The sequence below is a fragment of the Nuphar pumila genome, chromosome 10 (assembly GCF_984573655.1).
Source record: "Nuphar pumila chromosome 10, dmNupPumi1.hap1.1, whole genome shotgun sequence".
Taxonomy (NCBI): Eukaryota; Viridiplantae; Streptophyta; class Magnoliopsida; order Nymphaeales; family Nymphaeaceae; genus Nuphar; species Nuphar pumila.
Genome location: NC_143258.1, coordinates 57,605,449 through 57,677,537, shown reverse-complemented (window position 1 = coordinate 57,677,537; position 72,089 = coordinate 57,605,449).

The window sequence follows — 72,089 nt, the reverse complement described above, 5'->3', positions numbered from 1 at the left end:
TGAACATTGTTTCGTCTTCAAGAACATCGCTCAAGACTATATCGATAAGAACTTCTTCGTTGAGGATGAGAAAGAATGCCAACCAGCTGTCTCGGCCAAGTCTCAGCAGAACTCAAGCGCTCGACAAAAGGTACAACATGACAATCGAAACCAGGACCGCAAGATGGCCCCATTGGATCAAATGCTTGAGAGTTTCTTGGAATACATGCTCACAAAAGATATGGTCAGACCTCCAAAGGCATGCTTCACTCTTTCTGCCAACAATAACAAGGATAACCAGAAAAATCATGATGACCATTCAGAAGGATCTGAGGATCAAAAAGAAAAGATCTCCAACAGTGATAAGCCTCTTCAATCTAGTCCTCAGTATTAAGAGAAAGATCAGGAAAAACCAAAACATAAAGACTGGAGCACTAATCGAAAGTTCACCCCTCTGGATCAGAAGCTCGAGACTGTTTTAGAAAATTTGCTCGCAAAAAGGCATGGTTTATTTACCAAAAGTCGTCGATCCTCCAACAATCATGAGCAGATTCAAAGAACAATTTTGCAAGTTTCACCGTGCAATAGGACACGATACAGAAAATTGTTTTGTCCTCAAGAATATCGTTCAAGATCATGTTGATAAGAATATTCTGGGGGAAAGCAAAATGGCGGATCAGCCGACCGTCCTAGCCGAACCCCTTCAATCCCGCTCCCAGCAGAAAGCAAGCAGTCAAAAGAAGCCAAAACATGAAGGTTGGAGATGTGATCGCCAATTCACCCCAATTGATCAGACACTCGAGAGCATGCTCGAGTATATGTTAGCCAAAAATATGGTCAGACTTCCAAAGGCTGCCGATCTTGCTGTCGCTTTGGGGAAATGGAAGAATAAATTCTGCAAATATCATCGAGCATTGGGGCATGACATAGAACATTTCTTTGACTTCAAGAACATCGTGCAAGATTGCATCGACAAAGGATTGCTTGTAAGGGCTGAGTCAAAAGATCAATCAACTATCTTACCTGAACATAAAAAAGAATGATGATACTAATGCTCTCATTCTTTCCATCTTACTCGTCATTTTGAAAAGAAGATGTAGCCCCAATTCTTCTATAAACTTTTTTTTTCCAGTACATCAATAAAACATCAATTTGACTTATTTCTCTTGCAAGATATCTCTCACAAGAAATGACCTCTTCAAAGTCCCTCCAGAATCAATCAAAAGTCAGAAAGCATTCTTCAAATATCAATTACTTATCCTTTCATCCAACTTCTCACTCCCCAGTTATACTAGAGCATTATTTAGAAAATTGTCTTCAAAACATTCTGTATGCAGGCAGGATCAAATAAATCTCTCATTTTGCATGCATGTGCATCCATTTACATCATTTTGCATTCATTTGCATTTGCATGCATCGAATTCACTTCCCCTTCAGGTTAAGGGATAAACCTGAACTACCCATTCAGGGTAAGGGATAAATCCTAAGACCCCGACAGTTGTCTAAGTCATCGTGAGGATAAAGACTGAAAATCTCTCATCAGAATCAGTTGGGGAAAATTTTCTAAATCCAGTGTTCGTGCTGGTGAATTTTCAAAGAAATCCAGTGTTCGTGCTGGTAAAATTTTCTAAATCCAATGTTTATGCTGGTAAATTTTCAAAATTCTGTGCTCGTGCTGGTAATTCTTCCAAAAACAATATTCGTACTGATCCATTTTCAAAATCCAGTACTTATACTGGTTTATTTCCAAAATCTGGTATTCACACTGATACATCTTTCAAAATCCAATTGTTATTGGTCGGACTTTCAAAATCCAATTTTTATTGGTCAAACTTTCTAAATCCGGTTTTACTGGTTAATGTTTTCAAACCTAATCCATGATAGTCTAGTCTTCTTGCGGGATTCGAGTTCTGACTCGATATTTCTTTCCTCCGGGATTTGAGTTTCAACTCGAATTTCTTTCCCTTCTGAATTGGTCTAGAAGATTAGAGTTCTGACTCGAATTTTCTTCCAAATCCAATTCAAATGTCCTAGAATTGGTCTAGAAAATTAGAGTTTTGACTCAAATTTTCTTCCAAATCCAATTCAAATGCCTGGAATCAGTCTAGAAAATTAGAGTTCTGACTCGAATTTTCTTCCAAATCCAATTCGCTTGGCTTTTCTTTAAAGATTTGAACTCCTATTTAAACTTTTCTACAATTTAGTAATTGGTCTAGAAGATCCAAGTTTTGACTTGAATTTTCTTTCAAAACCCAATTCATTTAGTTTTTCCTTAAAGATTTGAATTCCGATTTGAATTTCCCTCAAAACCCAGTTTAGCATATGGTCCATTGAAAGCTCACAAGTTGAATCCTTCTTTCTTAAACTATGGTCCTTAGGTTAAATCCCTATGGAATTGATAGTTCGTAGGTTGAACCCATGCTGAACCGATGTGATCCCTAGGTTAAATTCCTATGGAATTGATAGTTCTTAGGCTGAATCCCTATTGAACCCACGTTCCTAGTGAACCAATGTCGTTCTCAATAGAACCAATGTCATTCTTAGGCTGAATTCCTATTGAACCCATATTGTTCCCAGTAAACCAATTCTCAATTTCGACTTCCAGGTCATCCAATTTCCAATTTTTCAATTTCCAATCCCAATTTTGACCTTTGGGTCAATCAAATTCCAATTTCGGCCCTCGGGCCATCCAATTACTAGTTTCGGCCCTCAAGCCATCCAATCACCAATGTCGGCTCTCAAGCCATCCAATTACCAATTTGGCCCTTGGGCCACCCAATTTCCAATTTCGACCTTCGGGTCAATCAATTTCCAAATTCCCAATTTCGACCTTCGGGTCAAGCAATTTCCAAAATTTTCAATTTCGACTTTCGGGTCAATCAATTTTCAAATATCAATTTCCAAATTCCAAATTTCCAATTTCAAATATCAAATTTCAAATTTTAAAATTTCAAAATTTCAAATTCCAATTTTGAGCCTTTTGGTCACCCAATACCAATTTCAATCATTTCCTCTTGCGAGAGACCCTTTTTACAGGAAGAGTTCAAGGGAGCTCGTTCTTTTCGCATGCTATCCTTTGTTCACCTAGCCCCTTTTCAGGGAGAGTTTGAAGGGACTCATGTCTATGTGAACCGTTTGCAAAACAATTTTCTATCTTCATACAAGGAACCCTTAGTTCAGGGAGAGCTTCGACGGAAGTTCACTTTCCTTGTGACCATAATTTCATACTAGGCCATTTTATCGTGAAGGACCCTCTTTTCAAGGAGAGTGTGATGGACTCGTTCCTTCATGACCAATTCACCGACCTCACCATTACCGGCCCCCTTTTCATAAAAGAAGCCTAATGTTAGGAAGTTTTGACGAAAGTTTAATTTCTCTTCGAAAGTTCGTTTTGCAAACACCTCCTCTTCAGGGAAGAGAGGAGTAATTCCTATTTTCAATTTCTGAATGTTCTCCTTTGGGGAAAGGAGAAGAAAATTTTTGTCATGGATGCATTGTGTTATGCTTCAGATGATCGCTCTCACCAAGGATTTCAAGAAAATTTTGCCAATTTGTCATTAAATATTTGTTGATTTCAAAAATCTTTATTGCACAAAAACATTACCTCAGAATACCTTCAGTATTACTTCCGAAAGGACAAAGCTTTCGCGAAAAAGGATTCAAAATTCAAAATCTTTCTATTGGCCAACCAAAAGGATGAAGAATAAATCCTGGATATCGCCAGCAAAAAAAATTCAATGTTGTTGCAAAACCATAAGTGATTGGTATTGATCGCAGTTAATGGCTCATTTTTAAAGATCATTGTTGGAAAATAAAGCAATCGAAATATCCTGAATGATACAGAAAAATCCATTCAATCTCCATATCTCCTCAATTACCTAAGCTACAATTAAATATCTACAAAAGGGATCTCTCAATTGTCGTCAAGATGAAGACAAATTATGTGAGTTGACCCCCGGGGCCAAAGAAAATTTGGATCATCTCCGAGATAAAGGAGTTTGTGACGGATCCTTCCTGGGAAAGTTCAAAGCACTGTCAAGATGAAGGCGACTGCGATGAGCCTCCCGACAAACCCTAAAGAATATTTAATTTCTGCTATCATCAAGAGATTTTCAGCCAAAGAGCCAATAACCATTAATATAATCCCTGAGAGAAAAGAAGGATCGGAGCATCTCTGAGATGAAGGAGTTTGTGACGTACCCTTCCAAAAAAAAAAAAGAAGAGAGAAAAGTCAGGACATCTCCAAAATGAAGGATGATGTAATAAATTTCCCAAAAACCCAAGAAAGCTCTAATTCTGCCAATAAAAAAAAAGTGGGCAGAAAGATCATCATGAGAAAAGAATCCCAGGATATCAGACTGCCGAATCTACCAAGAATCCTCTTTAAATTTTGTGAAATTCTATTATCAATATTCTTTCACCAATTGCTTTCACAATATCAAGAATACTTTATTTTCTGCTCATATCAAGGAAATTGATAGCTTCCTTGAAAGAAAGTCAATCGCAAGCAATCTGAATTCGAATCTTGATTCTACGGAGTTAAGCCCAGTCGGAGGTAATACTTCAGGTAGAAAAGATGGAATATTTTCAAAACAATGTGCATCACTTTCAATTATTTTGAATCAACAATAATTTTCAACATTTTGACAATATTTTCTAGCCATCCTGACGTGAAGCGCGAGCTTGAGGTTCATCTTTGGCGCATCCTGACATCAGTTGTTATCCCTTTTAAGGACTTCATAACGGGAGTTTTCAAGATTCCTTCCCTTCTGTTGGTATAATCTGAGCGCCTGGGCTCTTAGATTCGCACACTTTCCTGTGTCCTCACTGTCCCACCATAGACAGTCCAATTTCGGCTTGAGGTTAAGCCACAAATCATTTTCTCGCAAAAGGTCATCAATTTCTAAAGTTATTTAGTCTCAGCAATGAGGCGCACAAAATCAAACCCCTTTTCAAGCTTTAGGGACCCCAATTTCATCCTTTTGCAAAACCCCTATCAGATTCATTGTGCGGAGATCCGAAGGTTCCATCATGGTTTCTTCCTTCGAGGATTCCATTCATTTTTCGCCCAATCAGGATAAGGGTACAAAGCTGAGCCTCCTTTGATGAGGTATTTCATTTTCTGCCCAATCAGGATAATGGTACAAACCTGAGCCTCCTTTGATGAGGTATTTCATTTTCTGCCCAATCAGGATAAGGGTACAAACCTGAGCCTCCTTTGATGAGGTATTTCATTTTCCGCCCAATCAGGATAAGGGTACAAACTTGAGCCTCCTTTGATGAGGTATTTCGTTTTCTACCCAATCAGGATAAGGGTACAAACCTGAGCCTCCTTTGATGAGGCATTTAATTTTCCGCCCAATCAGGATAAGGGTACAATCCTGAGCCTCCTTTGATGAGGTATTTCATTTTCCGCCCAATCTAGATAAGGGTACAAACCTGAGCCTCCTTTGATGAGGTATTTCATTTTTCCGCCCAATCAGGTTAAGGGTTAAACCTGAGTCTCATTTTGATGAGGTATTTCATTTCCCGATCAGGTTAAGGGTTAAACCTAAGCCTCTTTTTGATGAGGTATTTCATTTCCCGGTCAGGTTAAGGGGCAAACCTGAGCTTCGTTTCTACACGAGGTATTTCCTGTCTCATCCAAGTTAAGGGCAAAAACCTGAATCTCACTTCTTTTTGAAGTAAAATTTTCTTCATTCTCCATTCCATATCTACCATTTTCATCAAGGCTAATTTCTTCATATCCAGTCAGATCCTTCTAACTGGGGCATTTTTATAGCCCAAATTTGGTGTGTTTTTTTTTGCCACTAAGCTCGTCTTCAAGCCAACTTAGTAGCAAAGAGGGGCATCTGTAAACACCCCAAATTTTCCTCATCCATTCTCAAACAACCCTTCTCATGTATTGCCAACTATGTTAGGTCAGTGTAGGAGTCAAACCCTAAGTCAGTTTCAAAAAATCACCATTTTACCAACTTTTATTAGGAAAATTACCATTTTGCCCCTAAGTCGTCCCGGACCCCAGTCAGTCGGAGTCAACCAAGCTCGTTGGTCAATTCAGAACAGTAAGAATATCAGTCATTTCAAGCTCATTTGAGCTCACAGTGAGAAGGCCATTTTAATTTCTCACCATTCCTGCCAAAATGGGATCATTTCTTCAGAAATGAGCTCATTTCTCACTCAAATCCAAGCCAATTGTCTTCGAGTCAGTCATTCATAGTCAGTCATATTTCTCAGAGTCTAACTTGAGCTCACCAGGAGTTCGAGTGCTCCAGTTTCAGTTCAAAACCATTTCCAAGTGTCTAGGAGCCCATTTTAGTCCATTTCAGCTCTTTCAACTGAAATTGAGATGAGTTTAGTTAATTGAGCTAGTGTTTGAGCTTCAATTTTAGTTCATGTCAGTATTACTGACCTTTGTTCTAGCTCAAACAGAGCTCAAATTCGTAATTCACTTCACTCTATTGACCATTCTGTACCATTTCTCTAAAAATAGCAGCTTTTCTTGAAAATTCAGTCTGAAGGGTCAGTTGAGTCAGTGTCTGGTCAGTTCATTTGAGTTCTGAAACTCTAAAACCCATCTCAATCCATCTCATTTCAGTTCAATTCAGCTCAAACCCTGATATCCAGTTTCACGCTAGCTCGGTAGGGCCTGAAAACCATTTCTTCAACCATTTTGCAAATTTTATCAATTTTAATGCTTTTTAAACTGATACAGCTGCCAATCGGGGTCTAACATCCAAAATTCTTCATTCAGGGTTAGCATTTTGCATAGCATTTCATGTCATTTCTCATCATTTCTCAGCATTTTATAACATTTCATCACATTTCATTTCATTTCATTTTCGAAGTCCAGAACTCCAGTTTTATAAATTTCAATCTAGATCAAGTTTCAAAAGCTTGATCTGGATTGAAATTGACCTGTCGGTACGAGGTTCGACCGTTCCTGCCGCCTTTAACAGAGGTAATCGAACCAAGGACCAAAATTGTGCTTGACTTAGTGAAATTATCGAAATTGTGTTCTATCCTAAATGCACAGAGAATTCAGGCATGTGCTATGAGATTTTGTAAAATGCTAGTTGGAAAAAAGATGATGTATGCTTAGAAAACCTTGGGAGTTGAAAAGCATTTCTCAAGAAAAAGGTGGAAATCAATCCCTCAAGAAACTCAAATGAAAAGATTTGAAATCTCAAGAAAATTTATGAAGATTTGGGGAAATCATGAATGGTTGAAAATCCTGGAAAAATAGAAGTGATTCTTGAGAAAAAGGTGAACACTGGAAGAGAAAATGCTGATCAGGAGAATTCTAGCTTTGAAAAGTTTCTCAGAAAAATGAGCAAAATTCATTGGAAAACTCTTTAGAGAAGGAGAATTGAAACTCGGAAAATGGAAACCCTGGGAATCTTAACCTTGAAACACTTGAAAATCGATTTTGATTTTTGAAAAAGATGAGAAATTCCCTTTGATAAGAATCTTAAAAAAATTACATTTTCCAGGGAAAATAACGAGAAAACTTGACTTGGAAAATCTGACTTTGAAGATTTTTAGAAGTTTCTTGAGAAATTGATTTCCATGGAATAAAATTTTCTTGAGAAAATCACGAGAAGAGCAGATGATATTATGATGCAAATGATTTGAATGAATGAATGCACTTTGAGAAGATTTTCTGAGAGATTTTGTTGGAAAAATGTATATTAAGCCAAAGTAAATCCTTCACATATTCTAGTTGTGGCCATGAATATGTTCAGAGTTTATTTGAGTTAATTCACAATATTTTGAAAAATTGGAAATATGATGTGCATTTTAAGATAACCTAAGAGTGTAGGCTCAATGTGACTGGTAGAGAGATGATGGATCTGGGTCTCGTCCATATTCCGACTAGGGCCGTAAATATGGACTCCACCGAGTTCATCAACTCTCTAAGAGTTGGTGCACGTGTCATTCGTGTATATTCATGGTGATTTTTGAAATAAAATGCATGATTCATAAGATCAGGATATTATAAAATCAAACTACATGATATGCATCCTAACCTAAGCAGTAAAAGTAAATATTATTCCAAGTTTGATGATTACATCTCTGACATAAAATAAATAAATAAATAAATAAATAAATAAAACAAAGTACATAAGTGTAAAAGAATCAGTATCCTCCCGATTTTTCTGCAAATGAGACTTAGCACCAGGAATATAGTATACATGGAAGGGACGGTCTCACATTGATGGTCTTGTGTCAGTGATTATACTTGAGTTGTGGTGGAAACATAGGAATTAATAAAAGGGTAATGTCTAGAATATGAACAGAATGCTTATGAGAATATCTGAATGCCGTGCTTAAGTGAAATGAGGAATATATACATATATGCCTAAATGATTGAAGTGGCAATGAATGGAGTATACATATGAAAGTATGTCTATTTGAGTGTATAATAATGTATCTACCTAAATGAAAGAAAAAAAATACATGTATATATATATATATATATGTATATATATATACATATATATATATATATATATATATATATATATATATATATATATTTAAATGTTTATATAGAACACCATACAGGAAAATACATATCTAAATGTAACCGATGGTGATGGACATATGGCAATGAAATGTATGCACAGTAGAAACAAATTTATTGGACCTACCGTGAGTGTGGAGGTTGACAAATGATATATAATATGACACAAATGTAAAAGAGGTGACGACCCTAGAGGATGAAGGCATGTAGTAGTGTTATTTGCCATACATGTATTTTGGTGTCCATGACACACCAAGGGTGAGGCACCTGAGTATGATAGGCTACAGCCGTGTAGCACACAGGAAGAGCTGTTAACTTATTAACACTAATACAAGCTAAAAGAAAAAAAAAATTGTGCCGGAAAGGAACGGGTGGCTATAAGTAAAATGTACAGGGAATGGCTATTGTGACTGAGGGTTAACACAAGACCACACATCCTTATTTGCAGAATCAGTCATAGTACTAATGGGGATATATAGAATATTACACATGTAACTATGGTTATTTAACATCAAAATTGAATCTAACGGCTTGGTGTCATTATGTATAGTAAGAACAGGTAAGAGGGTAACTCATTTACAGCCACCTAATTGATGAATTGTATGCAAAACAGCTTACAAACTACCTTACTGATAACAGACAAAGAAATGAGATGGAGTTGGACCATTAAATGCAGAGGATCTAACAAAGAAGTGTACTTCCCTCAATACCGAAGCCATGCTAAAACAGATGGTAGACAAATGATGAAATGTGTGACTGCAGTAGAACACCTAGGTGACAAAAAAAAATTCACTCCAAGGGGCCATCGACAACAGATCATTTCCTGCAAACTAAGCTTTATACATCTTTCTCTGATAAAAAAAAAACATACAGGCAATGTGGCAGCCATTATTGAGTCTAACCAAAGTATAACTTGAGTATCATCAAGTTCCTTTATCACCCCTGAGATCTCAAAAAAAAAAAAACTTATCCTTTGGATGAAGCAAATTAGATAGCAATAAAACCAGACCCATCTGATGGGTTCGTTATCAACATAGAAAAAAACAACTTCAGTGACAAGAAAAACGCAGATGCAAGTAAGCAAAAGAAGTTGAATGATACAAAATAAAAAAAACGAATGGTCAATTGAATGGTTTGCTGCAGGAATGATTTAAAGATCTCCAAGATGAGCAGTAGAGTGCAAACTGTAACATACAGATCACAAAAATAAATATGCAGAAAATGTGGGAATGGCACAGGTTACAGGACATAAAAAAAAAATTTGTAGTAAAATACACAAAGTGATAATCGTAGGTCCACAATCTTCGAATTAGAAAGGCACTAAAACAAAACTTGATGCAGGAAACTAACTACAAGTGAAATGAACTTAACTAACCATAACAACACACATGATTAGCAAGACAAATCAGAGGTAATAAAAAAAAAACAAGATAAATAAGAAATGTGCAGAAATCAGAGGCATATGGTAAGTTACATGAAACAAGACATGGTTTCTTGAAACCAGAGAAATCTGGAAAGTCATAGAGTATCACAGCATACAAATGATAATAGTAACTACATCAATGAATAATGAAATATTATGACGAATTAAGATCAACATTTATGTCAAATTCAGATGTTGCACTCAGGTCAAGAGTGCCATTTTCTGTATGATAAATCCATAAGGATATCGCTTGGGGCCATGAGATGCTGATGCTTCCTTTTCAAAACTGTATGGGTAAAAAAAAAGGAAAAGTGATAGGGTTGTAAAACGACTAGAGTGAATGTGAGATCGTTCAGGATCCCATCCACTGGGTTTTGCATAGGCTGAAATAATAATAACTGTATATCCCTGTAAATTGACCCTAAATGGTATGGATGAAATTAATGATACGTATAGACCCTTGTCAGATGCGTATGTGCTTATGGAGGTCCATAATCTGCAGAAAAAGTGGACTTAGTATCATGCAAAAATTGATGGGTTGTCGTCAATGACACAGAAAATTCTGTTCACTGCGTTTTGCAGAAAGTGGGAACAACCTCAATGACGCAAAAATGCCCACCGTGAAATAACCTGAACATGAAACTGAAAACTATGAAGCCTTACTTCTCAATGTCATGATGCCAAAACAGAGCTTATGAAATCTTTAGGGGAAGCAGCAATTGGGTTAGAAATCTGGTTACCCACATGAATCGACCACACCATTGCGAGGTGTAGCCAATTCTTAACATGCGAAAATGAACCCAGACGCAGCCCACATCATTACATGTGATGGACCTGCGATGCACCTGGTGTGAACATGATACGTGTTTTATCTACAGGTGAAAGGGAAGGTCTTTACCTCAATTTGGCAGAGGCTGAAGAAGCTGGCTGCTGGTGGGCTGAAGGAAAGGCAATCGGCTGGGTTGAAGAAGATGGTGGAGGGAGTAAGAGAGCTGGAATCTGCAGATGGCATCGACCTCCTGCTAGCCGAGAGGGAAAGTGATGAAAAAGGGGAGTCAAGAGATCTGGAATCGCCTATCGCCCTCCCTCAGATGCTCCAAATCGTCCCCTTTTAAAGATCATCAGCAGGTTTTCCAAAAAAATCGGTCCTTTTTGAAATCTTCTAAACTGGATTTTGAAAACATTTGAAATCTTCCAACAGATTTTTGAAAGGTCGTCAATCTTTGAAGGAAAAGGGGGCGGCTGGCTCATTTTGAAGAAAAAATCTGAGTTCACTTTACCTAAAACTTAGGTAAAGTGAAAAACTCGGGTAGGGTTTCACGATGGCTGCTTTTTTTTTTTGGGCTAAAAAGTAAAAAAAAAAAAATAATAAGAAAATGATAAAAACGATTTTTTTTTTTAAGGTGGTGCCACCTCACTGGATTTAAAAACTTTTTGGAGTATATAAAAGAGTTTGCTTTTCTTGGCAAGGAGTCTTAGTGGGGCGCCACCTACGTGGGCCCACTAATTATTTCATTAAAATTGAGTTAAGTAAATTAAAAAAAATTATAAATCGGTGCCACTCCAGAATGGGCACTGTTTTGAAAATAAGAGAAATTTTTGAGAATTTGAGTGTGACACCACCTCGAGGCGGGTCCCACGTCACTTATTTGAAATAAAAGTCAGATGAGATATTTTGGAATTTTCACAATAGTAGGCTAGTTTAGAAAACACAAAGTGAATTTTGGTTTGATTTCAAAACTTGGAAGAAAATGTTTCTTCAAGGCAAAATTTAGAAAGATGCGGAGAAATTCGAAGCCCTTTTTGTAAAAGTTTGAAATAATGTCTTATGAATTTGAAATTGTGTCCCCCTCTTTTCAACTGACGAAATCTTGAAAATCAATGTCCAAAACTATCCAGATCATTTTCTTAAGAAAACTTTTGTAATTCGGAGCCTTGGGGGTAAAATGGGAAGAATTTGGCAATTTTAAAAACCCAGGAGTTTGAAATCAATTTTAAAATATTTAAAACTCGAATCTGGATTGATACTTTTGAAAATCAAGAGTTCTGGATCTCAAAATGACATGCTATGCATTGAAATGATATGAAATGCTCATGCGATGATATGCAAAGACATGTTTCCTGAAATGCCCCCTCTGAGCCAGGACTTGGAAATTCTAGCTTTTTGTCTTGAATAGGATTTTGAAAATTTGCATTTTGAAGATGTTTCTGAGTCTAAATAGAGAAGTTTTGAGACTCGAGAATGGAATTTAGGACTTTCTACCAGGTTCAATCTCAAAAAATGACCATTTTTCCCTTCATTGATTTCGGAGAACCAGAATGTAATGATTGATGGAGATGTCAAGAAGGTGAGTGAAAACTTGTGGTGTTTACAGATGCCCCTCTTTGCTACTAAGATGGCTCGTGGCCGAGCTTAGTGGCAAAGAAAAATACTCCAAATTTGGGCTATATAAAAAAAATGCCCCAGTTAGAAGGATCTGACTGGGTATGAGGAAATTAGCCCGGTGAAGATGATAAATATGAAATGGAGAGTGAAGAGAAATAGATTTGCTCTGTGAGAGTGAGGTTCAGGTTTTCGCCCTTAACCTGAATGGGACAGAAAACACATCGTATGGAACGAGGCTCAGGTTTGACCCTTAACCTGATTGGGGAATGAAATATCTCATTGAAATGAGATTCAGGTTTGTACCCTTAACCTGATTGGGGAATGAAATATCTCATTGAAATGAGATTCAGGTTTGTACCCTTAACCTGATTGGGCGAATGAAATATCTCATTGAAATGAGATTCAGGTTTGTACCGTTAACCTGATTGGGCGAAAAATGGGAATACCTCTTTGAATGAGGCTCAGGTTTGTACCCTTATCCTGATTGGGCGAAAACTGAAATACCTCATCAAGGAGGCTCAAGTTTGTACCCTTATCCTGATCGGGTAGAAAATGGAATGGTATGATGGAACCTTCAAATTTTGCACAATAAATCCGACAGGGGTTTTGCAAAAGGAAGAAAAATGGGGTCCCTAAAGCTTGAAAAAGGGGTTGATCTTGGGCATCTCATTGTTGAGACTAAATAGCTTTTGAAATTGCCTTTTGCGAGAAAATGATTGGTGGTTTGACCTCGAACCGAAATGGGACTGTCTATGGTGGGACAGTGGGGACACATGGAAGTGTGCGAATCAGAGAGCTCACGCTCTCAAAGAAGGGAAGGAATCAAGTCCTTAATAGGGATTTAAAATTGGTGTCAGGATGTATCAAAGACGGACATCAAGCTCTCACTTCACGTCAGGATAGCTAGAAAATATCATCAAAATGTTGAAAATTCTGTTGTTGATTCAAAGTGTTTGAAATTGATGCACCTTGTTGCAAAATTATCCCTTCTTTTCTACCTGAAGCATTGTCTCCAAACGAGATTAACTTTATAGAATCGAGATTTGGAATCCAAATTGCTTGCGATTGACCTTCTTCAAGAAAGCTATCAATTTCCTTGATATGAACAAGAAAGAGAATTTTGATATTATGAAAGCAATTGATGAAAGAATATTGATAATAGAATTTCACAGATTTAAAGAAGATTCTTGATAGATTTGGCAGTTTGATATCTTGGGAGCTTCTCTTATGATAATCTTTCTGCACTCTTTGGGCTTCGGGAGGGTCTATTACATCATCCTTTATTTTGGATAGATGTCCTGACCTTTTTCTCTCTTACTTTTCCATCTCTTTCTTGCTCTCTCTTTTTTTTTTGGAAGGGGTACATCACAAACTCCTTCAACTTGGAGATGTGCTGATCCTTCTTTGATCTAGGGTTATCTTGATGATATTGGTTCATTGGCTTGAGATCTTTGGATGATAGCTGAAATTAAATATCTTTTAGGGATTGTCGAGAGGTTCATCGCATCTGCCTTCATCTCGACAGTGCTTTGGACTTTCCCTGGAAGGATTCGTCACAAACTCCGTCATCTTGGAGATGTTTCAAATCTTCTTTGGCCCCGGGGGTCTACTCGCTTAATTTGCCTTCATCTTGACGACAAGTGAGAGATCCCTTTTTAGGATATTTAATTGTAGCTTAGGTGATTCTGAGCAGACAGGGCTTGGATGAATTCTCTCTTTTTCTAGCGCTCAGGATACTTCCACTGCCTCATTTTTGCAAGAATAGTCTTTAAAGAAGTGTCATTGACTGCGATCAATACCAATCATTTATGGCTTTGCGATAACATTGAATCTTCTTTTTTGGCCATATCGAGGATTTATCCTTCATCCTTTTGGGTTGGCCTATAGAAAGAATTTGAATTTTGAATCTCTTTTCGCAAAAGCTTCACTCTTTTGGAAGTAATGTTGAAGGTAAACTAAGGTAAAAATTCATGTAATAAAGATTCTGAAATCAAGAAATAATTTGATTGACAAATTGACAAAGTTTTCTTGAAATCCTGGGTGAAAGAGAGCGTTAAAGGTCTGGCCCAATACATCCGTGACGAAAATTCTCCTCTCTTTTTCCCCAAAAAGAGAGACTCAGGCTTAGCCCTTACCTAAATGGGAAATGGGAAATACTTCTCTCTTCCCTGAAGAGGAGGTGTTTGCAAAATGATCTTTTGAAGAGAAATTAAGCTTTCGTCAAAGCTCCCTAATATTAGGCTTCTCTTATGGAAAGGGGCCGATAATAGTGAGGTCAGAAAATTGGGTCATGAAAGGATTGAGTCCATCATACTCTCCCTGGAAAGAAGGTCTTTCATGACGAAAATGACCTAGTATGAAATTGGGGGGTCACAAGAAAAGCGAGTCTCCGTCGAGCCTCTCCCTATGAAAGGGTTTCTTGTGTGAAATTGGAGATTGTTTTGCAAACGGTTCACAAAGACGCGAGTCCCTTCAAACTCTCCCTGAAAAGGGGCTAAGTGAACGAATTAGATAGCATGCAAAAAGAACGAGCTCCCTTGAACTCTCCCTAAAAAGGGTCTCTCGCAAGAGAAAATGATTGAAATTGGATATTGAGATTGATTGACCCAAAGGTCGAAATTGTAAATTGGAAAATTGATTGTTTGGAAATTGGATGACCTCGGGGTCGAAATTGGATGACCTAACGGTCGAAGTTGGGAATTGGTTGACCAAGAGGTCGAATTTGTGTGGCCCGAAGGTCAAAAATGAGAATTGAGTGACCCGAAGGTCAAAATTGGGTGACCTAGTGGTCAAAATTGGAAATTGATGACCCGAAGGTCGAAATTGGCAATTTGAGTGACCCGAAGGTCGAATGTTTGAAATTGGATGACCTGGAGGTCAAAATTGGAAATTAAATGACCTGACGGTCGAAATTGAGAATTTGGTAATTGAAATTGAGAATTGGAATTTGAAATTGGAAATTGTGTGACCTAGGGGTCAAGATTGTAGAATTGAATGATCCGAAGATTTGAATTGAAAATTGGTGGGCAAAATATCAAATTTGAGCAATTGACAGACCCTGAGGATCGAAATGACTTGGATTAACAAAGGAGAATGATGAGTTTGAGCTAGAGCTCAAATAAAATACAGAGATCACGAGTCGGAACCCGGGTCAACAAAGGAAAATAAAGGGCTCGAGTCAGGGCTCAAATAAATAAAGAGATCTTGAGTCGAAACCCGGACAAACAAAAGAAAATGAAGAGCTCAAATCTGAGCTCGAATAAGGTAGCGAGATCTTGAGTCGGAACCCAGATCAACAAAGGAAAATGAAGAGCTCGAATCACGAGTCGGAACTTGGATCAACAAAAGGAAATGAAGAGCTCGAATAAGGTAAAGAGATCACGAGTTGGAACTCAGATCAACAAAGGAAAATGATTTAAGGGAAAACCCGAGTCAGAACTCGGTTCTTCAAAAGAAAAAGTAATTGAAAGGAAAACCTGAGTCGGAACTCAGATCTTCAAAAGAAAAAAAATGATTTGAAGGGAATCCCGAGTCAGAACTCGGTTTTTCAAAAGAAAAGTAGATCAACTTGGAAATTGGAAATGCTAGTTCAAGCACTGGATTTTGAAATAATACCAGTTCGAGCACTGTATTTTGAAATAATACCAGTTCGAGCACTGGATTTTGGTTCAGTGTTGGTGATTGTCTTTCAATTTTGAATCATTAAGAATTGTGATGGGACTGTTTGTTGAAATCCCAATACTGACTGATTTGTTATTAATGCAGTTGAATGCAAATGGATGCACATGAATGCACAAGTGCATGAAATGAGGAATATTGTTTATCCTGCTTGGATACATAACAAAAATTTTAAAAATGCCCAGTGTAACTGGGGAAAGAAAGTTTGATCATTATTTGAAGAAAACGGGAGGATTACAAGAGGAGAATAAATGTTTCAAGTATAGAACTTTTTCAAGTGTCAAGCATTATTGGGATCCGGCAATTCTACCCCATCGACGTTGATGAGCCGATATGAGTTGCGGGGTAATGCTTCTTTGACGACATATGGACCTTCCCAATTTGGTGACCATTTCCCGCCGGGATGATGCTTGAGATAAGCTGTAGATCGAAGCACTAATCATTGACTTTGAATCTTCTTTCGATGACAAACTTCGCATATTGTTTGGCTATTCTCTGGCGATAGGATTGAGCATGTTCTGCTGCTTTTAGCCTTCTCTCGTCGAGTAAGTCTAGCTGTACCAGTCGTTGCTGCTGGTATTGATTAAGAGGTAATTGTAGGAGTGATGCAAATTTCAAAGTGGGCTTCTGAACATGTAGTGGCAATACTACTTCTGTTCCATAGACCAATTCTGATGGAGTAGCATTCGTTGGTGTGCGAATGGTGGTCTGGTAGGCCCATAATGCATCGTGGATCTTCTCATGCCAGTCACGTCCTGTTTCTACAGTTCGCTCCAAAATATGAATTAAAATTTTGTTGGTAGCTTCTGCCTGACCATTCCCTTGAGGATAATATGGAGCAGAGAAATGAAGATAGATCTTGAACTTTGAGCAGAATGTCTTCATCTTTTTATTCTTGAAATGACTGCCATTATCTGACACAATGTCATGCGGGATGCCGAAATGACAAAGGATGCTCTTGTGAATAAAAGAGACCACGTGTTGGCCTTCCACTGTGCGAAGAGTGATAGCTTCTACCCACTTTGTGAAATATTCTGTTGCGGCAAGGAAGTATTTGTGGCCATTTGAAGCAGAGGGAGTGATGGGACCTACGACATCGAAGGCCCACATAGAGAATGGCCATGGAGAGACAACAAATTGTAAATAAGTTGTCGGAGCATAAATAGAAGGTGCGTGTATCTGGCATTGAATACACTTCTTCACATACTAATAATAGTCCTGCTGTATAGTCTTCCAATAATAACCTGCTCTGATGATCTGCTTGACCAGGGTTTGGTAGCCGACATGACCACCACAAATGCCTTTGTGTGCTTCTCGATGACTTCTTTGGCTTCGTCTTCGTCTAAACATCTGGAATACTCTGAACTGAATCCACGACGATAAAGGACATTGGCCAGAATGAAATATCGAGTAGACATACGCTGGATTGCTCGCTGCTCTTTCTTTGAGAGTTCTGGAGGGAATTCACCGGTTTCTATGAAAGTTTTGATATTGTAATACCAAGGTTTCTTCTTTTGCTCAGCTTGGTGTACTTGTTCTGTTGGAAGGAAAGAAGGTTGGTCTAGTCTGCCAATTTCAAAAGAGCGACAAGATTCTCCATTTTTGAATGTCATAATGGAGCCTAAACTGGCTAGACTATCGGCCACTTGATTAAAGTCTCTCTTGATATGAAAGAGTTGAAATTCTTCAAACATGCTGACAAGAGCTGAAACGATTTTCTGATAAGGAAATAGCTTCTGATCTTTGACCTGCCATTCAGCTCGGACTTTATTGACAACGAGTAATGAGTCACCGTAAGCATGCACTCTCTTGACATTGAAGTCTAGTAGAATCTTTAGACCTTGAATCAGGGCTTCATACTCAGCCATATTGTGGGTACATTGGAAATCTAATTTGAGAGAAAATGGAATCATCTCCTTCTCTGGAGTGATTAACAAGATTTCGATGCCTATTCCGGCCATATTTTTGGAACCGTCGAAAAATAAATTCCAGACTGGGTATTGCATATTTGCTCGTCTGGGAAATCATCTTCGGCTTTCACCTCTTCTGCCAGAGGAAAATCTGTCAATTGATCTGCGATTGCTTGACCTTTTATTTATTGTTGCGAGACATATTCTAGGTCATACTACATCAGTAAGACATGTCATTTGGCGACTCATCCACTGAGGAAGGGTTGCTCCAAGATGTATTTGAGAGGATTGAGTTTGGACAAGATTTTGACTTCAGATGCCAGTAGGTAGTGTCTTAGCTTCTGACACATCCATACCAGAGCTAGGCAGGTCTTCTCTATGTGAGAGTATTTCTTTTCATAATCTATGAAAGTCTTACTGACATAATAGATGGCGTGCTCTATCAAGCTGCCTTCTTTGTATTACGCCAAGAATCCGCCGCATGTGCTTTATTGACTCAAATGTATAGCAGAGGAGGTTTTCCCAATTCTAACAGTTTTAAGATAGGAGGATTGAGGAGAAACTTCTTGATCCGATCGAATGATTGCTGACACTCTAGTCCCCATTCGAACTTTACTCCTTTTCTGAGTAAGTGGTTAAAAGGCTCACATTTCATTGCCAAGTTGGAAATAAATCGCCGGATTGATTGCATGCGTCCCTGAAGGCTACGCAGTTCTTTGAGATTTTTTGGGGGCGGCATATCAATGATAGCCTTTGCTTTGGCTGGGTCAACTTCAATTCCCTTTTTGCTGACCAAAAAATTTAATAGTTTGCCTGATTCGACTCCAAAGACACACTTTTGCGGGTTAAGCCTTAACTTATAAAGAATGAGTCACTTAAACACTTGGTCAAGCGCTTCGAGGTGATCTTCTTCTTCTTTAGACATCATGAGGATATCATCAATATATGCATCCATGATTTTACGCATCTGATCGTGAAAGATAACGGCCATTGCTCGTTGATACGTTGCTCCCGCATTCTTGAGCCCAAAAGGCATAACTGTATAACAAAAAGTGCCCCAAGGCATAGTGAAAGAAGTCTTTGATTGGTCGCGGGCGGCCAACTTAATCTGATTGTAGCCGGAATATCCATCCATAAACGAGAACATGGCATGTCCTGCCCTGCTGTCGATTAGAAGATCAATGCTTGGAAGTGGATAATCATCTTTCGGAGTTACCTTATTGAGGTCTCTGAAGTCTATGCAAATCCTTACTTTGCCACTTTTTTTTAAAACAACGACAATGTTGGCTAACCAATCTGGGTAATCAATAGTCTGGATGAATCCGGCCTTGAGCAAATCTTCAAGTCCTTCTTTGACTTGTTGTTCTATTCTAGGATCCATTTTTCTCAATTTATGCTTAACTGACTTAGCGTCTGGCATCAAAACGAGGCAGTGTTCGACCAATTTGGGGTCTAAACCTGACATATCTTCATATATCCATGGAAACACTTCTTCATATTGCTTGAGAAAATTTGTAAGCCTTTCCTTCTCTTCCGAACTCAGACTGGTTCCGATCTGGATAATTTTGGGATCTTCCCCTGAACCGATATTGACATCTTCAGTTGGATCTTGTACTAGAGCAGATGGTTCATCCTGTTTCTGAACTGAGACAAACTCTGGTAATTCCTGAAGAGACTGATCAAATTCTGCATAGTCATTTGACTGCTTTGCAACTTTGTCATCTTCAGTGCTTGCTTTGACTCGATGAATTGCTGCCAACTTCTGGGAAGCCTTTGGATTGAGAACGAGCTTCTTGATTGTCCGAGAAGTCATTTTGAAAATTTGGATGAGAAACTTGATTCAGATAAAATCGCCCATCCTAAGTCAAGCAATTATTTGAAGAGAACCATGCATAAAATGACATTAGAAAATGAGGAGATAGAGAAGAGAAATAAATGGCATCTAGATGGACAAAGAAACTTGGAATTTTATTGATTTTGAATGGATCAAAGACATTTATAAAATGAGACATTTATTGAAAAGAATAGAAAGAAAATAATGAATGGTCTTCAATGTGCCCATTTGACAAAAACAGTCTTCTTTGGTGAGCTTCCACCGGAGAACCCCAGTTTTGCCTTGTGGGGATGATGCTTTTGGATTACTGGCTTGATGCGGCCATCTTCATTCTTGCCCAAGCCCTTGAAGGGTTGATAACCATGTTTCAGAAGTAAATCAAATCCCCTTCTTGCCTTCATGAATTGCGGGAACAACGGGTGATCTTTAATGGCACTGTAGTTGATCCGACCTCCAACCTTGAAGAATTGAGGACCTCTCCATTGGTTCATGGCCACAGTGTGTAGAGATAGTTCTGAGGATGCCTGGAGTATTTCTCGATTTTCTCTGAGATTGATTTCTTCGCTCTCCCTGATGCTGGGAATATCCGTAGTGAATGATGATCGAGGGATCATGGGCTGCGAGAGCCTTTCTTCTGGGTCTTCTCCCAGTATCGTTGTAATCATTCCACCTTTTGACCTTTTACACATTAATGAAGGGTGGAAGGCACCGCATTTGAATTATGGATCCATATTCTTCCGAGCAGCAGGTTGTAGGTAGGTGGTACATTGACCACATGGAAAAGCACCGAGTGCATCGAATAGTTGATGGACACTTCCAGAAATATCTTGCCCTTAGTTGTTTGACCATGGTTGTCAAATCCATAGATAGTGATAGGATCCAGAATGTATTCTTCTTCCTTGATCCCTAGCGCCTTTGCTGTCATTTCAGGACAAATACTGAGGCTACTGCCTCCATCGACCAGCACATGGGGTACTGTCATTCCTCTCACTCGAACAATGATGTACAAAGCATTATTATGAAAGGAATGAGGTTTCGGAAGGTCCTCATCTGAGAAGGTGATCGGCGCATTGGTCATGGCTGAATTTACTATTTGTGCCATGTCTTCAGGTGTGTTACTCGGCTTAACTTTGATTTTTCTGAGCAAATCATCCAGTACTTGTTGATGCTTGCAGGAACTCTTGGCTAAGTCCAAAATTGAAACATTGGACAGAGCAGTCATTGGCTTTTGACTTGAAGTTTCTTCCTTTTTTGGGATGGATTTGAGAAAATGTTTTAGGAACCCTGGAATTTTAGTGGCTGCTGTAGGAAATACTTCGACTGGTTCTGCTGATACTTTTAGCTTATCGAAAGTTGAAATTATGTCCACCTTCTTGGTGGCTGGTGCTGCTTGTCGCAGTACTGAAACCTGGTGTTGAACTCGAAGATCTTATGCAGAACATGGCTTGATGTGTTCATGAGGTAGGAATGGTTGTTCAGACACTACTGTCGTGGTGTGTGAAGGAAAGGGCTGTTTTAGAATATCCATTTTCTCTTCTTCTTCTCCTTCCACTAAAAGGTTTTTATCAATAAGATCTTCCACAATGTTTTTGAGAACAAAGCAGTTCTCAGTGTTGTGTCCCACTGTCCTGTGGAACTTACAAAACTGATCTTTTCATTTCCCCATGGGCACAGGGGGATCAGTCAATCTAGGCAACTTAACCATCTCTTTTGACAGCATATACTCGAGCACATCTTCTAGTGATTGGTCTAAAGGTGTGAACTTTCAGTCATAGCTCCATCCTTCATGTTTGATCTTCTCACGCAGTTTCGGTCCTTGATCCTGCTGAGGAGGCTTGCTGTATTGAGGAGCAAGCTTTCTTTTCTGATCTTTGTTGTTTGAATTGCCTGTGCCGTAGCAGTAATCTTTCTTCTGCCCCTTATACTGATTTCAACTATTGTTGTTGTTGTTGGCGGAATAGGTGAAGTGAGCTTTCTTCTTCTGCTCACCTTGAGGGTTGTGTTTGGGAAATTTGAAGCCTTCGTAGACTCCATTCTCCACACTTAGCTTGAGCCATTCGGCTCTCTCGGTTAGCTCAATAAAAGTATGGGATGGTGCAGTAGAGATTAATCCTCTTAATGGTTGTGAGAAATTGTTAAGGATCAATGATAGGGCATGCCTTTCTGAAATAGGATATCTCATTTTGTTACAGGCTGACCTCCATCTGTGAATAAAGTCCCGTGCCTTTTCGTTCTTGTTCTGCCTTAGATTGCAGAGATGACTCAATGTCGGGAGCGCCTCCATGTTAAACATGAAGTGTTCAATAAACAGGTTTACCACTTTGTCGAACTCCTTGAGCTCGATGGGGTTGATATGCTCAGCATACCGCTTAGCTACAACTCCTTCCAAGCTGCGGGGGAAACATAGAAATAGTGCTTGGTTGTCCCTCTTGAACCTCGAGCATTCAGCAAAGAAGGTGGCGAGATGAGCTTTTGGGTCGCCAGAACCGTCGAACTTGATGAATTTTCGAGGAAGGTTCTCCAGATCATCATCCCCTTCTAAGTCGTCATAGAAGTCCTCGCTGGTGAAGACTTTCCTGCCCTTGTCGCGGGCTTGCAGATCTTTAACTACTCGGGCCATTTCCCTGAATTGTGCTTGCAGGGGCGCTTTTGCTACCTAACTCTTTGATTTGTGGCTTTTTCTTTGTTCTTGGCCCCATTTTTGAAATGCCGAAGTCACTTCATACTCTTCATCGGTATCTTCAATTGAGTCTGTTCCGTCTGAGATCTCTTCCGGCTGAACTTGCTTTCTAGAAGCCTTCTTATCCCTGTGCCCGTGGAATTTTTCTCTGAATGGATTCATTTATGAGTTGGTTCCGGGCTGCTCATTCATCATCTTATTCATCATTTTTCGGAACATGGCATACATTTGTGGGTCTATGCCATCATCTTCTTGTTGCTTCTCTTGACTCCTCTCGGATCGCGGGGAGCCCATCTCTTCTTCTGAGGCCGACGAGTACTGAGATGCCATTGTTCTTTTCCCTGATCTTGTCTGAACCATCAAATGTTATGGATGCTCTCTGCAAGGTAAAGACCTGATTAGATTCTGAAGAAATTGGTTTTTGGAAGAAATATTTGCTGAAAATATGGTAGACAATTTGAAAAAGATATCCCATTACTAGGGATTGAGTCATTGCAAGAATCACGACAATTGTGTTATTCTTTTTGCAAGAGAAATAAACAACGAAAATATGCCTTGTTACCTAGGTGAGGTCGTCAAACCACAATAGAAAGAGAGAGAATTTTATTGAAATGAGAAAAATATGATTTTATTGATCTTGACAAAGAGGTGGAGGAAAAACAATTTGCCACCATTCATGATAGTCGGCAGACACTCTAGGACCAGGAAAGATTTTAAGAGAGACAAAGGAATCCTAGCTGTAGCCGGCGGAATGATATGCCTCGGACCATTGTGCGGAAGTGAGATCAAATTCTGCCGCGGCTCCTGATAGTAATCTGGCTTCAATGTACTGTTGCCTCTGGGAGAACTGCCGAACACACCGCTCCGGTTGGTAGTAAGTGCAAAAGAATGGTCCCAACAATTTGAACGGCCTTCCATAAGCATATGTATATCTGGGGGGGGGGATAGTTGTCGATCAAAATAGTCTCAGACTACGTCATCTTCTTGGATGTTGTCGATCATGGATCAGTACTGCACCACTGGAAGGAGTTCTTGACCATTGTATCTGAAAGAGTTTGCTCGGGCTAGAACGTGTTGGAAGAACCAGGATTGAAGTTCGTAGATGCAACCTTCAACTAGGATGGATTCTCTGAGTGAGAAATGAGTCAGACCCCAATACAGGAAAGCAAGAGCTGCCATGGCTATGGAGAGACGGTTGGTTTGTCGACTTTCCCATCTTCTCATAAGTTGGATTATTCTGATGTCCATGTAGTTTTGTCCATCTGGGAAGAGGGATAATCCTACAGTGCACAAAACCATTGCATTCTGAATCCTTTCTTTAGCTGTCCTTGATAGCGAATTGACTTCAACGAAGGTCCTGTACTGGCGGTACAACTCGAGTAGGTTGACATATTCATTTCCGTCCAACTGGATCAAGGGCCAAGATCGGCGGCCTATCATACAAGCTAATGAGTCTCGGGGGTCCAAACCCTTGACATTGATCAGGAATTGATGCTCTAATGGATCTCCTGGTTGACTGGTTGGTTCTGGTAATCCCATAATCTTTGAAAATTCATCCATGAAAACGGTCATCTCTCCCCATGGGAACCATAAGGTGCATGTCTGTGGATTCCATCGCTCTGCCATTGCATGGATCAGGTTGCCATTCACTGTCTGCTTTCCGACTGTTGATGCCAATTCTAATCCGCACTCGCTTAAATGGTCCGGGAACATTCGAGAAAAGCTTTTGAGCCAGGAATAATACCACCGGGGAATAAAAGTTATGGTGCTAAGGGCTCGATGTTCAGGACGACCTTGTCGCACCTCGTAGGAGATGTGACCTTCAGGAAAGTTAGGATCGACTTGACTGGATGCCATCGAACTGAAAACAGAGAAAACCTCAGAATGAGACTTAGGAAAATTATGGAAAATTGGAAAATTTTAAAGGCAGGATATAAAATACAGCTGGAAATTCGAGATCCAGTAGAAAGGTAGAATGGAAAATCACCTGGAGTTTTGAAAGAAATGGGATATTTTGAAAAGTCATCCAAGGTTTGAGAGAATAAAGGAAAAGGTGAAAAATATGGATACTTGAAAATATTTTGGAAAAATGTAAGAAAATAGAGGTAATATACGAACAATCACATCCTGCACAAACATTTATGCACATACAACACTACCTAAAAGGCTGACTCTAAATGCATCAATTTGAAAATAGCTGTAGGACCCTAACCCTAACTCTAGGTTCAGATCATCTTTATCCAATCCAATTATGCCGATATACCCGAATCGAAATTTGAGGTACGTGGCATATAATTTCTACTCTGGTTCTAAGGTAAGGTTTTCCAACATCCTTGAGCGCCTACCGATATACTTCAGACTATGGCCTGCGGTACGTGGTAAGGGGGCGTTAACCCAAATAATTGGCCCAGTTGTGAGGCTCTGTCCCGAACTAGGGTTCTGGAAGAGAGCTTGACAACGTGAAGACCGGGTAAGAGTAGGTGAGGGAGGTTTTAAAAAATGATCGCATGCAAGAAATAGAGGGCTCTAAATCCTAGAGAGATAGATTTTTGAAAACTTTGAAGAAGCATACATTGTTTGCATTCAGATCCTAAATTGAGGAGAGGTGTGTTTAGACCTAAGTCTATGCGAGCATGAGAATATCTCCTCAATCTGGTCCTACCAAACCATGCCTAAGCTATATGCAGTCAATGTCAGCTAGGTCAGAATCTAGGCTCCTAGGTTCGCAAGATAGCAAAAGTAAAGAGTTGACATTTTGTGAACATAATTTCGATAATTGAACTAAGTCAAGTACAATTTTGGTCAGACAAGGACAGGTCCCATCACGGTCGCCAAACCTGTTATCGTCGCAAAATTTTTCCCGTCTTCCCTTCCCTGCGGAAGAGAGAGAAAAATGCTTTCACGATTTAAACTTGACAGGATTTTGGAAATTGTTTTGAAATACTCTCCTCCGTTTTAAAAATTGCGGGAAAATCCTTGGGATGGGGCTCGACCTTTCGATATGAGGTTCGACCGTTCCTGCAGCCTTTAACAGGGGTAATCGAACCAAGGACCAAAATTGTGCTTGACTTAGTGAAATTATCGAAATTGTGTTCTATCAATGCACAGAGAATTCAGGCATGTGCTATGAGATTTTGTAAAATGCTAGTTGGGAAAAAGATGATGTATGCTTAGAAAACCTTGGGAGTTGAAAAGCATTTCTCAGAAAAAAGGTGGAAGTCAATCTCTCAAGAAACTCAGATGAAAAGATTTGAAATCTCAAGAAAATTTATGAAGATTTGGGGAAATCATGAATGGTTGAAAATCCTGGGAAAATAGAAGTGATTCTTGAGAAAAAGGTGAACACTGGAAGAGAAAATGCTGATCAGGAGAATTCTAGCTTTGAAAAGTTTCTCAGGAAAATGAGCAAAATTCATTGGAAAACAATTTAGAGAAGGAGAATTGAAACTCGGGAAATGGAAACCCTGGGAATCTTAAACTTGAAACACTTGGAAATCGATTTTGATTTTTGAAAAAGATAAGAAATTCTCTTTGATAAGAATCTTAAGAAAATTACATTTTCCAGAGAAAATCACAAGAAAACTTGACTTGGAAAATCCGACTTCGAAGATTTTTAGAAGTTTCTTGAGAAACTGATTTCCATGGAATAAAATTTTCTTGAGAAAATCACGAGAAGAGCAGATGATATTATGATGCAAATGATTTGAATGAATGAATGCACTTTGAGAAGATTTTCTGAGAGATTTTGTTGGAAAAATGTGTAAACCAAAGTAAATCCTTCACATATTTTGGTTGTGGCCATGAATATGTTCAGAGTTTATTTGAGTTAATTCACAATATTTTGAAAATTTGGAAATATGATGTGCATTTTAAGATAACCTAAGAGTGTAGGCTCAATGTGACTGGTAGAGAGATGATGGATCTGGGTCTCGTCCATATTCCGACTAGGGCCGTAAATATGAACTCCACCGAGTTCATCAACTCTCTAAGAGTTGGTGCACGTGCCATTCGTGTATATCCATGGTGATTTTTGAAATAAAATGCATGATTCATAAGATCAGGATATTATAAAATCAAACTACATGATATGCATCCTAACCTAAGCAGTAAAAGTAAATATTATTCCAAGTTTGATTATTACATCTCTGACATAAAAAAAATAAATAAATAAATAAATAAAACAAAGTACATAAGTGTAAAAGAATCAGCATCCTCCCAATTTTCCTGCAAATGAGACTTAGCACCAGGAATATAGTATACATGGAAGGGAGGGTCTCACATTGATGGTCATGTGTCAGTGATTATACTTGAGTTGTGGTGGAAACATAGGAATTATTAAAAAGGTAATGTCTAGAACATGAACAGAATGCTTATGAGAATATCTGAATGCCATGCTTAAGTGAAATGAGGAATATATACATATATGCCTAAATGATCAAAGTGGCAATGAATAGAGTATACATATGAAAGTATGTCTATTTGAGTGTATAATAATGTATCTACCTAAATGAAAGAAAAAAAATACATATATATATATATATATATATATATATATATATATATATATATATATATATATATATATATATATATATTTAAATGTTTATATAAAACAGCATACAAGAAAATACATATCTAAATGTAACCGATGGTGATGGACATATGGCAATGAAATGTATGCACAGTAGAAGCAGATTTATTGGACCTACCGTGAGTGTGGAGGTTGACAAATGATATATAATATGACACAAATGTAAAAGAGGTGACGACCCTCGAGGATGAAGGCATGTAGTAGTGTTATTTGCCGTACATGTATTTTGGTGTCGATGACACGCCAAGGGTGAGGCACCTGAGTATGATAGGCTACAGCCGTGTAGCACACAGGAAGAGTTGTTAACTTATTAACACTAATACAAGCTAAAAAAAAAAAACTGTGCTGGAAAGGAACGGATGGCTATAAGTAAAATGTACAGGGAATGGCTATTGTGACTGAGCGTTAACACAAGGCCACACGTCCTTATTTGCAGAATCAGTCATAGTACTAATGGGGATATATAGAATATTACACATGTAACTATGGTTATTTAACATCAAAATTGAATCTAACGGCTTGGTGTCATTATGTATAGTAAGAACAGGTAATAGGGTAACTCATTTACAACCACCTAATTGATGAATTGTATGCAAAACAGCTTACAAACTACCTTACTGATAACAGACAGAGAAATGAGATGGAGTTGGACCATTAAATTCTGAGGATATAACAAAGAAGTGAACTTCCATCTTTACCGAATCCATGCTTAAACAGATGGTAGACAAATGATGAAATGTGTGACTGCAGTAGAACATATAGGTGACAAAAAAAAATTCACTCCAAGGGGCCATCGGCTACAGGTCATTCCCTGCAAACTAAGCTTTATACATCTTTCTCTGATAAAAAAAAAACATACAGGCAATGTGGCAGCCATTATTGAGTCTAACCAAAGTATAACTTGAGTATCATCAAGTTCCTTTATCACCCCTGTGATCTCAAAAAAAAAAAACTTATCCTTTGGCTGAAGCAAATTAGATAGTAATAAAACCAGACCCATCTGATGGGTTCATTATCAACATAGAAAAAAACAACTTCAGTGACAAGAAAAACGCAGATGCAAGTAAGCAAAAGAAGTTGAATGATACAAAATAAAAAAGAACGAATGGTCAATTGAATGGTTTCCTGCAGGAATGATTTAAAGATCTGCAAGATGAGCAGTAGAGTGCAAACTGTAACATAGAGATCACAAAAATAAATATGCAGAAAACGTGGGAATGGCACAGGTTACAAGACATCAAAAAAAAAATTTTGTAGTAAAATACACAAAGTGATAATCGTAGGTCCACAATCTTCGAATTAGAAAGGCACTAAAACAAAACTTGATGCAGGAAACTAACTATAAGTGAAATGAACTTAACTAACCATAAGAACACACATGATTAGCAAGACAAATCAGAGGTAATAAAAAAAACAAGATAAATAAGAAATGTGCAAAAATCAGCGGCATATGGTAAGTTACATGAAACAAGACATGGGTTCTTAAAACCAGAGAAATCTGGAAAGTCATAGAGTATCACAGCATACAAATGCTAATAGTAACTACATCAATGAATAATGAAATATTATGACGAATTAAGATCAACATTTATGTCAAATTCAGATGTTGCACTCAAGTCAAGAGTGCTATTTTCTGTACGATAAATCCATAAGGATATCGCTTGGGGCCATGAGATGTTGATGCTTCCTTTTCAAAACTGTATGGGTAAAAAAAAAATGGAAAAGTGACAGGGTTGTAAAACGACTAGAGTGAATGTGAGATCGTTCGGGATCCCATTCACTGGGTTTTGCATAGGCTGAAATATTAATAACTGGATATCCCCTGTAAAATGACCCTAAATGGTATGGATGAAATTAATGATACGTAGACACCCTTTTCAGATGCGTATGTGTTTATGGAGGTCCATAATCTGCAGAAAAAGTGGACTTAGTATCATGCAAAAATGGATGGGTTGTCGTCAATGACACAGAAAATTTTGTTCACTGCATTTTGCAGAAAGTGGGAACAACCTCAATGACGCAGGAATGCCCACCGTGAAATAACCTGAACATGAAACTGAAAACTATGAAGCCTTACTTCTGAATGCCATGATGCCCAAACAGAGATTATGAAATCTTTAGGGGAAGCAACAATTGGGTCAAAAACCTGGTTACCCACATGAATCGACCACACCATTGCGAGGTGTAGCCGATTCTTAACATGCAAAAATGAACCCAGATGCAGCCCACATCATTACATGTGATGGACCTGCGATGCACCTGGTGTGAACATGATACGTGTTTTATCTACAGGTGAAAGGGAAGGTCTTTACCTTGATTTGGCAGAGGCTGAAGAAGCTGACTGCTGGTGGGCTGAAGGAAAGGCAATCGACTGGGTTGAAGAAGATGGTGGAGGGAGTAAGAGAGCTGGAATCTGCAGATGGCGTCGACCTCCTGCTAGCCGAGAGGGAAAGTGGTGAAAAAGGGGAGTCAAGAGATCTGGAATCGCCGATCGCCCTCCCTCGGATGCTCCAAATCGTCCCCTTTTAAAGATCATTAGCAGGTTTTCCAAAAAAATCGGTCCTTTTTGAAATCTTCTAAACTGGATTTTGAAAACATTTGAAATTTTCCAACAGATTTTTGAAAGGTCGTCAATCTTTGAAGGAAAAGGGGGCGGCTGGCTCATTTTAAAGAAAAATTCTGAGTTCACTTTACCTAAAACTTAGGTAAAGTGAAAAACTCGGGTAGGGTTTCACGATGGCTCCTTTTTTTTTGGGGCTGAAAAGTAAAAAAAAACAAAAAAAAAATAAGAAAATGATAAAAACGATTTTTTTCCTTTTTCTTTTTGCTTTTTTTTAAGGTGGTGCCACCTCACTGGATTTAAAAACTTTTTGGAGTATATAAAAGAGTTTGCTTTTCTTGGCAAGGAGTCTTAGTGGGGCGCCACCTAGGTGGGCCCACTAATTATTTCATTAAAATTGAGCTAAATAAATAAATAAAAAAATTATAAATCGGTGCCACTCCCAAAATGGGCACTGTTTTGAAAATAAGAGAAATTTTTGAGAATTTGAGTGTGACACCACCTCGAGGCGGGTTCCACGTCACTTATTTGAAATAAAAGTCAGATGAGATATTTTGGAATTTTCACAATAGCAGGCTAGTTTAGAAAACACGAAGTGAATTTTGGTTTGATTTCAAAACTTTGAAGAAAATGGTTCTTTAGGGCAAAATTTAGAAAGATGCGGAGAAATTTGAAGCCCTTTTTGTAAAAGTTTGAAATAATGTCTTATGAATTTGAAATTGTGTCCCCCTCTTTTCAACTGACGAAATCTTGAAAATCAATGTCCAAAACTATCCAGATCATTTTCTTGAGAAAACTTTTGTAATTTGGAGCCCTGGGGGTAAAATGGGAAGAATTTGGCAATTTTAAAAACCGAGGAGTTTGAAATCAATTTTGAAATATTTAAAACTCGAATCTGGATCGATACTTTTGAAAATCAGTAGTTCTGGATCTCAAAATGACATGCCGTGCATTGAAATGATATGAAATGCTCATGCGATGATATGCAAAGACATGTTTCCTGAAATGCCCCTCTTAGCTAGGACTTGGAAATTCTAGCTTTTTGTCTCGAATAGGATTTTGAAAATTTGCATTTTGAAGATGTTTTTGAGTCTAAATAGAGAAGTTTTGAGACTCAAGAATGGAATTTAGGACTTTCTACCAGGTTCAATCTCAGAAAATGACCATTTTTCCCTTCATTGATTTCGGAGAACTAGAATGTAATGATAGATGGAGATGTCAAGAAGGTGAGTGAAAATTTGGGGTGTTTACAGTATTGAAGGCAATAAAATCCTAAGTTTCCATTGGGTTAAAAAAAAAAAAAGCCATACGGCTGCCAAGGACTCCCATCTCTCTCTCTCTCTCTCTCTCTCTCTCTCTCTCTCTCTCTCTCTCTCTCTCTCTCTTCTCCCTAAGTCTCTCCTTCTCCCTCAGCTGCTGTGTACCTTTTCCTTGGCTCCAGCCATAGCCGGCTCCTCCTCCTTCACGCCCAGTTGGTTCAGTCACCTTCAGCCTTTGCCTTAGCACCACCAAGTTGCTCACTGCAAGCCTCAGCTTCAGCCGGCTCCACCACTTTCTCCCACACACCCAGCGGGTTTGCAACATGCCCAACAAGTCTACAACGCCTCCAGCAACCACTACTTCACCGTCTTTTCTCCAAGCAAGCCCTTGGTGATCAGCCTTTTATCAGTTGCAGCCGTCAAACACAACAACTCCATCATCCCCAAGGTTTCTCCAACATCCATTGTTGCAGCCCATCCTCAACTTCTTCCAAGGTAAGAATTTTTTTTTTCTTTTGTCATATGGAATAAGTAAGAATTTGCATGTATTGTTCATATGGATTCAAAGAGAGTCCATTTCGAAATTGGATTCATAATCTTCAAACCTTGATTTTGAATGATGTAAGATTATGTTCATTCATAACCATGCCTCGAAAGCAAGGTGATCCATCCGATAGATGGACCGGATCCCTTGCTTCAATGGCCAACATCAAATGGATCATATCCTCCTCGATTTGTGTTTTAGTTTTATAATTCATGCCATCTTATGCACTTAGATTAATTCGTTTTCTTGTTTATTTCATTTTCTATAAGAATCATGCTTTACTTAGTTTAGAATATGTAAAATGTTAGTTTTAGGCAAAGTCCAGCCATGATTTTATGTTTATTTTTTTATCATTAAATCATTAAAATTTTTATTTCAGATGAGTTTATTTGTTTGTGATATTCTGCCAAAAACCCAGGTTCGTTTGGGTTTCGGAACCCTCTCAAACCAATCAAATTCCAAACTGGCATTTTCCATTTCGAGAAATTCCAGTTTGTGCTTTAGCAGACAAAAACCTCCGGCACCACCCTTGTGGGAGATTCGGACTGTCCTCCAAAAATCACAGTGGATTCATAATCGAAGCTACTGATGATATGGAAATTTTGAGGTTTTTCCAAGTAGTTTTGACCTTTGTCAAAAATCGGATTTTCCAGACCTCTAGGAAAATCTCGATTTTCCTTCATCAGGGTATAGACATACCCTAATGCACAAAGTCCACCCAATCCATAGCCCGTCTGCAAAAACTTTTGACACAAAAGTTATTCCTAACATGTTTTCCTGTCATTTACCAAAATTTGGGGATTTTTGAAACTGTCTCAATATTTTTCTCGAAAATTTATTTTCTGTCTGACAGATTCCAATATCCAGAAAAACCAGAGATTCGGGTCTCTGATAACAGTGTGCGTATTTCCAAACCGTAACTCGAATCCCAGTTCTGTCAAAAGATCAAACTTTTCCCTATCTGTCAGAGACATTTTCCCATAGTTTCATCCTTTTTCCCATCTGCCTGCTATTTTTCCTACATTTTCTACTGAAACATGTCTGTTTCCCCCAAATCCTAGAGTCGCCGGATTTCGATCCGACTTGTCGGAGCTGTACAGCTCCGACCATAGGTCAAAAACAGAAAGTGTAAAAGGAAAAAATTCTTTCCTTACTGTCCTATGTCATCCCATAAAATTTGGAAATTTTTTATGGAAGTTTGATATCCAAAATCTCCTTTAGAATCAACATTTTAGCCAAAAATCATAAAATTTAGGGTTTTTATTTAAATTTCTATATTTAAAAATACAAAAAATTATATTTTCGGGCTTGATTCTGTTTCTAGGGCTATTTTAGGTGTCCATGCCAAATTTGGTTTAATTCCAAGTTCATTTTCTCTATGTGTTAGTATATCTTTAAATTCAAAAGCAAAAATCAGGTTAAATTTGATATTTTATGATATTTTCACCATTTTAGGGTTTTTATCATGTACATGAGCATGCAGAATCATATTATGGTTAATTTTAATATCATTTGCATTTCACATTTTCCATTTTTACAAAATTTATTTAAGAAAACCCTGGTTTCAAGGCCACAATCTTGTTACCAGGGGTATTTTGGTCATTTTGACCTAAATTTCGAAATTTCAATTTCTAATTCTCCAAAATTTCATTCATATCATCATATTTTATCATATTATGTTTGATTTATTTCATTTGATTTTCAAAATTCCAAAATTTACAAAATTTCTTTCAGAAAACCCTGATTTCAAGGTCATCAGGGGTATTTTGGTCATTTTGACCCCAATTTCGTATTTTCAAGTTTATTTTCAAAATTTATTCATTATTTTTCATGTTTATATCAAAGGGGATATGATTCTGGGTTTATATCCGAATAATATCCGATAATTTCCAATATTTTCGGATAAATTTAGAAAAACCTACATTTTTGTGCTAACCTTGTTTTCTAGTTTTGCAGGAATATTCAAGAAGAAAACCTAGTTATTTTATCTCTTTATTTTATTCAATTTAATGTCAAAAGCAATGTAATAATTTGGAATAAGAATTTACATTTCCTGCATAGAATAGGACTACATTGCATATAGTTTAATTTCAGCAAAATTTCAATATCTAAATGTATCATTCATGCATATTTACCTCAAATTCAATATGCTTGACACGAATGGCACATGCACAAGCTCTTATGGAGTTTATAAACTCGGTGGGATTCATATTTATGGCCATAGTCAGAATACGAAGAAAACCAAGATTTATGATCTTCATATTAGCCATATTCAGCCTACACTCTTAGGCTAACTTCAAAAATGTACTGCATTTCTCCAAGTTTCAAAAGGATTTCCTAATTCCTCAATTGAAATTCCCTTTCAAATTCATATTCATTCATTCATATTATTCAAATTTCAAATTCACTTTCCAATTTCAATTTCAAAAAATTCATTTTTCTCAAGAATTTTCAAGTCTTTCTCAGGATCTGATTTTCTCAAAATCCTGAGTTTTCAAAAGAGATTTCAAAGCATTTCTTAAGTTCAAACCAAGATTTTCCAATGTTTTAAAATTCTCAAATTTCAAAGTTTCAAGATTTCAAAAAAATCGCTTTTCTCAGATTTCCCATTTTCTTGATAACCCAGTTTCCTGAGAATCTATTTTTCATTTCAAAAGTCATTTTCCAATGAATTTCTTAGATTTTCTCAGAATTCTCAAATCCATTTTCTCAGAAAAGCAATTCCAAATTTCAAAATCGATTTTCTAAAGTTCAAATTTTCCCAAGAAATCACTCTCCAACACAAATTTCTGATTTCCAATGAAATTCAATGATTTTCCCAAGAATTCCAATTTCAAGCACTTTTCCAATCATTTTCCAAATGCATTTCAATTTTCCAAAGCAAACATCATGTTTCCCAAACTTGCATTAGTTTCAAAATTTCATAGCACAAGCCTGATTCTTTGTGCATTCTAGGAAAAATAGAGCATAATTTAGATATTTGAGTCAAGTTGAAGCACATAATTGATCCTTGGTTCAATTACCCCTGGTAAAGGACCCAAGAACGGTTGAACCTCGTACCGACAGGCAGATCCTATTCCACGGAATTTTCCCGCAAATTTTCAAAACGGAGGCGAGTTAATTTTCAAAATAATTTCAAAACATTGGTCGAGTTTGACTCGCGAAATTCATTTTTTCTCTCGCAAGAGAGGGGAAAAAATTTGCGATGATAACAATTACTATAATGCTTGATTAATAAAACTAAAAAAAAAAACATAACGCAACCTTATGTTACCTTGTGGATCCCCTGCACCAAACGAATCAATAACCAACAAGTAATGATCAATCTCCATCTATTGGACTTATAGACCACCTACACCCGATGAAGCTGTAACCAACGATGAAGGGGTCGATCTCCTTCTATTGGGCTGAAGGAAATCGGAAGGAGCCTGCTGGATCCCCTGCACCCTATGAAATGTCACACAACCAACCAAGAGTTGAAGGGCTTGAAGCTCTTCACGATGGATGAAGGAAACGACATCCAAAAGGGGAAAAGCTCCACGCTGAGAGGAGGGTACCTGTGATAAGAATAAAAGAAGAAAAAAAATCAATCGGTCAGTATCTCTTTTCCATCCAAAAATCCCCTTTTTAAAGCTTTTGAGCCCCTTTTCAAAAAAAAATTGCAGCTTTCCTTCTGCGGTTCCGTTATCATTTTCTTAACAATTTTGAAAAATCGTGAAACCGACGCCTCATTAATTTTGAAAATTTGTTGTTTTTAAAAGGGAACGGTTTTATCACTTTAAAAAAAAATTGGTTCATTTACCTAACGTTTAGGTAAAATGAAATGTTTTAGGAAAGCTGGGCCGTGGCACCATCTAAGGTTGCTTCTAAAAAAAAATGAATAGTGAAATAAATGGGAGGCTTTTAGGGAAATGCCACCTCAACCATCTTTAAAATCCTTTTGAAAATAAAGTTTTATTTTGTTTGGCAAATCTCTTATTTTCAAGTGGGGCGACACCCATGTGTGGGCCCACTGACTATTTTTTAAGATAAATAATATTAGAAAGAGGAATTTGCAAATTGGTACCATCTCCAGGTGGACCCCGCTTGAAAATAAGAAACCTACCTGAGAATCTGAGTGTGATGCTAGTTCAAGGCGGGTCCCACACCATTTATTCGAAAATAAAAAGCAAAAGAAATAACTTCTTTTTGGATTTTTTATAATACGCAATAAAACTTTGTCTTTTTTTTCAAGAATTTGGAAGAAAATGGTTTTTCAGGGCAAAAATATGTATAAAGAAAATGCAGAAACTTTGTAAAGAGATTTAAAATCTCTTTGCAAAAAGTTTTGAGATAAAATTTTCTAAATTTAAAATCGTGTCCCAAAATTTTAAAATCAATATCAAAATATCTAGATTGTTTTCTTGAGAAAGCTTTTGTAATTCAGAGTCCCGGGGGTAAAATGGGAAGAATTGGCAATTTTAAAAACCCAGGGTTTTGAAAAGAGTTAAAACTCAAACCTGGATTGATGATTTGAAATCAAGAGTTCTGGACCTCAAAATGACATGTTGTGCAGTGAAATGATATGAAATGTTCATGCAATGCTATGCAAAGACATGTTTCGAGAAATACTACTTTGAATCAGGAATTGGAAATTCTAGCTTCTTGTCAAGAATAGGATTTTAAAAATTTGCAGTTTGAAGATGTTCCTTAGCCTAAATGGAAAGATTTTGAGAATTGAGAATGAATTTTTGGACTTTCTGCGAGGTCCAATCTCAGAAATTGACCGTTTTTCCCTTCAGTGATCTTGGAGAACCGAAAGGTGATGATTGGTGGAGATGTCAGGAAGGTGAGTGAAAATTTGGGGTGTTTACAAATGCCCCTCTTTGCTACTAAGCCGGCTTGTGGCCGAGCTTAGTGGTAAAGAAAAACACACTAAAATTGGGCTATGTATAAAATGCCCCAGTCGGAAGGATCTGACTGGGTATGAGGAAATTAGCCTCGGGAAGATGGTAGATATGGAATGGAGAATGAAGAGGAATGGACTTGCTCTGTGGCGGTGAAGTTCAGGTTTTTGCCCTTAATCTGGATGGGACAGAAAGTACCTTGTATGGAATGAAGCTCAGGTTTGACCCTTAATCTGATTGGGGAATGAAATATCTCATAGAAATGAGACTCAGGCTTATACCCTTATCCTAATCGGGCGGGAAATGGAATACCTGATGTCTATTTTGAATCATTGTAATTTCGAAAAGATTTTTATATGTAAAACATGTGAAAACCAGACATCAAATAATAAAAACCGGTTCTCACTAGTGGATGAGACCGGGTCGAACTTAGGGAACGGGAATATTTCGTATTCAAGCACACAAATCTAAACTATTCTTTATTGTAGTGTTATTAAATATAAAATGTATGAAAAAAGTAAAAACAACTAACTATTACAACAAATGAATACCGTTCGCAGAGGGCGTAAAAAGCAATATTTACAAACCCAATTAAATGCCTAAATTCTAAAATAAAAGAAAAAAAAATCTTCTATCTTCGTACTTCGTGTCATGTGTGTGCTTGAGCTCCAATCCTGTGCAATCCTGCACAAGTCAAAAGAAACACGAGTAGTACACGAGAGAAAAACAAAACTATACTAAGTAAACTATACTAACTAAATGTTAATACTGAAATGACAATTCATTAAGAAATTTTAAGACTAATTGTAATATCAAAAACTAACTAACAACATTTTCTTAACTAAGTAATACTAACTGCTAATTAACTAAGTAATCTAATTACAAAACCACTAACAACTAACTTAATCACTATTATTTAATCAAAACACTTAGTAAAAATCAGTGAGACACTTAGTAAAACACACATAAATCTAAGTGAATCTTAATAACCACAATACTCTCCGAAAATCCAACTAACAATCAAAGATCAACATACTTCCAACAGTGAGGTTTAACAGAGAAATGCAGTGAATTTCAGAAAAACATTGCAGTGAAAATCATTGATCAATTTTACTAAAAGTTAACACATTATTGCCGGATATCAAACAGTAAATCATGTTCGGACGATGAAATTTCAGTAAACAGTACAAAATGAACAGTGAAGTTCAACAAAGACACGGTCACCGAAAATGGTGAAGTTCGCCTAAAAGAAAAACAATAACACTTACAGCCAGATTGCTCTAATGATTATCTCAGATGAGTTGCCCAAATCAATGATCAGAAAAGTAGGAAATCGATAAATCACTGTGGAATTAAATCCTAACTCAGATTTGTATTTAACTCAGATCTTGATTTTGCATTTCAACAACAAGATTTATACACAACTGTGTAACAACAAAATCAATGGCTTTTGTGGTGACCTGCCAGAAATTGCAGGGATTCCAAGGGATTCGACCTCAAATTTCAGCTTTCACGAATCTCAGATTTCACTACAGTGCTTCACAACATTATCTATTAGTTTTCGCTGTATTACGATAGTAATGACAAAGCATTCCTTGTTTGAACTCCATCCTTCAGATCAATCACTGAAGTATCACCGGATTCAGAGATTAAAATTCACCGTACTCTGATTGAGCATCAAAATCTGTTCACCTGGATCAGAAACAGTAAAATCAAGGCTGAGATCGCTGGATTTCAGTAGATGTTTCACTGTTATCAGATACACATCGTCATTCCTCTGCCAGATGCCAATCGTGATAGGATTTCACGATCTGGAACAGGGAATTCCGGTAGGCTCTCTACGACAGTCCATAGCTTACATCGTCATCCCTCTATCAGATGCCAATCGTGACAGGATTTCACGATCTGGAACATGGAATTCCAGCAGGCTCTCTACAACAGGTCCATAGCTCCGATCGGTACCAGAAATCTCTTTCAAGAAGCTTTGAAAAAGAATGTTTGCTGGAAAAAAAAAACAGAAATCGATCCAGATGATCGATTGAATTTTTGTAGAAATTTGTTAATTGATCCAGATCCAGACGATCTAGATGATCGGGTGACAAATTCAGATCACTGTAAACTGAAGCTTCAAATCATATTATCAACAACTTTTAATCAGATTAAAACAAAATTCAAATCATATTATCAGTTTAAAAATTCAGATCAAAGTATCGACATATCAAACTATTAAATCTCTGATTTTTTTTACTGTTTTTATATATATATATATATTTTTTTTTAATGCAGAAACGATTCACTAGAAATGCATATGAACTACAAACTAAAATCCATACTAAAAATTTCTGAAACAAAAACAGTAAATCAGAACAATTTTTTTAACATGAGTTATGAATTTTTAATAGAAAATTAAATGAAATTCATAAAATAAAGAGAGAGGAAGAAAATAGAAGAAGAAGAACTCACTGTAACTAGAGGGATTAGAAGAGAGGTTGGAATCCTCTCTCTTGCTTCAATCATTGTTGGAATTCTCCATCAGAATGAGGATGAGAAAAAGAGGGGAAAATAGAGAGAAGGAGAAGAATAGGCAAGAAGAGGTGGAGAGGAAGGGGAAGAAGAGAGGGCTTAGGCAAGAAAGAGAAGACAAGCTTCTCTTCCCCCCTAGGTATCATATTTAAAGATTTGAACTTTTGTCCATAAGTCCATCTTCTTTTTAAAATTGTATTTCAAAACCTCTCTTCAGAAAGTTATTTACAAAACAACTCAAAATGCCTATGTTTTAGAAAATACAAAACTAAGTCTATTTTAACTCTAATTTTTTTATTATTTTTAAAAACTAAAATATGTATTAAAATATAAAATAAAGCTATTTTTCATGCATTTTCTAATTTTATATTATTTTAGCTCATTTACTCAAAACTAGCATAAAATAGGGTTTTTAAATCATTTTCTCATGAAATCATGCATATTTGTATATGAAATATCCCTAAAATATATGCATGATCAAATACCCCCATGCTTATGTTTTGCTAGTCCTCGAGCAAACTAGACAAATGCACGAAATCAAAAATATCAACTAACTCACTTTCGTAGGAATCACGGTTGCATTTAGCTCATGCAACAAGCCCTTTCAACCCCTGGGTTTCCCCAGTGGACGAGTAAGGTCTCGTGAGGGTTTGCAGTGATGCTACCCACAAACATATCTGTCATGTATGCAAAATATTACACATCTTCACAAGTAGTAAGTAATTAAAGACTTTGTTTTCACAAATATTTCGTGTTAAAAAAAAATCAAAACATAATTAAAGTTTTTATATACCACCACAGAAAAAGAATTTCTTTCACTTTTCTAAATATCACAATTATTTATGTTTTATTCTTAGAAAATCCAGTAAAAATAAGTTATTATTTATTTATTCTCACTCATATGTTTTCTGCACAAGTTTTCTTAATCATACTTCTAAGCATTGAACTTTTTTTCTTTTTACGCTCTTTTCTTTTTTTTCTTCTTTTTTTTTCTTTTCACACTTTTTCTTTTTGCGCATTCATTCTTCTCTTATAGCTTGCGTGTGGTTTGTTTTTATGCCCTGTGCAATGTCAAAATCTTCTATACTTTTTTCAATGCATACCAAAAGATATCAACTAAGACATAAAAGTGACTTCCTTCATTCACCTTTGCAACGTGAGAGTCAAACACTTCAACTTGTATCTGTTCTCAGCTACTTAGGATCATGAAGTTTTCCACTATCCTTTTCGAAATGAAACTCAAAAGTTTCAACTTACATCTAAGTCCCATCTACTAAGGATTGTGAAATTATCCAAACAACCTAACGCATGCTCTCTTTTTTTTTCACTTTTAAGCTCATTTTTATGCTTTTGTTTATTTGCTTAGTTTCTCAAAAATAGAACTGTGCATATTCATATTTGCGATTCAAAATAAATTCTAACATGTATCTATCATCATTTCTTCGAAATCCGCATAAACAACCATAAGTTTTAGATCCATGTCAGAAAAAAATTTCATGGGGCTTAAAAAGCCTCTAAAAACATCAGATTTGAAATAACATTCATATAAGTTCAAACTCTTTCTTTAAAAACCTACTTTTCATGAAAGATGTGTAAGCATGTGCAAGAACGTGAACAGAAATATCAAGGTGTGCAAACTACACCCTCCCCCATGCTTGAATGACACTGTCCCAGTGGCACTCCCCCATGCTTATATGAAACTAAGTGAATGCACATGAAAGAAAATAAATGAGGGAAAAGAGTAGAAACAACTTGGCATGAATTAAAAATGCACCTTCTATGAATGTAATGAATGTAATGTATACATGACATGACATGAAAAATTCATGAGTAAAACAAAAAAGGAAGAACAAAATAAAGTTCTACAAATTTTAAGCAAATCTAATAATATACAAGATATGGGCTGCCACCCATATAGCGCTAAGTTTCACGTCCCAGCCAGATGGATCCCTGGAAAAACCTTCATCGTCCATGAGATCAATGGACATGAAGTCAGGCTCAATGAGGCTCTATGAAGAAAAGAGTGTCATCTGTGACACTACGCACTGTGTTTCCATCCCGTCTACCTCTAAATGTGATATCATGACTCTCTCGACATGAAGAACGCAGATTAGTCTCATCTGAGAGACTAGTCAAGAAATGAGAATCTAGGACCGATCGATATCAATGAATGCAACTTCAGACAATTGGTGAATATGATCTGGCTCGACTTGGTCAAGCACCTTCTGCATCTGTACCTCTTGCTTACTAAAAGGAGTTGGTGATCCTAAAGGCTGAGAAGATAGGGCTTTATGTGAAGACTATAACAACTGAGGGCCTTGCCCCTTCTGCTGAGGTATAATGGAAATTGACTCGTCAATGGGTATGATATAGGGCTCATGAATCGATTCCCGAGTGGGGTGACACGCCTTCCCATACTGAAGGGATGTAACAAATTTGACTTGCTTATGATGTGAATCGGTGGGTTGCAAGTCAAATGACATGGGCTCCTCTCCCTTGGATGTGACAACAGACTCACTATGAAGGTTCCCCTAGCTTTGTCTACGCAATGTCTGAGCTAACTGTCCCATTTGAGTCTCTAGCTTGGCTATCGACTGCGTATGGGAGCAAAGAGTGGCCTTGATATCAGAAAAGGCCTCTAACATCTTCTCCTGAAATGATGAACTTGGAATGGGCTCCTGAGGAGAAGGTAGACTAGACTGAGAATGAACCTGTGGAAAAATGGGAAGCGAGTAACCTTGTGAAGGGTTACTGTGTCTATACTGTGTCTGGGAGGGCTGATGGGATGAGGGTATGGACTGGTTTCGCCAACCTGGGTTATATGATGGTGTAAATGAATCAGGCATGGGTCTAGTGAAACCTTGGACAACATTCACCTGCTCCTGAATGAATTCAGGATATAGCGGCACTGCTGAACAATCCGAAACACAATGTGTAGGGCTAACATATAGCTCACACACTCTTCCTATTGGACTTCTCGAAGAATTGGCTAGGAATTGATCTAATTTCCTAGACAACAGGTCAACCTTGGTACACAATTCTAACTCGGACCCTACTTTGGAAATCCCAACTTTCCTAGGACCACTAGACAGAGATGTAGTCCTATCGAGCCGTGAAGACAAGGTATGATGCATCGTGTTTTCACTCAAGGTCTCAAATAGAGACCATGCCTCGTCCTCACTCTTGAGCATAAAAGTGCCCCCACAAGACGAATCAACCATTTGACGGTGCTTCTGAGTAAGCCCGTCATAGAAATACTGCACCAGTTGCCAACGAGGCACCTGGTGATGGGGACACTTGCAGAGAAGATCTTTCAATCTCTCCCAAGACTCGTGAAACTGTTCTCCCTCAATTTGAGAAAAACTGGTTATAGCTTTACGAAACTGATTCGTTTTACCAATTGGGAAGTACTTTTTGAGAATTTCGTGCTGCATTCCTTCCCAAGTGGTAATATGAACCGTATCAAGAGATTTTTGCCAGTGTTTGGCTTTATCCTTGAGAGAAAACAGAAACAAAGTTAACCTCATAGCATCATCTCCAAAGTTAATGATTCGCACTGTCGAGCAAATCTCAAGGAATTCGTCGAGATGACGATATGGGTCTTCATTGCTAAGGCCATAAAACGAAGGTAGCATTTGAATCACACTGGCCTTTATCTCAGAATGGCTCGCTCCTACATCAGGTCTCGTGATGCAGGAGGCGGGAGTATAGTTATTTGGCATGAAGTACTCCCTCAAAGGACGGATCAATTGATGATCGTCAGCCATTGCGTACACCTTGGAGTAGACTGGTGTAGCACACGTCCTAACTTTGGGTTTTCTACCTAACTAACGCACTAAGCGGCCAAATCACGCAAACCACAAAGCGAGTATACTAAAAACAACAAAAACTAAACAAACACCACGCAGTTGCACACAACAAAGATTTTACAAATAAAATAAGAAATCTATGTGTACGGTACCAATCGTACACAGTCACCTCTAAGGGGATCCTAGTGGGTGGGCTGTGTAGAAAAGTAACTTTGTCTCTACGATATGCACACACGTGGTTCTAAACCTAAATGCAAACAAACACTAGGCAATAAAGTGAATACTAATATTACGCCATTCCCCGACAACGGCACCAAAAAAATTGATGTCTATTTTGAATCGTTGTAATTTCGAAAAGATTTTTATATGTAAAACATGTGAAAACCAGACATCAAATAATAAAAACCGGTTCTCACTAGTGGATGAGACCGGGTCGAACTTAGGGAACGGGAATATTTCGTATTCAAGCACACAAATCTAAACTATTCTTTATTGTAGTGTTATTAAATATAAAATGTATGAAAAAAGTAAAAACAACTAACTATTACAACAAATGAATACCGTTCGCAGAGGGCGTAAAAAGCAATATTTACAAACCCAATTAAATGCCTAAATTCTAAAATAAAAGAAAAAAAAATCTTCTATCTTCGTACTTCGTGTCATGTGTGTGCTTGAGCTCCAATCCTGTGCAATCCTGCACAAGTCAAAAGAAACACGAGTAGTACACGAGAGAAAAACAAAACTATACTAAGTAAACTATACTAACTAAATGTTAATACTGAAATGACAATTCATTAAGAAATTTTAAGACTAATTGTAATATCAAAAACTAACTAACAACATTTTCTTAACTAAGTAATACTAACTGCTAATTAACTAAGTAATCTAATTACAAAACCACTAACAACTAACTTAATCACTATTATTTAATCAAAACACTTAGTAAAAATCAGTGAGACACTTAGTAAAACACACATAAATCTAAGTGAATCTTAATAACCACAATACTCTCCGAAAATCCAACTAACAATCAAAGATCAACATACTTCCAACAGTGAGGTTTAACAGAGAAATGCAGTGAATTTCAGAAAAACATTGCAGTGAAAATCATTGATCAATTTTACTAAAAGTTAACACATTATTGCCGGATATCAAACAGTAAATCATGTTCGGACGATGAAATTTCAGTAAACAGTACAAAATGAACAGTGAAGTTCAACAAAGACACGGTCACCGAAAATGGTGAAGTTCGCCTAAAAGAAAAACAATAACACTTACAGCCAGATTGCTCTAATGATTATCTCAGATGAGTTGCCCAAATCAATGATCAGAAAAGTAGGAAATCGATAAATCACTGTGGAATTAAATCCTAACTCAGATTTGTATTTAACTCAGATCTTGATTTTGCATTTCAACAACAAGATTTATACACAACTGTGTAACAACAAAATCAATGGCTTTTGTGGTGACCTGCCAGAAATTGCAGGGATTCCAAGGGATTCGACCTCAAATTTCAGCTTTCACGAATCTCAGATTTCACTACAGTGCTTCACAACATTATCTATTAGTTTTCGCTGTATTACGATAGTAATGACAAAGCATTCCTTGTTTGAACTCCATCCTTCAGATCAATCACTGAAGTATCACCGGATTCAGAGATTAAAATTCACCGTACTCTGATTGAGCATCAAAATCTGTTCACCTGGATCAGAAACAGTAAAATCAAGGCTGAGATCGCTGGATTTCAGTAGATGTTTCACTGTTATCAGATACACATCGTCATTCCTCTGCCAGATGCCAATCGTGATAGGATTTCACGATCTGGAACAGGGAATTCCGGTAGGCTCTCTACGACAGTCCATAGCTTACATCGTCATCCCTCTATCAGATGCCAATCGTGACAGGATTTCACGATCTGGAACATGGAATTCCAGCAGGCTCTCTACAACAGGTCCATAGCTCCGATCGGTACCAGAAATCTCTTTCAAGAAGCTTTGAAAAAGAATGTTTGCTGAAAAAAAAAAACAGAAATCGATCCAGATGATCGATTGAATTTTTGTAGAAATTTGTTAATTGATCCAGATCCAGACGATCTAGATGCTCGGGTGACAAATTCAGATCACTGTAAACTGAAGCTTCAAATCATATTATCGACAACTTTGAATCAGATTAAAACAAAATTCAAATCATATTATCAGTTTAAAAATTCAGATCAAAGTATCAACATATCAAACTATTAAATCTCTGATTTTTTTTACTGTTTTTTTATATTTTTTTTATTTTAATGCAGAAACGATTCACTAGAAATGCATATGAACTACAAACTAAAATCCATTCTAAAAATTTCTGAAACAAAAACAGTAAATCAGAACAATTTTTTTAACATGAGTTATGAATTTTAAATAGAAAATTAAATGAAATTCAGAAAAAAAAAGAGAGCGGAAGAAAATAGAAGAAGAAGAACTCACTGTAACTAGAGGGATTAGAAGAGAGGTTGGAATCCTCTCTCTTGCTTCAACCGTTGTTGGAATTCTCCATCGGAACGAGGATGAGAAAAAGAGGGGAAAATAGGGAGAAGGAGAAGAATTGGCAAGAAGAGGTGGAGAGGAAGGGGAAGAAGAGAGGGCTTAGGCAAGAAAGAGAAGACAAGCTTCTCTTCCCCCCTAGGTATCATATTTAAAGATTTGAACTTTTGTCCATAAGTCCATCTTCTTTTTAAAATTGTATTTCAAAACCTCTCTTCAAAAACTTATTTACAAAAGAACTCAAAATGCCTATGTTTTAGAAAATACAAAACTAAGTCTATTTTAACTCTAATTTTGTCAAATAAAGCTAAACTACTACAATTATGTAAAAAACTAAATATGTATTAAAATGTAAAATAAAGCTATTTTTCATCATTTTCTAATTTTATATTATTTTAGCTCATTTACTCAAAACTAGCATAAAATAGGGTTTTTAAATCATTTTCTCATGAAATCATGCATATTTTTATATAAAATATCCCTAAAATATATGCATGATCAATACCTCATCAAATGAGGCTCAGGTTTATACCCTTATCCTGATCGGGCGGAAGATGGAATACCTCATCAAATGAGGCTCAGGTTTGTACCCTTAACCTGATTGGGCGGAAAATGAAATACCTCTTTGAATGAGGCTCGGGTTTATACCCTTAACCTGATCGGGCGGAAAATGAAATACCTCTTTGAATGAGGCTTAGGTTTGTACCCTTTGACTGATCGGGCGGAAAATGAAATACCTTATCAAAGGAGGCTCAGGTTTGTACCCTTATCCTGATCGGGCAGAAAATGAATGGAATCCTCGTAAGAAGAAACCATGATGGAACCTTCGGATTTTGCACAATAAATCCGACAGGGGTTTTGCAAAAGGAAGAAAAAATGGGGTCCCTAAAGCTTGAAAAGGGATTGATTTTGGGCGTCTCATTGCTGAGACTAAATAGCTTTTGAAATTGCCTTTTGCGGGAAAATGATTGGTGGTTTCTGCCTGGAACCCATATGGGACTGTCTATGTTGGGACAGTGGGGACACGGGGAGGTGTGCGAATCTAAGAGCTCACGCTCTCAAATTATAAAAGAAGGGAAGGAATCAAGTCCTTAAGAGGGATTGAAAATGGTGTCAGGATGTATCAAAAACAGACATTCAGCTCTCACTTCACGTCAGGATTGCTAGAAAATATTGTCAAAATGTTGAGAATTTTGTTGCTGATTCAAAATATTTGAAATTAATGCACATTGTTGCAAAGATATTCCTCCTTTTCTACCTGAAGCATTACCTTGAAATGAGATTCACTTCGTAGAATCAAGATTCGTAATTCAAATCACTTGCGATTGACCTTCTTCAAGGAAGCTATCAATTTCCTTGATATGAACAGGAAAGATAATTTGATATTATGAAAGCAATTGATGAAAGAACATTGATAATAGAATTTCACAAATTTAAAGAAGATTCTTAATAGATTTGGCAGTTTCATATTTTGGGAGCTTCTCTCATGATAATCTTTTTGCAGTCTTTTGGCTCTCTTGGGTTTTGGTTACATTCTCCTTCATTTTGGAGATGTCTTGACTTTTCCTTCTTTCTTTTTCCTCTCTCTTTTTTTTTTGGAAGGGTACATCACAAACTCCTTCAACTTGGAGATGTTATGATCCTTCTTTGACGATATTGGCTCATGGGTTAGAGATCTCTAAATGATAGCTGAAATTAAATATCTTTTAGGGATTGTCGGGAGGTTCATCGCATTTGCCTTCATCTCGACAATGCTTTGGACATTCCCTGGAAGGATCCATCACAAACTCCATCATCTTGGAGATGTTTCAAATCTTCTTTGGCTCCGGGGGTCTACTCGCTTAATTCGCCTTCATCTTGACGACAATTGAGAGATCCCTTTTGAGGATATTTAATTGCAGATTAAGTGATTTTGAGGAGACATGGCTTGGGTGAATTCTCTCTTTTTCTAGCGCTCATGAAATTTTCACTGCCTCATTTTACAAGAATATTCTTTAGAGATGTGCCATAACTGCGATCAACATCAATCATCTATGGCTTTGCAATAACATTGAATCTTCTTTGCTGGCCATGTCAAGGACTTTATCCTTCATCCTTTCGGTTGACCAATAGAAAGAATTTGAATTTTGAATCTCTTTTTGCAGAAGCTTCACTCTTTTTTTGGGAGTAATGATGAAGGTAAACTGAGGTAAAGATTTATGCAATAAAGATTCTGAAATCAACAAATAATTTGATTGACAAATTGACAAAATTTTCTTGAAATCCTTGGTGAAAGAGAGCATTTGAGGTCCGACTCAACACATCTCTGACGAAAATTCTCCTCTCTTTTTCCACAAAAAGAGAGACTCAGGCTTAGCCCTTACCTGAATGGGAAATAGGAATTACTCCCCTCTTCCCTGAAGAGGAGGTGTTTGCAAAATGAACTTTCGTAGAGAAATTAAGCTTTCGTCAAAGCTCCCTAATAGTAGGATTCTTTTATGAAAAGGGGGCTGATAGTAGTGAGGTCAAAAAAATTGGGTCATGAAAGGAACGAGTCCATCACACTCTCCTTAAAAAGAGGGTCCTCCATGACGAAAAATGGCCTAGTAGGAAAATTGGGGGGGCCACAAGAAAAGCGAGTCTCCGTCGAACCTCTCCCTATAAAAGGGTTCCTTGTGTGAAATTGGAAATTGTTTTGCAAACGATTCACAAAGACACGAGTCCATTCAAACTCTCCTTGAAAAGGGGCTAAGTGAACGAAATGGATAGCATGCGAAAAGAACGAGCTCCCTCAAACTCTCCCTATGAAAAGGGTCTCTCGCAAGAGAAAATGATTGAAATTGGATATTGGGATTGACCCAAAGGTCAAAATTGGAAATTAAGAAATTCATTGTTGTAAATTGGGTGACCCGGAGGTCGAAATTGGATGACCTGACGGTCGAAATTGAGAATTGGTTGACCAAAAGGTCAAAATTGTGTGACCCGGAGGTCAAAATTGAGAATTGAAAATTGAGAGTATGAAAATTGGGCGACCAAGAGGTTGAAATTAAGAATTGAGTGACCCGCAGGTCGAAATTGGAAATTGAATTTGAAAAATTGGAAATTGGGTGACCCAGAGGTCAAAATTGGAGAATTGAAGGACCCAAGGGTCGAAATTGGAAATTTGAATGATCCGAAGATTTAAACTGGAAATTGGTGGGCAAAATGTCATATTTGAGAAATTGACTGACCCTGAGGATCGAAATGACTTGGATCACCATAGGGGCATAAATGGCTCAGATCAGAGCTTGAATAAGGTAAAGAGATCACGAGTCGGAACCCAGATCAACAAAGGAGAATGAAAAGCTCGAATCAGAGCTCGAATAAAGTAAAGAGATCTCGAGTCGAAACTCGGATCAACAAAGGAAATAGAAGAGCTAGAATCAGAGCTCGAATAAAGTAAAGAGATCATGAGTCGGAACTCAAATCAACAAAGGAAAGATAATTTGAGAAAATACCCGAGTCGGAACTTGGTTTTTCAAAAGAAAAATTAGTTAAAGGAAAATCCAAGTCAGAACTTGGTTTTTCAAAGAAAAATATAATTTGAAGGAAAACCCGAGTTGGAACTCGGTTTTTCAATGAAAAATATAATTTGAAGGAAAACCCGAGTCGGGACTTGGTTTTTCAAAGAAAAAATCTTTTGAAGGAAAACCCGAGTCAGAACTCGGTTTTTCAAAGGAAGAATAATTTTGAGAGAAACCCGAGTCGGAACTCAGTTTTTCAAAGGAAAATATAGACAAACTTAAAATTTGGATTTTGAAATGTACCATTTCGAGCACTGATTTGTTGAAATAATACCAGTTTGAGCACTAGATTTTGAAATAATACCAGTTTGAGCACTGGATTTTGGTTCAGTACTAATGATTGCTTTTCAATTTTGAATAACAATTAGGAATTGTGATCGGACTTGTTTATTGAAATCCCAATACAGACCAAATTGATGTTAATGCAGTTGAATGCAAATGAATGCAAATTGATGCACATGAATGCACAAGGGTTTAAAATGAGGAATTTGTTTATCCTGCCTGCATACACTGGGGAATTTTTAAAATGCCCCAGTGTAACTGGGAAAAGAAAGTTTGATCCTTATTGAAGAGAATAGGAAAATTACAAAGGAAGAATATATGCTTCAAGTATAGAACTTTTTCAAGTGTCGTGCATTAATGGGATCTGGTAATTCTACCCCATCGACATTGATGAGCCGATATGAGTTGCGAGGTAATGCTTCTTTGACGACATAGGGACCTTCCCAATTTGGCGACCATTTACCACCAGGATGATGTTTGAGGTAAGTTGTACATCGAAGTACTAGATCATTGACTTTGAATCTCCTTTTCATGACAGATTTCACGTATTGCCTAGCTATTCTCTGGCGATAGGATTGAGCATGCTCTGCTGCCTTTAGCCTTCTCTCGTCGAGCAATTCTAGTTGTACCAGTCGCTACTGTTGGTATTGATTAAGAGGTAATTGTAGGAGTGATGCAAATTTCAAAGCGGGCTTCTAAACATGTAGCGGCAATACTACTTTTGTTCCATAGACCAGTTCTGATGGAGTAGCATTTGTTGGAGTGCGAATGGTGGTCCGATAGGCCCATAGTGCATCATAGATCTTCTCATGCCACTGTTTCTACAGTTCGCTCCAAGATGCGAATTAAAATCTTGTTGGTAGCTTCTGCCTGACCATTCCCTTGAGGATAGTAGAGAGCCGAGAAATGATGATATATTTTGAACTTTGAGCAGAATGTCTTCATTCTTTTATTTTTGAAATGACTGCCATTATCTGACACGATGTCATGTGGGATGCCAAAATGGCAAAGGATGCTCTTGTGAATAAAGGAGACCATGTGTCGTCCTTCTATTATGTGAAGAGTGATAGCTTCTACCCACTTGGTGAAATATTCTGTTGCGGCGAGAAAATATTTGTGGCCATTTGAAGCAGAGGGAGTAATGGGACCTACGACATCAAAGGCCCACATAGAGAACGACCATGGAGAGACAACAAATTGCAAATATGTTGCTGAAGCATGAATAGAAGGTGCATGTATCTGACATTGGATACATTTCTTCACAAAATGGTAACAGTCTTGCTGCATAGTTTTCCAATAATAACCTGCTCTGATGATCTGCTTGACAAGGGTTTGGTAGTCGACGTGGCCACCACAAATGCCTTCGTGTGCTTCTCGCATGACTTCCTTGGCTTCGTCTTCATCTAAGCATATGGAATATTCTGAACTGAATCCACGATGATAGAGGACATTGTCTAGAATGAAATATCGGGTAGACATGCGCTAAATTGCTCGCTGCTCTTTCTTTGAGAGTTCTGAAGGAAATTCACCGGTTTCTATGAAAGTTTTGATGTTGTAATACCAAGGCTTTTTGTTCTGTTCAGCTTGGTTTACTTGTTCTGTTGGAAGGAAAGCAGGTTGGTCAAGTCTCCCAATTTTGAAAGAGCGACAAGATTCTCCATTCTTGAATGCCATAATGGAGCCTAGGCTAGCTAGGCTATCAGCCACCTGATTAAAATCGCTCTTGATATGAAAGAGCTGAAATTCTTCAAACTTGCTGACAAGAGCTGAAACAATTTTCTGATAAGGAAATAGCTTTTGATCTTTCACTTGCCATTCAGCTCGAACTTTATTGACAATGAGTAATGAGTCACCGTATGTGTGCACTCTCTTGACACTGAAGTCTAGTAGAATCTTTAGTCCTTGGATCAGGGCTTCATACTCAGCCATATTGTGGGTGCATTGGAAATCCAACTTGAGAGAAAAGGGAATTATCTCCTCATCAGGAGTGATTAATAGGATCCCAATGCCTATTCCAGCCATATTCTTGGAACCGTCAAAAAATAAATTCCAGGTTGGATATTGCTGGATATTGCATATTTGCTAATCAGGGAAGTCATCCTCGGCTTTCACTTCTTATGCCAAAGGAAAATCTGCCAATTGATCAGCAATTGCTTGGCCTTTTATTGATTGCTGGGAGACATATTCTAAGTCATACTGCATCAGTAAGACTTGCCATTTGGCGACTCGTCCGCTGAGGAAAGGTTGCTCTAGAATGTACTTGAGAGGGTTGAGTTTAGACAAAATTTTGACTTCAGATGCCAGCAGGTAGTGTCTTAGCTTCTGACACATCCATACCAGAGCTAGACAGGTCTTCTCTATTTGAGAGTATTTCTTTTCATAATCTATGAAAGTCTTACTCACATAATAAATGGCGTGCTCTATCAAGCTGCCTTCTTTGTATTGTGCTAAGAATCCGCCGCATGCGACTTGATTGACTGATATGTATACCAAAAGGGGCTTTCCCAATTCTGGCGACTTCAGGATGGGAGGATTGAGAAGATACTTATTGATCCGATCGAACAATTACTGACATTCTGGTCCCCATTCGAACTTCACTCCTTTTCTGAGTAAGTGGTTGTGAAAGGCTCGTATCTCATTGCCAAGTTGAAAATAAATCGCCGAATTGATTGCATGCATCCCTGAAGGCTACGCAATTCTTTGAGATTTGTCGAGGGTGGCATATCAATGATAGCCTTTGCTTTGGCTAGGTCAACTTCAATTCCCTTTTTGCTGACCAAAAAACCCAACAGTTTGCCTGATTTGACTCCAAAAATACACTTTTGAGGGTTAAGTCTTAACTTATATAGAATGAGTCATTTAAAAACTTGATCAAGGGCTTTGAGGTGATCTTCTTCCTCTTTGGATTTCATGAGGATATCATCAACGTACGCATCCATGATTTTGCGCATCTGATCATGAAAGATAACGGTAATTGCTCGTTGATACGTTGCTCCAGCATTCTTGAGCTCAAATGGCATAACGGTATAGTAGAAAGTGCCCCAAGGCATAGTAAAGGAAGTTTTTGATTGGTCGTGGGTGGCCAACTTAATCTGATTATAGCCAGAATATCCATCCATAAAAGAGAACATGGCATGTCCTGTCGTGCTGTCGATTAGGAGATCAATGCTTGGAAGTGGATAATTATCTTTCGGAGTCACTTTATTGAGGTCCCTGAAGTCTATGCAAATCCTCACTTTGCCACTTTTCTTTAAAACAACGACAATATTGGCTAACCAATCTGGGTAGTCAATAGTTCAAATGAATCCTGCTTTGAGCAAATCTTCAAGTCCTTCTTTGACTTGTTGTTCTATTCTGGGATCCATTTTCCTCAACTTCTGCTTGACTGACTTAGCATCTGGCTTTAAAACGAGGCGGTGTTCGACTAATTTTGGGTCTAAACCTGGCATATCTTCATATGTCCATGCAAACACTTCTTCATGTTGCTTGAGAAAGTTGGTGAGTCTTTCCTTCTCTTTCAGGTTCAGACTGGTTCCGATCTTGAGAATCTTGGGATTGTCTTCCGATCCTATATTGACATCTTCAGTCGGATCTTGTACTAGAGCAGATGGTTCATCCTGCTTTTGGGCTGAGGCAAACTCTGGTAATTCCTGAAGAGACTGATCAAATTCTGGATAATCATCTGACTGCTTTGCAACCTTGTCATCCTCTGTGCTTGCTTTGACTCGGTGAATCGTTGTCGATTTCTGGAAAGCCATTGGATTGAGAACGAGTTTCTTGATTACTTGAGGAGACATTCTGAAATTTTTGAATGAGAAATTTGATTCAGATAAAATCATAAGACAAACAACATTTGAAAATAACCATGCATACAATGACATTGAAATTATAAGGTTAAGAGACAGAGAAAGAAAATGGATGGCATCCAGATAGATGAAGAAACTTGACATTTTATTGATTTGACTTGATCAAAGACATTGAGACATTTATTTTGAAAGGAATAGAAAGGAAGTGCAACAACGATTTCTTAATGTGCCTCCTTAACAAAAACAGTCTTCTTTTGCTGGCTTTCGCCAGAGAATCCTAATTATGCTCTATGGGGATGATGCTTCTGAATCATTGGCTCGATGCAACCATCTTCATTTTTGCCCAGTCCTTTGAAGTGTTGATAACCATGCTTCAGAAGTAAATCAAATCCCTTTTTTGCTCTCATGAACTGCGGAAACAACAGATGATCTTTGAGAGTGTTGTAGTTGATCTGATCTCCAATCTTAAAGAATTTGGGACCTCTTCATCGAGTCATGGCTACAGTGTGCAGAGATAATTTTGAGGTTGTCTGGAGAATTTCCAGATTTTCTTCGAGACCGATTTCTTCACTTTCTCCGATGCTAGGGATATCTGCTATTAATGACGGTCGGGGGATCATGGGCTGCGGGAGTCTTTCTTCTGAGTCTTCTCCCAGTATAGTTGTAATCATTCCACCTTTGGACCATTTTACGCATTGATGAAGGGTGGAAGGTACTGCATTTGCATTGTGAATCCACGTTCTTCCGAGCAACAGGTTGTAGGTGGGTGGTACATTGACCACATGAAAAAGCACTGAATGCACAGAATAGTTGATGAACACTTCCAGAAATATCTTGCCTTTAGCTGTTTGACCATGTTTGTCAAATCCATATATAGTGATAGGATCTGGAATGTACTCTTCTTCCTTGATGCCTAGTGCCTTTGTTGTCATTTTAGGACATATGCTGAGGCTGCTGCCTCCATCAACCAACACATGGGGTACTGTCATTCCTCTCACTCGAACGACAATGTACAAGGCATTGTTATGAAATGAGTGAGGCTTTGGAGGACCCTCATCCAAGAAGGTGATTGATGCATTTGTCATGGCTGAATTTACAATTTGAGCCATGTCTTCAGGTGTGGTACTGAGTTTGACTTTAATTTTTCTAAGCAAATCATCCAGTACTTGTTGGTGCTTGCAGGAACTTTTGGCTAAGTCCAAAATTGAAACATTGGACAAAGCAGTCAGTGGTTTTTGCGTTCCCTTTTCCGGCATGGGCTTGATGAACTGATTAAGGAATTTTGGGATTCCTTTTAATTTGGGGGACAATTTTGTGGGCTCTTCGGACACTTTCAGCTTGCCAAACGCTGAAATTATGCCCATCTTCTTAGTGGCTGGTGCTACTTGTCGCAACACTAACACCTGATGCTGAACTTGGAGATCTTGAGAAGAACACGACTTGATGTGCTCCTGAGGTAGAAAGGGTTGTTCAGTGATTACTGCCGTGGTGTGTGGCGGAAATGGATGATTGAGAATGTCCATTTTTTCTTCTTCATATCCTTCCACCAAAAGATTCTTGTCAATGTATTCTTGCACAATGTTCTTGAGAATGAAACAGTTCTCCGTGCTATGTCTCACTGTCCTATGGAACTTGCAAAATTGGTTTTTCCATTTTCCCATAGGCACAGGGGAATCTGCCAATCTAGGCAATTTGATCATTTCCTTTGACAGCATATACTCGAGCATGTCTTTGAGCGATTGGTCGAGAGGAGTGAATTTTCTGTCGTAGCTCTATCCTTCATGTTTAACCTTTTCACGCAGTTTTGGCCCTTGATATTGTTGAAGGGGCTTGTTATATTGAGGAGCAAGCTTTCCTTTCTGATCACGTTTGTTGTTAGAATTGCTTGTGCCATAGCAGTAGTCTTTCTTCTGCCCTTTATAATGATTTTGACTATTGTTGTTGTTGTTGGCAGAGTAGATGAAGTGAGTTCTCTTCTTCTATTCACCTTGGGGGTTATTCTTGGAAAATGTGAAGCCTTCGTAGAATCTGTTCTCCATGCTTAGCTCGAGCCATTCGGCTCGTTCCGTCAGCTCAGTGAAAGTCTGGGATGGTGCGGTGGAGATTAATCCTCTCAGAGGTTGTAAAAAATTGTTGTGGATTAGAGATAAAGCATGTCTTTTCGATATAGGATCCCTCATTTTGTTGCAGGCTGATCTCCATCTGTGGATGAAATCCCTTGCCTTTTCATTTTCATTCTGCCTTAGATTGCAGAGATGGCTTAATGTCGGAAGCGCCTCTGTGTTGAACAAGAAGCGTTCAATGAATAGATTCACCACTTTATCGAACTCCTTGAGCTCGATGGGATTGATATGCTCAGCATACCATTTAGCTGCAACTCCTTCCAAGCTGCGAGGAAAACATAGGAATAGTGCTTTGTTGTCTCTCTTGAATCTTGAGCACTCTGCGAAGAACGTGGCAAGATGAGCTTTGGGGTCGCCAGAACCATCGAACTTGATGAATTTTCGGGGAAGATTTTCGAGATCATCATCCCCTTCTAGGCCATCATAGAAGTCTTCGCTACTGAAGACTTTCTTGCCCTTGTCGCAGGTTTGCAGATCTTTAACAACTCTATCCATTTCTCTGAATTGTGCTTGCAGGGGCTCTTCTGTGACCTGACTTTTTGATTTGTGGTTTCTCCTTTGTTCCTGGCCAGATTTCTGAAATGTTGGAGGCACCTCATATTCTTCATCGGTGTCTTTTGCTGATTCTGTTCCATCTGAGATTTCTTCTGGCTGAATCTGCTTCTTGGAAGTCTTTGTTGATTTCGTATCTTTGTGACCGTGGAACTTCTGCCTAAATGGATTCTTCTCTGCACTGGTCCCGGCCTGTTCGCTCATCATTTTGTTCATCATTTTCTGGAACATAGCATACATCTGCAGATCTATGCCATCGTCCTCTGGTTGCTGACCTTGACTTCTGACGAATCTGGGTGAATCCATTTCTCCTTCTGAGGCTGAGGAGTCCTGAGGTGATGTTGTTTTTCTTCCTGATCTTGTCCGAACCATCAAATGTTGTGGATGCTCTCTACAGGGCAAAGACCTGATTAGATTCTGAAGGAATTTGTTTTTTGGAAGAAATGTTTGCTAGAAATATGGTAGACAATTTGAAAAAGATATCTCATTACTAAGGGTTGAGTCGTCGCAAGAATCACGACAATTGTGTTGTCATTCTTTGAAAGAGAAATAAACAACGAAAATGTGCCTTGTTACCTAGGCGAGTTCGTCAAACCACAATAGAAAGAGAGAAAATTTTATTAAAATGAGAAAAATATGATTTTATTGATCTTGACAGAGAGGTGGAGGACAAATAATTTGCCACCATTCATGATAGTCGGCAGACACTCTAGGACCAGGAAAGAGTTCAAGAGAAACAAACGAATCCCAATCGTAGCGGGCAGAATGATATGCCCGAACCATTGTGCGGAAGTGAGATCAAATTCTGCCATAGCTCCTGATAGTAGTCGGGCTTCGACGTACTGCTGCCTCTGAGAGAACTGCCGAACACATCTCTCCGGTTGGTCGTAAGTGCAGAAGAATGGTCCCAACAATTTGAATCGCTTGCCATAAGCATATGTATATCTCGGAGGATACAGTTGTCAATCAAAGTAGTCCCAAACTATGTCATTATCTTGAATGCTATCGATCATGGACTGATACCATGCTACTGGAAGAAGTTCTTGACCATTGTATTTGAAAGAATTTGCTCGAGCTGGAACATCCTGGAAGAACCAGGATTGAAGCGCGTAAATGCATCCTTCAACTAAGATGGATTCTCCAAGTGAGAAACGAGTCAAACCTCAATATAGGAAAGCGAGTGCTGCCATGGCTATGGAGAGACGGTTGGTGTGTCGATTTCCCCATCTTCTCATGAACTGGATTATTCTGATATCCTTGTAGTTTTATCCATTTGGGAAGAGGGCTAATCCTATAGTGCATAGAACCATTGCATTCTGAATCCTTTCTCTAGTTGTCCTTGATAATGAACTGACTTCAACGAAGGTCCCATATTGATGGTATAACTCAAGCAGATTGACGTATTCATTTCCATCCAACTGGATCAGGGGCCAAGATCGGCGACCTGTTATACGGGCTAAAGAATATCGTAGGTCCAAACCCTTGACATTAATCAAAAACTGATGCTCTAACGGATCTCCTGGTTGACCGGCTGGCTCTGGTAATCCCATAATCTCTGAAAATTCGTCCATTAAAATGGTCATCTCTCCCCACGGGAACCAGAAGGTGCATGTCCGTGGATTCCATCACTCTGCCATTGCGTGGATCAGGTTACCGTTGATGGTCTACTTTTCGACTGCTGATGCCAATTCTAATCCGCACTTGCTCAAATTGTCTGGGAACATGCGAGAAAAGCTTTTAAGCCATGAATAGTACCACCAGGGAATGAAAGTTCCGGTGCTAAAGGCTCGATGTTTAGGACGACCTTGTCGCACCTCATAGGAGATGTGACCTTCAGAAAAAATAGGATTGATTTGACTGGATGTCATAGGACTGAAAACAGAGAAAGACTCAGAATCAAACTTAAGAAAATTATGAAAATTCGTAGGCAGGATATAAAATGCAGTTGGAAATTCGAGATCCAGTAGAACGGGAGGATGGAAAATCACTTGGAGTTTTGAAAGAAATTAGATATTTTGAAAAATCATCCAGGGTTTGAGAAAATATCTCGTGGAAAATAAGAATATTTTGAAAAAGGCCTAATCATTTGGAAAAAAAATTGAGAAATATGAAGAACTAAGGAAATAAGATACATACAATCACATCTTATACAAACATTTATGCACATACAACATTCCCTAAAAGGCTGACTCTGGATGCATCATTTTGAAAACAGTTGTAGGATCCTAATCCTAACTCTAAGTTCAGATCATCTTTGTCCAATCCAGTTATGCCGATATACTCGAGTTGAGACCCGAGGTACGTGGCATATAATTTCAACTTCGTTTCTAAGGTAAGGTTTTCCAACATCCTTGAGCGCCTACCGATATACTTCGGACTGTGGCCCGTGGTACGTGGTAGGGGGGCGTTAACCCAAATAAGTGGCCCAGTTGTGAGGCTCTGTCCCGAACTAGGGTTCTGGAAGAGAGCCCAGCAACGTGAAGGCCAGGTAAAAATAGGTAAAGGAGGTTTCAAAAAATGATCACATGCAAGAAATAGAGGGCTCTAAGTCCTAGAGAGATAGATTTTTGAAAACTTTTGAAGAAGCATACATTGTTTGCATTCAGATCCTAAATTGAGGAGAGTTGTGTTTAGACCTAAGTCTATGTGAACATGAAAATATCTCCTCAATATAGTCCTACCAAACCATGCCTATTCTATATGCAGTCAATGTCAGCTAGATCAGAATCTAGGCTCCTAGGTTTGCATGATATCAGAAAGCCAAAAGAGCTGACATTTTAAGAACACAGTTTCGATAATTGAACTAAGTCAAACACACTTTTAATCAGACAAGGATAGGTCCCATCACGATCGCCAAACCTGTTATTGTCGCAAAATTTTTCTCTTCCCTGCGGGAGAGAGGGGAAACGATTCTGCGAGTCAAACTTGACCTGAGTTTTGAAAATTGTTTTGAAATACTCACCTCTGTTTTTTAAAATAGGAGGAAAATCCGTAGGTTGGGGCTCGACCTGTCGGTACGAGGTTCGACCGTTCCTACCGCCTTTAATTGGGGTAATCAAACTAAGGACCAAAAATGTGCTTGACTTAGTTAAATTATCAAAATCATGTTTTATCCTAAATGCACAGATAATTCATGCATGTGCTATGAGATTTTGTAAAATACAAGTTGGAAAAACTTGATGTATGCGTAGAAAACATTTGGGAGTTGGAAAAGTCTTTTTCAGTCAAAAGATGGAAATCAATCTCTCAGGAAACTCAGATGAATGGATTTGGAAATCACCAGAAAGTTTATGAGGATGTGAGAAAATCCTAAGAAAATGGAGAGAATTCTTGAGAAAAGACTTGAAAAGGAACTATTCGTCAAGGAAAAATCAAACTTTGAAAACTTTCTGACTAAAATTCATTGGAAAACTCTTTGGAGAAGGAAAATCAAAACTCGGGAAACTGAAATCCTGAGAATATTGACCTTGAAATATTTAAAAATTGATTTTGATTCTTGAGAATGATGAGAAACTCCTTTTGAAAAAGAATCTTAAGAAAATAACATTTTCCATGGAAAATCACGAGAAAACTTGACTTGGGAAATCCAACTTCGAAAATTTTCAGAGTTTCTTGAGGAATCGATTTCCATGGAGTGAAATTTTCTTGAGAAAATCATGAGATAAGCAGATGATACCATGATGAAGATGATTTGAATGGATGAATGCACTTTGAAAAAGACATCTGGAAAGATTTTCTGGGAAATTTGTTGGAAAAATGTTGTATTAAGTCAAAGTAAATCCTTCACATATTCTAACTGTGGCCATGAATATGTTCAGAGTTTAATTGATTTAATTCACAATATTTTGCAAAATTGGAAATATGATGTGCAATTTGGAAGATAGCCTAAAAGTGTAGGCTCTGTGTGACTAGTAGAAAGATACTGAATCTGGGTCTCGTCCATATTCCGACTAGGGCCGTAAATATGGACTCCACCGAGTTCATCAACTCTCTAAGAGTTGGTGCACGTGCCATTCGTGTTCATCCACAGTGATTTTGAAATAAAATGCATGAACCACGTAGTCAGGATACTGCAAGAATTCAAACTATATGAAATGCATCTTAATCTAAGCAGAAAAATAAATATTATTCCAAAGTTTACATTTGATTGTTACATTGCTGGCATAAAACCTAAAAAAAATGTATGGAACCAGGGAATCATCATCTTCCAGATATTTCATGCGAATGAGAATTGATACCAGAAATACACTATACAGAGAAAAGAAGGTCATCCAATAATGACAACATGCCAGTGATTATGCTTGAATGGTAGTATCAAGAATATGAACGGACTATATATGAGAACATCTAAGAGCTATATTTAAGCTAAATGAGGAATATACACCCCTATGTACCTAAAAACTTATACAAAACAAAATGTACATGAGGGTATATGTATATATATGTATATACATGTATATCTATATGTATATATATATATAGACATTATATATATATATATATGTATATCCTCATGATTGAAAACATGTATAATAATCACACTTGTACATGTAAAGGATAATAAACAGGTATATATACATAACCAGAAACACATAGGGATGTACAAGGGAAACCTTAATTCAAGATGACAATGTGTATTTGGCAAAAGAAATGGTGAGATTTCATTGTATTGTGTATCACACCTCTTTTCTGCAAATGGCTGTATACACGCATTTTACAGTGAAAAATCTCATGATTAAAGCAAGGACAAAATGTCCTATTGACATAGCATATGCCATTGTGCTGTTGAATGGGAAATTTATGCTTGGCTGTAGTGAAAATCATAAATAAAAATGAACTCTTTATTCCCCTGTAACCAGCTTGATTTTAGTCACTCATATAGATTGAGATAAGTTGCTTGCTTGGGATGACTAGATACAGAAGTCTTGTATAATAGGATAGGCAGCATTCAAGTAACATAAAGATGGTGGGAGTAAGGATTTAAAGGTTGCAAGATTAACGTAGGTGACTAAAATATGAAATCATAATGGGTCAACAAACGCAGAGTGTAAAAAAAAAAACGAAATGTGATTATGTACAAGCATTAATCTGATGATACAACTATATTGGAGGGTCTGTCATGATACTTAGTAACAAATCCTACTTCCTAAAATTCATGCAACATAAGCTTATAAAACCATCCTTACCTTAAGCTAGATCCAATTACAAACAACTGGAACATACTAAATCTGTAAGCAAACTTTTAATAAGGAGTTTTGTAAAACACAATATATGGCTGATGCAATAATCAGAAGATGTATCAAAGAAATAACTACTTAACTGTAGTTAGAACACAGTGATAAACACCTAGTGTATAGATATAACTATGGGTATATTACAGTCAAAATGTACAGGGGATAGAAAGGCTATAACTAGAGATGACAATGCAAATATTGAGAGTGCTGGAGGTATATAATGATGAAAACATAAGCTACCGTGGAGTGCTTAAGTGATTGATGAACACCACTTGAATGGACTGTTGACCACCTATTCTTTCCTGCAAACTAATTGCCTTTATCTCCTGTGGCCTATCTATACAATAAACAAACAATAGGATGTCATATTTACATGACTTATATAACATAGCAGATGTAGAAAGCAAGCCATACGACAGGAAATGTGTGCAGGGGAAAGGGATGCCAATGCAGGTGAGTCTAAAGCAAATGTAAAAGTAACAACAAGCTAAATTACAGAAAATCTGCAATAGCAGTTTCTGGAATAGTTAAAACCATATGTTGTTTCACATTATTTGAGTTACAACAACTCAAATTTACATGATAAATCAAGGCTATTAGATATGGATGCTGAAAGCAATGTTAATAAAACTATTCACCTACACCTAGAATGAATGCAGATCAGATATCTGCATATTGAAACTTATTAGATATTCAAAACAAAGACCATAGGCAATCATGTATAGAGTAATCAACATTAAGAACCAATTTACTGGAAACATGCAGAGGCAAATACTTCTCGTGCTGAATACTCTGGATCGGTGAATGTGGGCATATACACACAGCGTGTGATAATGAGGTTATCAAACTTATAAGATGAAATCAATAGATAAGCTGTAAGCAAAAATACATATAAATAAAAAATGAATAACGATGGTAGCTGCATGTATATAGGCTGCGAACAGGAGAGGTTCTATCCATGACAAGAACAAACCATCTCATCTGTTTAGCCTGATTGTGAAATCCTACCATCTGTCCATTTTAAACTCCTCCATTATGCTGAAACAAAACCATAGAAGTACCATCATTTTACGTTGATTCCAGCTAACAGATTACAACAATGCTTGATTAATAAAACTAAAAAAAAAAACATAACGCAACCTTATGTTACCTTGTGGATCTTGTGCACCAAACGAATCAATAAAAAGCAAGTAATGATCAATCTCCTTCTATTGGACTTATAGATCACCTGCACCCGATGAAGCTGTAACCAACGATGAAGGGGCCGGTCTCCTTCTATTGGGCTGAAGGAAATCGGAAGGAGCTTGTTGGATCCCCTGCACCCTATGAAATGTCACACAGCCAACCAAGAGTTGAAGGGCTTGAAGCTCTTCACGCTGGATAAAGGAAACGACATCCAAAAGGGGAAAAGCTCCATGCTGAGAGGAGGGTACCTGCGATAAGAATAAAAGAAGAAAAAAAATCAATCGGCCAGTATCTCTTTTCCATCCAAAAATCCCCTTTTTAAAGCTTTTGAGCCCCTTTTCGAAAAAAAATTACAGCTTTCCTTTTGCGGTTCCATTATCATTTTCTTAACAATTTTGAAAAATTGTGAAACCGACGCCTCATTAATTTTGAAAATTTTCTGGTTTAAAAAAGGGACGGTTTTATCACTTTAAAAAAAAATTGGTTCATTTACCTAAAGTTTAGGTAAAATGAAATGTTTTAGGAAAGTTGGGTCGTGGCGCCATCTAAGGCTGCTTCTAAAAAAAAAAAGTAAATAGTGAAATAAATGGGAGGCTTTTAGGGAAATGCCACCAGAGCCATCTTTAAAATCCTTTTGAAAATAAAGTTTTATTTTGTTTGGCAAATCTCTTATTTTCAAGTGGGGCGCCACCCATGTGTGGACCCACTGACTATTTTATAAGATAAATAATATTAGAAAGAGGAATTTGCAAATTGGTACCATCTCCAGGTGGACCTCGCTTGAAAATAAGAAACCTACCTGAGAATCTGAGTGTGATGCTAGTTCAAGGTGGGTCCCACACCATTTATTCGAAAATAAAATGCAAAAGAAATAACTTCTTTTTGGATTTTTTATAATACGCGATAAAACTTTGTCTTTTTTTTCAAGAATTTGGAAGAAAATGGTTTTTCAGGGCAACAATATATATAAAGAAAATGCAGAAACTTTGTAAAGAGATTTAAAATCTTTTTGCAAAAAGTTTTGAGATAAAATCTTCTAAATTTAAAATTGTGTCCCAAAATTTTAAAATCAATATCAAAATATCCAGATTGTTTTCTTGAGAAAGCTTTTGTAATTCAGAGTCCCGGGGGAAATATGGGAAGAATTGGCAATTTTAAAAGACCAGGGTTTTGAAATCAATTTTGAAAAGAGTTAAAACTCGAACCTGGATTGATGATTTAAAATCAAGAGTTCTAGACCTCGAAATGACATGCTGTGCAGTGAAATGATATGAAATGTTCATGCAATGCTATGCAAAGACATGTTTCGAGAAATACTACTCTGAATCAGGAATTGGAAATTCTAGCTTCTTGTCAAGAATAGGATTTTAAAAATTTGCAGTTTGAAGATGTTCCTGAGCCTAAATAGAGAGATTTTGAGAATTGAGAATGAATTTTTGGACTTTCTGCGAGGTCCAATCTCAAAAATTGACCATTTTTCTCTTCAGTGATCTCTGAGAACCGAGAGGTGATGATTGGTGGAGATGTCAGGAAGGTGAGTGAAAATTTAGGGTGTTTACAAACACCCATGATTTTTTTGAAGAATTTACTGCTTAATTTAATATTGATATGTATGCTCTTGGGTGTTAGCATGTAATTTGGTGTGAATTGCCTATGTTTTGTATTTCTGCTTTGTATGCGCGACCCGAAAATCGCGTAAATATACTGTGTAAGTAAGGAGTGCCTAATTCTGGACGAATTAGCTTTTGTAACTTTAAGGGTTAATTTATAATATGTTTTTATAGTTTGTCCTCGAATTTGGGACTCATATAACGTAAAAACCTCGTCAGTGCATGTGAATTATGAGTTTTGATCTACGATTGGACCTGAATCGTAATACACTTAATTCTCACAAATGGATGAGAATTTTCTTAAGAGGCTTCAAGCATTCTATGTTAATTGAGGTGTTAAAGAGAACTAAATGAGTTGTTGGAATTTATTTAGTATTTAATTGCATTAAATAAGCATTTTCTTGAATTATTGCTTTTAGGCGATTTTTGGTTTTGGATCCGGGTCAACTAGAGGACCCAAATCCATTGGGTGTCCTCTCTAGAGGACCATTTTATCCATGGTTGACCAGCTGGTCAAGGTTTGACCAGATGGGTGGCGTTTTTGAAAAGTCTTGCATGGCTCTTGAAAAGAAGGCCGTGATTGGCCCTTGGTCTTTTCAAAGACCCTCATGATGGAGCCTAGAGCCCATTATGAGGGGGGTGTTTTTCCAATAAAGGAGCATGGGGTTGGCGCTCCATGGCATGTTTGAAACATTTTCAAATCTATTCAAATGACAAAAGCCGATTGGTTGGGTTGGATGGCAGCCCTTGTAATTCCTTCAAGTTTTAAAGGCTTTCATTAAACCCTTTTAATGGTATATTTTCAAACCTTTTTAAAAGTTTCAAAAAGTCAACATGCATTGGGTGTGGGCTGGCTATGGGGGGGGCGTGGAGAACCCCAGCCGTCCATCACTCCCCATTAAATCTCATCCATTCAATTTTTAAACCCTAACTATATAAGATTTCAAGAGAGAGAAAGAGCACCCTTTGACGATTTTTGTTGAGGACCCTCTCTCTCCTCTCTTGCTCTTCTTCTGTTCCTCTCCTAGACGTGTGAGTGGTGTGGAACACCACATTGCTGCAACCCCAAACCGTGAGCCACCATTTCCTTCTCCTCCATTGTAAAGCCTCGTAGGTGAGACACTTCTTCACCAAACCGTGGTTGTGGTTTTCGGTTGAGCTCCTTAGTCTCATTCTTTTCTCATTTTAGTATTTGGCAAATAGGCTGCAATGCATTGAGAATGTGGTTTATCATTTTTGAGCATGCCTTTACGCATTGTTTCTTATTATGCCATGGGCATTTTTGGCTTGAAAGCATTGCGGTTTTACCTTTTCATTCATTGGGTTCATTGAGTACATGTACTTGCATTAAATTTGTAGATTTCACTGAACAATACATGCATTCGTGTTGCTGTACAAAATAGATGTAAGTTCTTAATGGTGGATCCTAATGCATGAACGTGTTAGGCCCTCGTTTTGCAATGCATGCATTTCCCTTCATGTCCGGACCACTGATCTGATGTGAGATCGAACTCTGGCAAGACCTCTGATAGTGGACGAATTTCTATGCGCTTCTGTCTCTAAGAGAATTGCCTGACACACCGCTCTGGATGGTAGTATGCAAAGAAGAACGGGCCAAGTAGCCTGAACCGCTTGCCGTATGCATAAGTATATCTGGGAGGTGATTCCTGACGATCAAAGTAGTCCCACACGACCTCTTCCGCCTAAAGGTTATCGATTAAAAACCGGTATCGCGCAATTGGGAGAAGCTTTTCACCATTGTATCTGAATGAACTGGCTCGGGCTGACACATGTCGGAGGAACCAAGATTGTAATGCATAAGTGCACCATTCGACTAGAATTGATTCTCCGAGTGTGAAACGGGTTAACCCTCAGTAAAGAAAAGCAAGTGCAGCCATGGCTATGGAGAGACGGCTGGTCTGTCGACTTCCCCACCTTTGCAGAAGTTGAACTATCCTGATATCCATATAATTTTGTCCATCTGGAAAGAGAGCTAATCCCATAGTGCATATGACCATCACATGCTGGATTTTTTCTCGAACTGTTTGAGATAAGGAACTGACTTCCATAAATGCCCCATACTGTCTGTAGATTTTGAGCAGATTCACATATTCATTTCAATTCTCCTCGATCAATGGCCAAGACTTACGTCCTGTCATACGAGCTAAAGCATCTCGGGGATCCAGACCCTTGACATTGATCAAAAATTGCTTTGTGCTATATCCATCTCTGCACTAATATGAAATTTCTTTGTGGGATTATGGTCCAACGAATCACGTCTGTTATGCCTTGAGTAGAGGACGATTTGTTATGCATATGAACAAATCAATTTACTTCTTAGACATATGTTTGGCTTCAGCATATGGTGATACTGATCCCAACCATCAGTGCTATTATGGTTGAAATTGGGTTCTTCGAACAAGGATAAATTTGTTTCAAAACTATTTATTTCTCGCACATATTCCATAATTTCTTGTGTTGGATGTTATGCTGGAATTACAGGTGGAAATATGTGCAACTTATGTTTTGTATAGAGGTACTTTGATATGATTGACAGGTCTTAGCTCAATATGTCGGTTGGATGGTATCTTGAGAATTTGATTATACTAACACCCAGTTGAAGCATGAGAAGGTCACTATTAACATTATAATAAGCCACTAATCCGATGATCTTGATCATTGATGAGCCAACAACAGGGCTTAAGAGCTATTCTTTTTTTTTTCTTCTCATGCTGAAACACCTGCTCTGGTTCCATTGATCCACTATGCACACAATATGAACACACAGCCACATTCCTTGGAACATCTTCACTAGGTGCAATCACTTTATTTTTGCACATTGCCTACACAGTGCTTGCCAATGTTCTCAGCGTCCCTGTAAACCTACTGGCTGTATTATCACTTTAGCATAATGTAGCTAAAATCCGTTGACAGATGTTGTTGAACCTCTTGAGCGCTGCCACTAAATCCAGTTTAGAAACTGACTTGTTGTTGATGATCCATTTGAACACAATGCTCCAACACCCAATAATTGTCTTCCACCTCCCCTGTTACCTTCAGTCACCCTGTTTTCATGTCTACACCTTCACCATAACCTGTGTGTGATCACCAGCGCTCACCTCCAGCTGCCATGACATTCACGACACTGTGCACTCGTGCACTCCTCATTCCTTTGTTGTTGTTGCCTTTCATCTGTTATAACCTAATTTTATCACCTTACAACCTTACCTGTGATCATGATATTTGCATAAGAGTTCATAGAACTGCTGCAAAAATTTTTTTTTACAGCAACTCAATGAGTTGCTCTAAACCCTTTATTTGCATAATAATCCTTTCATTAGTTGAGTGCATGTCATATGTGATATATATATATATATATATATATATATATATATATATATATATATATATATATATGTATGTATATACGCATATGCTTATATATATGTATGTATATATAGGCATGTATATCATTCTCCATCCTTTTCATGAGGTATGTCTTGACATATGAGCATTTTTCTCTTACCATTGGCATCTTTTTATGACATGTACAAATCTCTTGTATTTTTTTTTATATTAACCAAGTGTTTTGCAAGGAATATATGGAAAATATCATCACTTGGGATTTTTATTTTCAATTTTAAGTGTTGTAATAAGTTAAGCCTTAATGAGAATTTACATTTCCTGTGTTAGATAGAATGAATGAGCATTGTAAATGCCATAAATTGCTTGTTTTCATGCTTTTTGCCTTCATTTTTCAAAATCTCACAATGGTGAAACACGAATGGCACATGCACCATTTCGTAAGAGGTAATTAATCCTAAGTTGATGATTTACATCAATGGCCATAGTCACGATGTAAACAAAACTTAGTATTTTTATCTTTTATAAAATAACACTGGATCCTTTTCAAAATTCATTATATTTTCTTTAAATATTTTCCTCTTTTATCAGAGTTTAGTCTAGAATTGATTCAATACATATATCAATGGCCATAGTCAGGATATATTGAGAATTAATCTCATTTTAAACTCTATAAAAGCACCAAAAAGTATTTTATTCTTCATTTGAATTCAGATATGATTATTATATAATATATTCAATGACCATTGTCAGGAGTGTATTATATCATTAATCTTATTTACCTTCATTTAAAGAATGAAATATGATTTTCAAATCCAATTTCAAAATTATTTAAATTCATTCATCATTTAGGGTAGAATTGCATCATATTTTCAAAAGTCCCTTTTCAAAAACTCCAAGTGATTCTTTTTCTTCATTTCTCAGATCAAATCTTATTTATAGATTCAAATTCAATTCTATCTCATTTCAAGATTCAAAAATTCAATTTCAAAGTCCAATTTGACTTTGAAATTTCAAAATCATTTTGTATTCAAAATTCAACTTCCAAATCAAAAATCTAAACTTCAAAGTTCAATTTAACTTTGAAGACATCTTCTGTTTCAAAATCCAGTTTATCTTCTTATCTTCAAATTCAAAATTACAGTTTGAGATTGATTCTGAATCTCAAGAACTTGACTCTTCCTAAATTTTAAATTCAATCTAGGTTTTCAAAACCCAGATCCATCTTCAAAAGTCCCATTTGGACTTTTAAAATCAAAATCCAAAGTTAGATCCTAATTCCAAACTTGGATCCAGATTTCCAAGTGCAATCTCCACTTTTTGGATCTCAGATTTTAGATCCGAATCCCATTTTAGGATCCACCATCCAACTTCACCTTGGATCTCAGACTTTAGATCCAAAATCCATTTCAGAATCCAGAAGCCGATTCCACTTTGAATCTCAGACTTCAGATCCAAATTCCATTTAGGATCCAGAACACAATTCCATCTCGGACCTCAGACTTCAGATCTAAATTTCATCATTGGATCTCAGATTTCAGATCCAATTCCCATTTAGGATTCTAAATCCAGAATTCAATTTCATCTTGGATTTCAACTCTATTTAGGATCCAGAATTCGGATTCAAAACTCCATCTTGATTACAGATTTCAAATCAAATTCTATTTCCAATTCCAACTTTTCAAATCCAATTCCATTTCATTCCAGATTTCAAAATCCAAGTTTATCTTGATTTTCAAAATTCCAAAAACCAATTCTATTTCTCAATTCTATTTTGATTTCTCAAATCTTATTCTGATTTCAAGCTTTACAACTGAAATTCAAATTACATTCCAAATTTCATCTTTATCCTGATTTAAAATTCTAAATTTCAAGTCCATTTATAACTTTGAAGTTTTCTTTCTTCTCCTTTTATCTCAACTTCAAAATCATTCCTTTCAAAATCCAGATTATTCTCCCAAATTCTGATTATTCCAAAAAAAAACTTAGAACTTTAAATCTTAAGTTCTAAGTTAAAAGCCATTCCTTCACTCTATTATCAGATTCATCTCAGAAATACTTGGAGATTTCCAAATCATTTTAAAAAAGAGCATACATCCTTGCATTTGCACAAGCATGATTCTTTGTGCATTTAGACTTAGGATAAATTCCTAGACGATATTTTAGCAAAGAAAAAAGGCATAAAATTTGACCCTTGGTTCGATTACCCCTGGTAAAGGCGCCTGGAACGGTCGAACCTCGTACCGACGAGCGGATCCCGTCTCACAGTTTTCCCGCAAATATCTCAAAACGGAGGGGAGTTATTTTCTTAAATATTTTCAAAATTAAGGTCAAGTGCGACCCCGCAAAAGAATTTCTCTCTCTTCTCTTTCTTTTCTTTTCTCTTCTCTCTCCTTTTTCTATCCTTTTATTTTTCTCCCTTCAAAAAGGAGGAAAATAGGGGTTAGAAAGGAAAAGAGAAGGAAGAGAAAGAAACCACAAGAGAGAAAAAAAAAATTTGCGATGATCACAGGTTTGGCGACCGTGATGGGACTCGTCTCCGTCCGGTCGAATTTTGCCTTTTTGCTTTGCTTTGATATTATCTAAGTCTTTATTCTACAAATGTCAACTTCATTTCCATGCAAAACTTAGGAGCCTAGACTCTGTCCTAAGCTGACATCATTGCATATAGGATTTAAGTATGGTTTGGTAGGACCATATTGAGGAGATTATTCCATGTTCACATTAGATCTAGGTCTGAAATACAACTCTCCTTAATTTTAGGGATTGAATGCAGATAATGTATGCAAGTGTATGCTTCTTTTCATTTAAATTCTATCTCTTTTAGGACTTGCATTAGAGCTTTCTGATTTTATCTGCATGTTGATCATGTTTTCAAAAAAACATCCCTACCTATATTGTCCCGGTCTTCACGTTGTTGGGATGTCTCACTGAACCATAGTTTGAGAGAGAGCCTCACAACTGGGCCACTTATTTGGGTTCGCACCCCCCTACAACGTACCTAAGGGCCATAGTCTGAGGTATATCGATAGGCGCTCAAGGATGTTGGGAAGCCTTTACCTTAGAACCAGAGAATTATTTCTATGCCACGTACTTCGAGCTTCGGCTTGAGTATATCGGCATACCTTGATTGGAATCAGATTATCTGAACCATAGAGCTAGGATTAAGGTCTTTCAAGCCATTTCAAATATTGCATTTAGAGTCAGCCTTTAGAGAGTGCTGTGTGCGCATCTTTGTTTATGCAGCTCTGATTGTACGATGTTTCCTTGTATTCTCCTATATATATCAAACCTTCTCAAAACTCTGGGTATATTATTCAAAATTTCCTTTTATTATTAAAAACCCCAGGTGTATATTTCTCCTTTACCTACATCCTTTTTTCTTTTGTATCAATTTTTCTTTAAAAAACCCTGAAAATCCCTTTTTCTAAATTCCCTTGATCTTTCAAATTTTCCAGGATTATCCTCTTCTTTAATCAAGAGTTTATCCGTAAGTCCTGTATTCTATCTAATTCTCTTCTTCTTTGCCTCAGTATTGTTCCGATGGCATCCAATTCCCTTGATGTTGTCTTTCCCAGAGATCATGTCTTTTATCAAATGAGGGATGAAACCCCAGATCATCGGGTTATCCAGTCTCATTTCTTCTTCCCTCAGTGGTATTATTCTTGGTTTGCCACCTTCTCGCGTATGTTCCCAGACCACTTGGATGATTGTGGATTGGAGATGACATCGGCAGTGGGCAAGTGAACCATCAACGACAGTCTGATTCAAGCTATGAAAAAACGGTGGAATCCACGTACCTGCACATTCTTGTTTCCATGGGGAGAGATGACTCTGCTAATGGACGAGTTCAGCGACATCATGGGATTGCCAGAGCCAACTGGTCAACCAGATGACCCGGTCGAGCAGCAGTTCCTGATCAATGTCAAGGTGATAGATGTTCGAGAAGCATTAGCCAGGGCTACATGAAGCAGATCTTGGCCTCTCACCGAGATCAATGGGAGTCAGTTCATTGACCTGTTTGGGCTCTATCGCAAATATGGAGCCTATGAGGAAGTTGACACCTTGTCTCGAGCAGCGAAAGAAAGAATCCAGCATGCCATGGTCCTATGCACAGTGGACACAGAGGGATTAGCATTCTTCAAAGATGGTCAGAATTTCATGGATGTCAGAGTCACTCAACTCTTCCGAAGATGGGGAAGCAAACAGACCCATCAACTTTCAGTGTCCATGGCAGTTCTAGCTTTCCTCTACAGAGGTTTAGCTCGTTTTGCTCTCGGAGAGACCGTTTTGGTGGAAGGATGCACGTATGCCTTAGAGTCTTAGTTCCTGCGACATGTGTCATCAAAAGTCAGTTCCTTCAGGTTCAACAACAAGAAGCCAAAGTTTGTTGTTCAGTATTGAACTTTGATTGAGAGTCTGCATCAGGAGGAGATCCTTTGGGATTATTTCGACAGGCAAGAGTCAGTTCCTCGCTACACTTATGCTCGTAGCAAACGTTACAGACTACTTGGTCCTTTCTTCTGTGTCGACTATCAGCCAGAGAGGTGTCTCAGATAGTTCTCGCAGCGGCAGGTTCACGCCAACATTCGCTTTTCGACGGGCCACATGCCAGAATTCGATTTGTAGTCGGATCAGTGGTATGGGGCATACCATGTAACCAAATACACTTAGAACTCCTTCATTCCTTTGTCTGTGTTTCCTGGTCCTAATGTATCTTCGGAATATCGAGAATGGTGGCAAACTGTCTGCCCACCTTCTCTTTGTATTTGAATTTTGTCATCAATAAAAATGCAACTTTGTGTTCTGTTAAAAAGCTCTTTGTAGCCAAAATTTTATTCTTTTATTTTGTTTTATGTGGTCACGATTCCTGTGACGACCTCATCCCTAGTGATGATACTTTTTCTTATATTCTTCCTCAAAAAATTATCTCTTATCAAGATGGACAACCTCGCCTAGGTAACAAGGAATATTTTTCCGTTATCACAAAATGGTGACACAATTATCACAAAATTTATGATGACCCGATCCCTGGTAATGGGATAACTTGTTTAATTGTCTATCAATTCCTCCTTTCTTGTCTTTTCTCAAAAGGTCGTGTTTTCAAAAATTCTTTCACGCTCTAACCATTCCTTTATTCAGAAGAAGAAGAAATCATTGGCATTGTCATAATGGTTCAGACAAGAGCTGGAAAAGAGACTGCTCCTCAACACAGTGACAGCGAAATCGAAGCAATGGATTCTCCCAAGTCGGTCAGAGGACAGAGTCAGGGCAAAAC